Source organism: Melospiza melodia, unplaced genomic scaffold, assembly GCF_035770615.1.
Source record: "Melospiza melodia melodia isolate bMelMel2 unplaced genomic scaffold, bMelMel2.pri scaffold_18, whole genome shotgun sequence".
NCBI classification, from domain to species: domain Eukaryota; kingdom Metazoa; phylum Chordata; class Aves; order Passeriformes; family Passerellidae; genus Melospiza; species Melospiza melodia.
In genome coordinates this window covers 1,872,627-1,944,715 of record NW_026948525.1, presented here as the reverse complement: position 1 = coordinate 1,944,715, position 72,089 = coordinate 1,872,627, and the positions used below count along the sequence as shown (strand labels likewise).

The following is a 72,089-nucleotide window of genomic DNA, read 5'->3' as shown; positions in this document are numbered from 1 at the left end:
CTGTCTCTGTCCCCCCTGCAGCTGAACCACAGCGGCCAGTACGGCTGCGAGGGCTGGGTGAAATTTGGGATATTAGGGGAGTTCTGGTGGTCATCGCAGGTGACAGTGACAGTGCAGGGTGAGCACCCCAACGACTGCCACCCCGACAGCCCCACAGCCCCTCCCCAGGGATTCAGGTTCAGAAACCCCCCTCCAATCTCCTTCCCACAGCTCTTTTCGGTGCCAGTGCTGGAGGGTCCCCCTGAGCCCACCCAGGGGTCCCCCCTGACTCTCAGCTGCCTCAGCACCCCCAGCCCCCTGCAGCCCCTAGCCCCCCTCCTGCACGTGTTCTGCCAGGACGGGCAGGTGGTGGGGGGCCCACAGGGGTCCCTGCAGCTGCTGGTGCCCACCGTGGGGGTCTCCCACTCGGGGAATTACAGCTGCCAGGTGCGCTCTGAGGGGGGGCTGTGCAGAAGAGCAGCAACATGCTCCGTGTCACGGTGCACAGTGAGTGCAGGGATGGGCACAGGGAACTCCCACATGCTCCTCCGGTCCCCTGCCTTGGTACGTCCATGTTCCCCAGACACCTTTCTTCTGTCACTCCACCTCCTCCCTGTGTCCCCTCATCCCTCCATGGTGTGACCCCTTCCCCAACATGCCCCATCACAACCTTTCCTACCAATCCCTATCCCCTCACTGGCTGCCAGCCCTAGCCTGTGCCCTCTGCCGTGTCTCTGTCCCCACAGTGCCCGTGGCCAATGCCACCATCACTCCTGGTCTCCCGTCACACCAGGTGCATGCGGGTGACAATGTGACCCTGCGCTGCTTGGTGCAGGTGGGCTCAGCCCCTGTCACCTTCACCTGGCCAGATGGGCAGGAGGTGGCCCAGGGTCCCCTTCTGGAGCTTGGCAACATCGATGTGGGACATTCTGGCACCTACCAGTGCGTGGCCACCAACCAGCTGGGACAAGATGGGCATCGGGTGTTCCAGGCACTCAGCCCTGAGCTGGCCCTGGAGGTGACACCTGGCTCACCCTGGCTCACAGGTGGGGTCCCACAGGGTTTCTGGGGTTTCAGAACACCTACAGTTCAGGGTGACCCCGATGTGTCCCCTCTGCTCCCAGCAGTGGCTGTGAATGTCAGTAGGACCCTCCTGTTCCTGCTCCTGCTCCTGGCTGTCATCAGGGTGGCACTGCTGGGGTGGGTGACAGTGGATGTGATAAGAGGATCCTGGAGAGAGGGGAAGCCCCCTGATTGGGGGCAGAGATCAGCAGCACCCAGGGCCCCTGAGCTGGGGGACACTGAGCCTGCAGTGACCTCAGCTGGGCGTCCTGGGGGATTTGGGGGGAATTTTGAGAGTCTTGGTTGGGCCCCAAGGCCTTCCCTGGGTGGGCTTTGAGGAACATTGGGGTGACACTGGGAGTTCCTGGAGGATCTGGGGAGCTCCTGCATGGATGTGCAGGGATGTTTGGGGATCTTTTTGGGGTCTTGGAGGAGTTTGGGGGTACCCCTCTCTGCTTGGGGTTCTGGGGACCCAGAGAGTTCGGGGCATCGGGGGGACTGGGTGCACTTCAGTGATGCAGAAGTTCTGGGGGCTTCAGGTGTGCTCAGAGTGTCCGGGGGAGTCAGGGATCCACTGGGATTCAGGGCTGCAGTGGGGATTTGAGTGTCCTGTGTGTGGTTGGAGCTGCTGAGGTCCCAGGAAGGTTCAGGGGTCCTGGTGTCCACTTGGTCACCCCCTCCCCTTTCCTTGCAGCTGCCAGGAAACTCCAGGACAGGTGAGTGGGAAGTTCGGGCTGGGACTCCACTTTCCCCCTCCCCACACACCATCCAGTCCCCCCCATCCCCTCAAGAACCCCCCGGAGCAGAGGGTTGTGCTCAACACCCACATCAGGGGCACCAAGTGGGCAGAGGGTGAGTACAGGGGGAGACAGTGGGACACGTCACACACGAGTGTCACCCTCAAGCAGGTCCCTGCAACCGATGTCACTCTCAGGGCCCCCATGGATGTCCCCCAGCCCTGTCCCACCTTGGGATCTGCAAGTGACCAACACGGAGCTGTTGGAACACTATGAGGGACAGTGGGATCCTTGTGACTATGATGATGTGCTGTGACACTGGGTGGCAGTGGGGGGCATTGATTCCCCTCAGGGGTCTCTTCTTCCTCTTCACAGCACCCCACAGGGCTCCTCATTCCGCCTCCCAGTGATGGGAGAGCACACAACGTTTTTCCATCCTATGGTACCCAAAATTCTGTCTTTTGGTCAAACTCTGTGAGAAACAAGGCTCACTCTTTAAATTTTGTAAATGTTTAATAAGGAATAAAAGGGATAGTAAACAGTGTGCTGGGTGCTTGGCAACTGCCAGAGGCACACTTTTAACTACAGCAATTCTTCTTACATAGCTTTTCACTGTAATGGTTAAATACATACTCAGGAGGGTTAAACATATACAAACATTCTTTCCAGTTGACATGTTCTGGGAATTCTTTTGCTTGGTTTGACCCTTCATTCATTTTCATAAAGTACATGCTATACTGCAAAGTAAAGTTATCTATTTTTGTCCTCACAAAGCCCCCATGTTCTGTGGTTTGACAGTTCTTGAGAAAAGAAGGGTCAGTGGTAAATCCCTCTTTGCATTCTTCCTTTTGATGTTTTATCACTTGCTACTTTTCAATGTGTTCTTCTCATACAGATGAGATACTCCACCAGTACATTAAATCAACAATATCTATTTCACAAATTATCTCAGTTATTCTCACAATTGTCACTTAGTTACACAAATAAAGGCATTAGCTACTTCTGCAACAGGTAATGCTGTAATACGCAGCACATTGTCTCTATCTTGATATTTTGGGACAGCTTAAACTATAATGTATTTATCACACTAAAATATATATTCTACACAGGGATTAGGGTAAAAAGGCTGACAATTTGTAGTGTATCAAAATCAGTTAAAATTTATTACAACCTGTATTATATAAAAATAATTTGGAAAAACCAATATAATAGTGAAAGCCAATGAATACAAAATTGTTTGTAACAGGGGGAATGTGTATGGAAGGGTTTATTTGACTTCTCCTTATCTTGCTCTGATTTTGATGGCAATAAATTCAATTCATATCGCTAATTCTGAGGCAGTTTTACCCGTGACAGGATTTGATGAGCGATCTCTCCTGGTCCTTGTCTCAACCCAGGAACCCTTTTCTCAATTTTCTCTCCCCATTCAGGTGTGGAGGGCAGTGAGAGAGCGGCTGTGGTGGGTGTGGGGCATCCAGCCGCTGTCCATCCACAGCAAGGCAGGAAGGAGGAGGAGGGTCCAGGTCAGCTTGTTGAGCAGATTGTTGTGGGATTTGCAGTAGTGCTGGGGCTCTCTCAGACCGTTTGGCAAAGGGACAAAGGGATCAATTGCATTTCTGGACTGATTCCCCCACAGCTGCCCCTGCAGGAGCAGTTTCCAGCCAGCCCTGCTCTGAAAACTATCAAAGACCCTCACAGAGCCACTGCTTGGACTGCCTTTGTGGTTTGTGCTTCTTGCAGGGCTGAGCAAACCACAGGCAGGCCTTTTTCCACCCACAGAATTCTCACCTCTGCAGCAGCTCTAAATCTGCCAGAATAAAAGCCTAGGGGACAGGGGGGACCCTGGCCAGAGCAGGGCTGGGCAATGGCCATCCCTGTGCAGTGGGGCTGGGCCATGGTCACCCCCTCCCCACGGTTGCCTTGACAGGGGTCCCTAGGATGTGCCACCCCTGGGACAGGCACCCGGCCAGGAATGTGCAGGGACATTTCTGGAACCGCCACGCCCTGGGACAGGATCCCCCCTGCCAGGATGTGTAACCCCCTGGGACAGGATCCCCCCAGGACAGGACCTCCTGGATTTGCCACCCCAGGAACAGAGACTGCCCCCCTTTCCCATCTGATTGTCAGCACAAATGGCCTCTTCCTTCTTGCCAAGAAAAAGGAAGTGAAAACATTGTGGAGGCACAAGCCAACACCTCCATCCCCCACAGCCTCCCCACCCTTCCCTGCAACTCCTGCTTCCCATTCCCCCTTCCCTCAGTCCCCCCACCTTGGTCCCCTCTCAGGTGCTCCATGAGATTGCCGAGCTAAGGACTGGGGGTGAGGGGACCTGACATAAAAGTGAGCAAAATAAAGAAAAAAAGCAATAAAGACACTAAAGTCAAGGGCAGGGGAGGGCACAGAGTCAGAGCTACCCAGGACGACCATGTGAAGCCTGCACAGCACATGAGCTTCCCAGGGGAACTTGGCTGGCTCTTGCTCATCCCAAAATCTGATGCACCCAGGGAAGAAGGTGAGACCCCTGTGCCCATTCAGCAACTGCCCATCTCTGGCACCCCCATTCCCCTGGGAACCCAAGCATGGGATCCCCATTCCTTATGTCCCCTCATCCCTGGGACTCCCATCCCAGTACTGCCATTCTCCAGGATCTCCATGGCCCAGGACCCCATTCCCAAAGAACCCTCTCCTGTTAATTCTATCCCCTGAAATCGCCCTTCCACCAGGACCTTGGTTCTCTCAGGAAACCCATTCCCATGGGAACCACCATTCCCCTAGCATCACTATCCCATGACCCCAAATCCCTGGAGCCCCATGTTCCCCTGGGACTCCCATGATTGAGTCCCCTCAGCCCTGGCCACCCCCAGACCCATGACTCCCCCTCCTTAGGAACCCCATTCCCCTGGACACTCAGCCCTGGCACCCAAAACCAATCCTAGCGCCCCACTCCTGTGAAACACACGTCCCACTTTGTTCTACCCATGTTCATCCCCTTCCTGTGCCCAGCTTGTAGCCACCCTGCCCCCACCTAGGGCCCCTTACATGTGGGGACGGACATGACCTCGCTTCCTTCCCCTTAATCCGAAGAGCCGCCAGCCAGGGGAGCGGTGGCCACAGCAGTGAGTGACAGCCAGTGCACATGGCTGGGGACACCGGGATGGCTGGGAAGGTGGCGCTGCTTCTGTGGGGTGAGTGCCCAGGGCACGGGCCTGAGACCCTGGGGATGGGGAGAGGAGGAGGCACAGGGGGTCCTCAGAGGTCCCCAATGGCAGCAGTTCCAGTCCATGGTACCCACAGTGGATCTTGCTGGGACTGGAGATGTAGGGTGGCTTTGGGGACAGGAAGAGGGGGCAGGAATTTAGGGATGAGGATGTGGGTACAGGGATGTGGGGATTTGCACCTTTGGGATCAGGGAGTTCTGGGGATAGGAACAATGGAACTGGGATGCAGGGACAGAAGTGGACAAGAAGCATGATGATGGGGATGGCCATGGGGATGGGATCATGAGCAGATGGAGATGACCTGGGCCTGCATGGGTTGTGTCCCTAGTGTCATAGTGCCCGGGGTGTCCACAGTGTCCTCATTTTCTTCCTCAGCCAAGGCTGGCCTTGGTGTCCCTGTTCCTGAGGCGTCTGTGCCACATGGATGTGGTGCACAGGTGGCTGTGACACAGACATGTCCCCCTGCCTCTCCAAATCTTTTGGGGATCACCCAGACACACTTTCCCACAAGAATTGCTGTCCCCATGGGGACAATTTAGGGACAGCCTCCACACCCTGTGCCTCCATGCTCCTGTCCCAATGGTGCCACCCCCACCCAGATCTGTCCCTTCTCCCTTCCAGCCCAGACCCTCGGCCTCGCTGGTGAGTCCTCGGGGGATGCCATGGCCCCACCCTGCTGTCCCCAGCCTTATGCTGGCCCTGGCAGGCTGGTGTCCCCTGTCACCCACAGGTGCCCAGACCACCCAGCTCCGGGTGGAGCCCCCCTGGAGGCCAGCAGTGTTGTGGGACCGGGTGACGCTGACCTGCCAGGGCTTGGGGGCTGCCGGTGCCACCACCTGGTACAAGGGCAGGCAGCGCTGGAGGGAGCAGGGACCATGCCACGTCACTGTCACCGAGAGTGGCACCTATACGTGTTACAGACCTGGCACCGGGCACAGCCCCCCTGTGACAGTGCTAGATGGTGAGTGGTTATCTTAAATGATCAGGGTGGCCCCTGACAGGTCTGGGTGGGATCCACTTTGTGGGTGGCCTTACACCCCCTGTGTGGCAGAGTCTGTCTACAGGACACCTGGACATCCCAGTGCACCCAGATGTCCCCAGTGCCATGGGCACCCACCATGGACCTGTCTTGAGCCCCTCAGTGAGAGGGGACCCCTCTGTCGCACAGACAATCTGGTGCTGCAGGTGCCAGCACGGGCACTGCTGGAAGGGGACACGGTGACATTGCATTGCCGTGGATGGTGGAACAACACGGTCACCAGGGTGCGATTCTACCAGGACGAGAAGGATCTGAGGGGGCCTGTCAATGGGACGGAGCTGTCCCTGTCTGCCCTGCAGCTGAACCATAGGGGCCGCTACAGCTGCGGGGGCTTGGTGAGGTCCTTTCTCTCACGGTCAGCAGCAGTGACAGTGACAGTGCACGGTGAGCACCCCATGGCTGGAACTCCAATCTCCTGATATCCCCAAAGCCCCTTTTTAGTGGACTCAGAATTACAGTCCTCACCTACCCTCTCCTTCCCAGAGCTCTTCTTGGTACCGGTAATTGAATGTCCCCTTGAGCCCATTGACGGGTCCCCCCTGACTCTCAGCTGCCTCAGCACCCCCAGCCCTCTGCGGTCCCGAGCCCCCCTCCTGCAAGTGTTCTACTGGGACTGGCGAGGAGGGGGGGCGAGCAGGGGTCCCTGCAGCTGCTGGTGCCCATCATGGGGGTCTCCCATTTGGGAAATTATGACTGTAAGGTGCATTCCAAGGGGGGTCCATGAGGAAGAGCAGCACCCAGCTCCGTGTCATGCTGCGCAGTGAGTGCGGGGATGGGCACGGGGAGTACACACGGCCCTCTCAGGTCCCCTGGTTGGGCACCTCCACATCTCCCAGACAGTTTTCCCGGGTCCTTCCATCCCTCCCCTTATCTCCTCACCCCTCCATGTTGTGACCCCATTCCCAAAATCCCCCATCACACCCTTCTCCCCGTACCTATCCCCCCACACCATCTGCCAGCCCCTCCCTTAGCCCTCAGCCCTGTCTGTGTCCCCACAGTTCCTGTGGCCAATGCCACCATCACCCTTGGTCCCCTGTCACACCAGGTGCATGCAGGTGACCCCGTGACCCTGCACTGCTCAGTGCAGGTGGGCTCAGCCCCTGTCACCTTCACCTGGCTGCACAACAGGAAGGAGGTGGCACAGGGTCCCCTCCTGGACCTTGGGGCTGTCAATGTGGGACATTCGGGAACCTACCAGTGCATGGCCACCAACCAGCTGGGACAGGATGAGCACCACGTGTTCCGAGCATTCAGCCCAGAGTTGGCCCTGGAGCTGAAACCGCAAAACAAAGGGACACAGAGGGGCACAGGTGGGGTCACACGGGGCCACTGTGGGGTGCAGGACCCCTGGAGTGATGGTTGACTCTGATGTGTCCCCCTCCGTTTCTTGCAGTGGCTGCAGGGGTCGGTGGGGCCCTTCTGTTCTTGCTTCTGCTCGTGGGTGTCATTGTGGCCTGGTACCAGTGGCACCACCTGGGTGCGTGACAACGGGGGCCGGGGGTCCTAGAGATCAGTGGGAAGGCCCCCAGAGAAGGGGGCCATAGGGCGGCACCCACAGCCCCTGGCTTGGGAGGGGCAGAGCCTCTAGTGACCATGGCTCAGAGCCCGGGGGAGCTGTTTGAGGGTCATGCAGGGATGTTGGGTGTTCTATCAGAGGTCCCCCTCCCTGCTGGGCTCGGGGCTATGTGGGCTCAGGGTGTTGGTGCAAGTGTGGTGGGTCAGGGACACTGGGGGGCATCAGGGATACTCAGGGGGCTGGGTAGTATTGTGTGCCTGGTGGTGGTTCAGCATTGCCAAGGGTGGATGGAGGCCCCTGGGTCTCCAAAGTCACCTGTCCAGTTTTCTTTGCAGATGCCAGGAAGCACCAGGAAAGGTGAGTGCAGCCTCCAGCCATGATTAACCTTTTACCCAAACCCCCAGCACCTCCCATCCCCTTCCACACACCCCCTTATTCCAACAGGGCCCCCCCAGACCCCCTGGCACTCCCAGTGGAGGATCCTCACACGACGTACATGGAGCTGCAAAGGCAACCATGGGAACCCAGCGACATCTATGACAACCTACACCAAAAGTTGTGATGCTCTGGGAAGCGGGAGGCACTGGGTGACACTGGGGGTGCTCCCTCCATGCCTCCTGTGGTTGCCCAGCCTTCCAAGGGATGTGGCCATGAGTCAGGGGGAGGCTACACAAGGCTCCCTGTGCTCCCCATTTCCTCTCCCAGTACCCACAAGGGCTCCCCCATCCCTTTGCTTGTTCCTGTAGGGGCTCCCCAGCCCCATCCAAGTGCCCAAGTATCCTCAGGGCCTGCCCCATTCTCTCCCCACTGTGCTTGCAGTACACCCAGGGCTTCCCCATTCCCCCTCCCACTACCCCTGTCCCATCCTGCTGTAAAAGGGGGAGGCGGGGAGGATTCTTGCTGAAAGGTTTCTCAGATGACAATGAAGTACAAAAGTGGCAATATTTTATCTGAGAACTGTTTATTGGTAAAGGAGGGTAAGTGTTCTTTCCAAAGGGGGAGAGAAGGGAGTAGAAAGGGAAAAGGATAGAGAGAGAAACAGAAGACAGGACAGTGTTAACGCAAGGAGCCCGGGTGCTCTGTGGGCACCAGCTCAGCAGATGGAGTGTGTGTGCTGCAAGCCAGGGCGAGCCCACATGGCTTTTGTGGGTGTCTGGGCGTGATTTCCAAGGATGGCACCTGCGTGTGTCTGGCATGGGCTATCGATGGCTGCAGGCTGGCTGCTGCGGGCTGGCTGCGGGCTGGTGCTGTGGCTGGTGGCTGGTGGCTCTGGGCTGGCTGTGGGGGCTGGGGCTGCGGTGGGCAGGTGAAGCAGGCTCGGTGCTGTGGGCAGCACGGGAAACGCGGCAGAGGCAGCGGGTGGGTGCAGGCAGCATCCTCTCCATTGGGGAGGCAATGAAGGAACGTCCAGGACGAGCAGGAATGAGCTGCCTCGGGGAAGCAGTGAAGCAGGGAAGAACGGGTGCGGACAGGGAAGAAGGACCACTGGACAAAAAGGCAAGGGAGTGGAGAGTCGATGATATTTTCACCCGATGTCCAGCAGGAATGATACATCTGACTCCATCTTATCAGAAGACCTATTAAATACTTTATTATACTATATTATTCTATATTATATTCCTAATATCTAAACTGAATCTGCCAAGCACTCAACAGCACTCCACTGAACACAATCTCATGACTGTCAGCCAACAGTCCTGACACACACACACACACCTGGATTCAATTGGTCAGTGAATCAAAACACTCACAGCAGAATCCAATTACCAATTCCGTTCAGGTAAACAATCTCCCACAATGCATTCCTTATGTGAAAAACACAGGAGTAAAAAATGAGATGAGAATTGTTTGGATTGTTTTTTTCTTCTCCTACTGCTTCTCCAAGGTTCAGAGAATGTGAATCTCACAGGGAAGGAGGGCCAAACTGACCCTCTGCGCAAGACCCTGATCCTCCAAGAAACTCAAAGCAAAACGCTCCTGTAGTGTCACAGTTTGCTGCTTTTCTTTGCAAAGGTTCCTCCCACAGCCCGATTTCCTGGACATTTTTTCCCACACATTTTTTCCCAGATATTTTTCCCAGGCAACTGTTCCACCAGCCAATGGGGGTCACTCACAGCCCCATCACTGCAGCTTTCTCTCCCCTCATTTTGTGTTGCCAGAAGCCTCACTGGGGACAGGTTTCCCAGCACATATACAACCCACAGAGTAATTTTTCACCTCATGTGTAGCATATGTTAAGGCATAAATCCAAATCAGATTTGTTCCTCTTAACCCTCATGTGCTTAGTGGCTCTGCAATCCCCCTCAGAGTGCACCCACCAAAGTGTCTTACTGGTGCCCATCCCAGTTCCAAAGGGGCACAGGACCTGGTTCCCTGCTCCTGGGACAAAAATGCAGCTCTTTGGTTAAACTAGGCAGAAATGGTGTTTCTTTGTTCAGCTCTGTCAAGGAAGCTGAACAAGGTGGGAACCCCCCTTTCATTGGAAAATACAACCCCAATCTCTCTGAATTATTGCTACTTTGAAATTACAGGCCTTGTAGGCAACGATGTGGGAACAGGAATAAAACTTCTTAACTAATACATATTGTGAGAAACAAGTAAATGGAAGTTGACTTTTGCTGGATATTATGTGAAATGATATAAAATTATTGATTATATTGTTGATTAAATATTGTGATACTGTTTCTGCTGTGACAGTGATGTGTATTGTGGAGTGGCTGGTGTTGTTGGGGTGGCCATCCAAGGGTGGGGCCCAGCCATGGCCCAGCCCCGCTGCACAGGGACGGCCATTGCCCAGCCCTGCTCTGGCCAGCTACAGGTGGCAGTCAGGACCTGAGGGTCTCCCCTGCCCCCTTGGCTTAGATTCAGACAGCCTTAGAGCTGCTGCAGAGGTGAGAATTCTGTGGGGGAGAAAGGCCTGCCTGTGGTTTGTTCAGCCCTGCAAGAAGCAGAAAACGCAAAGGGAGCCAAGCAGGGTCTCTGGGAGGGCCTTTGGTGGTTTTCAGAGCAGAGCTGGCTGGAAACCCCCTATGCAGGTGTAGCTTTGAGGGAACCAGTCAGGAAATGCTGCAATTGATAATTTTGTGCCTTTGCCCAAGGGATTGAGAGAGCCCCAGCACTATGGCAAATCCCACAACAATCTGCTCAACAACCTGACCAGCACCCTCTTGAACAAAACCTGCAGCCCTTTGGAACATCATGGAAAGAATGTTTGAATTCTGGATGTGAACAGCAGAATAGAGGGAAAAAGTGTGGAAATACTGAGCCGGAGATGCACACGAGGGGCTGGGCAACAGGGGTGTCACACCAGAAGCAGGGAGTGCCCAGGCAGGGGAATTCAGGGCAGGCTGGAGTGGATTTACCAGGGAATCAGACCCTGAGGAACACACGGGCATTTCCACAGATTCCTGTGCACTGTCCCAAGGATGGACAGAGCTTCTCCCCTTCTTCCATGGGAAGTCAATCAAGTTTCAGGGTGGGAATGAGCAAAATGGGGAGATTTCCTAAATATGGCTCAACAAAAGGTGTGGAGAGTATTATTAATAATTGGTTAGCTGAGAAAGGCCACACTGATATAATGCCACTGGTTAAGCTGAAGGAGAAAAGTCAGCAGTCAGCAAGCTGAAAGGAAGAGTCAGCAGCGACCTTGCTGCAACATGAGGATAGGGAGTTGAGATTAGTCCTGAATATATCCTAAGAATATGTAGAAAGTATCAAAAGTAGAACCATAGGAATGCAGAAGTAGGCGTAGGTGCTGATATGTAAGCTGACCAATCCTGAGCTCAACTTTTGCAATATGTATGAAGCTCATTATTAACTGTATTTAACCCGCCGTACTCATCAATAAAATTGAGCCTGTGATGATCAAACTGATGTCCTGGTTCCCTTCCGCCGACAAATGGTGGAGAATGCGGGCATAACCGAATCTCTGCCCTTTTTCTCGGATTAAAAGAAAAAGGGATTACGCCACGGTCGAGGAAGTTGGGTTTGGGTCCTTGCAGCTGGGACGGTGCCAGAATTTGAAGCACCCTTAAGGTTCACAACTGTGACTTAAGCCAATACGTGTCGCAGGAGCCTGGAGAGCTGCAACCGCACGCGCTGATTAATAGGTATGGATAGGCAAGCGGCATATGATTTATTTACCGCCTATTTAGAGCGGCGTGGGATAAAAGGGATAGATTTAAAAAAGGAGTTACCAGGGTTATTAGCTTATGGCCATGCTAAGGGTATCTTTTCTAATCCTCATACAGTTCATGAGTTATCAGAGTGGAGAAAGTTTGGGGAAATATTGTGGGATACAGTACTAGACGATGATAAGTCAGCAAAGAAATTCGGGAAGTAATGGCGGGTGGTGTATAACACGTTACTTCAGCAGGTCTCTGTGAGAAAGGCAGCAGAAAGGGCAACAGAAGCTCATAAGAGGAATATAGGGTATGGTCGTGAAGATGATCCCCTGGCACCTTCTGTAACTATGGTACTTATGCCTAAGAGTCCCCAGCAAAGTGGTGTGGAAGATTTTTCTATAGGCGCAGTGGAACCGTCTGCACCTTTCCTGTCAGAGGGGGAGGGCGAGTCGGATGGTGGGGGTAAGAGCAAACCAGCTTTGCCTCCGCCACCAGCTTCAGGCGGGTCGGATGGTGGGGGTAGGAGCAAGCCAGCTTTGCCTCCGCCGCCAGCCTTGCCTCTGCCGCTACCCCTCAGTGAGCCGGCTCAGGTTACAGCTTCGGCGGGGGAAGGGCCCATTTCTCCGCCCGAGCCGGCTCCAGCGGGGGAGCGGATTGCCCCCTGCAGGCTGGCTCCGCTTGAGTCGGCTCCGGTTTCACTGTCAGCTCCAGCGGGGGAGGGGGGGGCCCTGCTTCCCCCGCGCGAGCCAGCCTCTGCTTCACTGCCCCCCCCGCGCCAAAACTCGGTGTCTGCACCGAAGCGCCAGCAGCATAGCACCCTTAAAGAGCCAGATCCCATCCCAGGGGCACACCGTGATCCATGGGGGGAGATGGCTAAACAGAGGAGGGAAGCTTGGGCTGCTTTGGCGAAAGAAGTAATGCAAATGGGGGATGGTGAAGCGGTGGAAATAGCTTCTAGTCTTGCATGTCCAGTTACATACACACCACAGTATGATGGACAGGGGAACCTTACGCATAATATAGCAGAATATACTCCCTTAGATTGGAAGCTGTTAACTCAGCTACGTTCTACGGTTAGTCAGTTTGGAGTAAAAAGTGAACCTGTTAAGCAAATGTTAGATTATCTTTTTAATACTCAGGTTTTATGTCCTAATGATTTAAGAGGAATAGTTAGGTTGATATTTACTCAGCATCAGCAGTTATTGTTTAATGCACATCACCCATTACATGGAGTAATAGTAAAGGAGCTGATGGGCTTAGAGGCATTTTTACGTACAGAGGCACAGATGTTATTGGGAGAAGATAAACTTAGAGAGTCTATGTGGTTAGTGCGTGCTGCAATAGAATTGGTTAAAGAGCCAGGAGGGTTACCAGCTTATATGGGTATTAAGCAAGGAAGAGAAGAATCATTTGGAAATTTTATCGATAGAGCAGCTACTGCTATAGATCGGGCTGGTGTTGCAGGACGCTATTGAAGCAGTGTGCTTTGCAAAATAGCAATCCAGCAACCCAAAGAGTGTTAGCTACTTTAGGGGCAAATTAGACTATTGAGGAAGCATTAGAGCGAATGGCATTAATGCCAACAGCTTCACAGGCATTTATAGCAGAAGCCTTAAAAGAATTAGGATTAGGGTTACAAAAGCAAGCAGAGTCCACTCAAAATCAGGTGTTAGCTGCTCTTGCTCCTCTCCGAAATGGCTCACTGGCATTCACGCAAGGAGGTTCAAAACCATTCATCAAGTGTTACCGATGCGGCAATGAGGGACAGACACAAGTTGCCGCCGTGACATCGGAGACACCAGCTGCTGCCGTGACATCGCTGCTACCTCCTGTCTGCAACCCGCAACAACCGGGAGCCTCGGCTTGGACTTATCAGCAGCAGTAGACATCACACTAATGACAAACCAGCCTGAGAGGATACCCACTGGAGTAAAGGGTCCTCCTATATTAAATGGATAAACATGTGGAGCATTATTGCTGGGACGTTCCTCTATAACTATGTTGGGATTATTTGTTTTGCCTGGTGTTATCGATGCGGACTTTACAGGGGAAATACAAATTACGGCTTACACCCTTTATCCTCCAATTAAAATTACAAAAGGACAATGCATTGCTCAATTGGTACCACTGTCACAAATGACATCAGGAATACAATCATTTACTGGGCAAGCACAGGATGAAAAAGGTTTTGGCTCTACTGGTGTTACACTTTTAACGGTGGATTTACAAAATAGACCAAAGCAAAAGGTTGAAATTACCTATGGGCATCAAAGCATAACCCTTTATGGATTATTGGATACAGGAGCAGATACTAGCATCATTTCTCCAGAAGCATGGCCACAACATTGGCCTCTATTTCCCTCATCAAACATGCTCACAGGAGTGGGAGGATTTACATTGGCAAGCAGGTCGCCGTCTTTGTCTGTGTGCATTGGGAATCAACAAATATCTGCTGTGTTTTCAATTGTTCAACTGCCTCCTACAGTTTCCTGCTTAATTGGAAGGGACATTTTAACACAATTGGGAGTGGTGTTAACTAATCAGCACCCTTTGGGGTAATTGCCATTGCTTGGACTTTCCCCATTCCACTCACCTGGAAAACGGATACACCGGTGATGGTTAAGCAATGGCCATTAAAAGGGGAGAGTCTTATGCATGCCCATGAATTGGTACAGGAACAATATACAAAGGGACTCCTACGACTATCCACAAGCCCTTGGAATACACCTATTTTTGTAATCAAAAAGAAATCAGAGAAATATCGTTAGATACATGATTTGAGGGCTGTAAATGACCAAATGGAACCAATGGGGGCCTTACAGCCTGATCTTCCAAATCCAGCTATGATTCCAGAACACTGGCCACTTTTAATTATTGACCTAAAGGATTGTTTTTTCACTATTGGCCTGCATCCTGATGACATGAAGAGATTTGCTTTTACTTTACCAGCAATAAATCGTGGGGAACCAGATAAAAGATTTGAATGGACATCTCTTCCGCAGGGCATGCGCAACTCCCCCACTTTATGTCAGCTTTATGTTGATGCTGCATTACAGCCACTACGTCGTAAATGGCCAGCAACTATAATATATCATTACATGGACGATATTTTGTTTGCACAGCAACAGCCATTCTCCTCTTTACAGATTAACACCATTAAAAATACTCTTGCTGCATATTCACTTGTTATTGCTGCAGAGAAAATTCAGACTACAAAGCCCTGGAAATATTTGGGATGGACTTTGACGGATCAAGTAGTCATACCACAAAAATTGGAATTACAATTGGACATTAAAACTCTACATGATGCACAGAAGTTGCTGAGAGACTTACAGTGGCTGAAGCCTATTGTGGGAATACCAAATCATTTATTAGAAGCCCTATGGCCTTTTTTAAAAGGCGTGGACCCTACTACTCCTGTACACCTGACAAAGGAGCATCGTCTTGCCTTGCAGCAAATTAGTAACTGTGTACAGCAAGGGTATGTGTCTCGTCGACAACTCGCCCACCCCATTGACCTTGCTATCTGGAATAGCCCTTGCCACTTGCTTGGTGCTCTCTCTCAGTTGCAAAAGAAAACGGGGGAGATACGGGTGTTGGAATGGTTATCACCACCACTACAGCATAAGAAAACAATATCTTCAAAAATTGAACAATTGGCTGCATTAATCAAAAAGGGGCATCTCAGAATTCTTGAAGTGGATGGTAGAGAACCTGCTACTATTAGATTGCCTATGGAAAAAGAAACCTTGGACTGGTACTTGATAAATTCAAAGAATTTACAAGAAGCATTATTGATGTCACCTGCTAAAGTAGAGACTAGTAAATTAGTGCCTAGAGTTTTGCAATGGATGACAGAATGGAACTGGATCACTCGACCTTTGAGAGAAGAAAACCCCATAGAAGGAGCTATTACAGTTTTTACAGATGCAGGAAAGAAATCAAGGCGTGCTGCTGTTACCTGGCAAGAAAAAGGACAATGGAAGCATCAACTCCTCACAGCAGACCCTGCAGATAGTTTACAAACTTTGGAATTGTTAGCAGTAGTATGGGCGGTGTCCAACTTACAGGAGCCTTTAAATGTGGTCACAGACTCTATGTATGTTGAAGGAGTAGTCAAACGAATAGAGGAAGCAGCAATTAAGGAAGTGAATGATAAACGATTGTATGAGTTACTGATACAGTTAAAGAAAGCTTTACGGGAAAGAGCAAATGGTACCCTTAAGCAGTATATTGAAAAACATCAAGATTTGGCAGATCCACAAGCATGTTTGGCTAAGGTTTTGTATGTGATTAACCATTTATGCATTTTTGGGGAAGACGATACCCCTCCTGCAATGAAACATCATCCGAGGTCAGGTCAGGAAAATACTAAGGAAACAGAGGTCTGGGTTAAGTATAAGAACCCAAGTACAGGATTATGGGAAAAACCTGCAAAAGTATTATATTGGGGTTGGGGGTATCTTTGTGTTTCCTCACCTACAGGGCCTTTGTGGGTGCCTGCTAAGTGGACTAAACCTGTTTTTGATGCAGCCTCTGGTGGATCGCCTTACGGAGGAGGACAGGGAGCGACTGGGAAAGAAACTGCTTCTAGCCCTACGACCACTACTGTTACAATTGAAGGGGTACTCGGAAGCGGTGGACAGAGCACTGACACGTCACTATCGGACGGCCCAGGAGTTGATTCGTTTCATTGACTCATTATCAACTTTTCACTTAACAGATCCAGCGTAACTACATTGCCTTGGCTGTCACAATCCACATTGTGCTGCCTGGATAGCTCTACGTTGTGGGGGTTGTAAAAGAACTTTTTGGATAGAACAATCATTATTATGGGATTTGTGGTGTCGTACTTATGAACACGAGCATACGTGGGGAAAAAGCTGGCAAGATGAATTAAGGAGACAAACGGGGCAAAACACATATATAGCTTTAAATCTTTATGAGTCTCCTGAACAGAAGGTTCTTGCTTATTATCGATGGGAAATACAATGTATTGTAAATAGAATTAAGGTTCAAGGTAAATCACGTATAGTTTCTATAAGGTGTAGGAAATTAGTGCCTTTAACACAGCATTCAGTTGTAGGACCCTTCCAAGGGGATCCTGATAGAGCATTAGATTGCTGCATTGATAAGTTGCAAAAATTAAGTTTGAAAGTGGCAGGACCAGTGAAATTAGGAGCAGCAAGATTGAAGACAGATAAGAAGAAGAAGGCAAAAAAGGGAACGGTCTCATTTGAATAGGGGTATCAGTGATTGCTAATTAATTTTCTATGATTAGAACACTTTTACAGTTGTGGGACCCTCAGGAAGATATAGTTGTTGAGGAGGATAACGAACAAGAACTACGATTACGAAATAAGATACACCTTGTGTTAAAGAAAGACCTTGAGCTGTTAGCCTCATATAGTAAAAAGGCTGAAGAGGCTTTGCGATCACCACCATTGAATTGGTTGCTTTGGGTTGAAGAACCAGAATTTTATACTGGTCCTTACTTACATTCGCTTCCTTGTTATGTTTGCAAAAAAGATAAAGATAAATGCTATGCATGGGTAGCTTTGCATTGTGCAGATTGTAATCAGGTTTATTGGTATTCACAGAGGTCATTGGGATATTTATGGTGTACATCTTGTTTTGGAAAGTGGATTCGAAATCATATCTGGGTTAGAGCTCTTGAACAAAGTACTGGCCTGCCAGGACGGACAGGATTATAGCTCTTTGAGAGTGCAGAACAAGTGATTATAGCATATCTTAGGTGGAAGTTACAGGAAAACCTTAGAATATTTGAAATTACTAAAGCCTCACGCATCATAGCAGCTCGCTGTAAAGCTGATTTGCCTTCAAACTTATCTCATGCTATTCTTGTGAGCAAGGATGCTGATTTAGAATTAGATCAGTATATTCAAGAATTGACTCAGCCTTACAATAGACAATCTAGCAAACCAGGGAAAAGACAGCGAAGAAAGGAAAAACAACGCAAACAGAAGGAAGAAAAGGAGAAGCAAAGTAAGCAGAAAGAAAAATGAGGTTTGTTTTTGTTATACTGCTCAATGCTGTAGCAAGTGAAGCAGTAGGAGTAACACACTTTAGTCAACCAAGGGAAAATTTATGGGTAACACTTGCTAATCAAACTAACCAATCATCGCTTTGTCTTAGTCTTGGAGGAGTCACTAACCCATTTCGAACATGCCTGGTGGGACTTCCGGTGTGGTCTCCGGGAGAATTTTGCAGTTTGATAAACAATCAAACCTTATGTATGTCTAACATGTCAAACATCACATTGCCAGTGCAACAAGGGTATACTGCAGGTCAGAGTGATGGCTATCGTCAATGCTTACTAATCCAATCACTTAACACCTCTTTGCATTCTCCTCCTGAAGAATTGGATCTTTTTGGAAGTACAAATGCCAGCATATCTAACACTACAGCTGGTGGATGGTTTAGTTTCAAACTTTTGGGTGCTCAGAATTTAAACCAACCTAAAGAAACATGGGCCACACTAGATTCATCCCTGAATGTGAGTGAATTCTCTCCACAGCATTACAGTCAATGTAACGGCACAAATATCACAGCACCAATGAAATTACCCACAGGAATATTTTTGATCTGTGGAGACAGGGCATGGAATGGTATACCAGCTAAACCACAGGGTGGACCCTGTTTTTTGGGAAAATTGTCACTGTTTCATCCTAATGTGTCCTTGCTAATGCAGCTGAGTCAAAATTCAAACAGGAGAAAACGTAGCATCCATGACTTAGACTGCAGCAAGATAGGAGATCCATGGTTTTGGGGCACATTCAAACAGGTGGTGGTTTCAACTATCTTACCAGGAGGATCTGCCAATAAAGCCATGAATTTAGCAAAACAATTAGGATGCTGGGCAAGGGATGAGCTGAACAAGACATCACAAATTCTAGACATGTTAACTGCAGATGTGCAAAGTGTTAACCATGCTGTTTTGCAAAATAGAGCTGCTGTAGATTTTTTGCTCTTAGCACAAGGGCATGGATGTGAAGAGTTTGAGGGAATGTGTTGCATGAATCTGTCTGATCATTCGGTGTCCATTCACACTAAGATAAAAGAATTACAACAGGGACTTCACAAACTTAAGGAAGAAGACGGTTTAGGAATTGATGAATGGCTTAAAGGCTTGGGACTCGGACCGTGGCTGAGGAACCTTGTGATCTATGCTATAGGACTGCTGGGTGTAATTTTACTGTTTTTGCTTATTTTGCCTTGTATCTTTAACTGTATTCAAAACATGGTCAGCCGTACAATAGCAAAAACATGGCAAACTAATCTCCTTGCACAAGAAGAAAACGGGGGAAATGTGGAGAGTATTATTAATAATTGTTTAGCTGAGAAAGGCCACACTGATATAATGCCACTGGTTAAGCTGAAGGAGAAAAGTCAGCAGTCAGCAAGCTGAAAGGAAGAGTCAGCAGCGACCTTGCTGCAACATGAGGATAGGGAGTTGAGATTAGTCCTGAATATATCCTAAGAATATGTAGAAAGTATCAAAAGTAGAACCATAGGAATGCAGAAGTAGGCGTAGGTGCTGATATGTAAGCTGATCAATCCTGAGCTCAACTTTTGCAATATGTATGAAGCTCATTATTAACTGTATTTAACCCGCCGTACTCATCAATAAAATTGAGCCTGTGATGATCAAACTGGTGTCCTGGTTCCCTTCCGCCGACACAAAGGCTTCCTTAGGGGCTGGGTTACTCCCAAGCAGGCAGGGAACAATGTCATGGAGCTGCTGGACACTCAGGGAGATTCCACGCACTCTGTGGTATCCACCACCAAAGGCTGCTGTTGGATGTAGCAAGGGGCTCCTAAAGGGAGAAAAAACAATCTCATTTCATTATGATTTGTTTGTGTTTTTATTGTTAGGGACTTGTTGGGAAAGCAATGGATTTAATAAAGCAGAGCATTTTATACCTTGTCAGTTTGATTTTTGCTGAGTTTGTTATTTATTGGGAAAATAATGGTAACGGAAATATTTTTGCTTATATTCTTTGGATGTGTAATTTTGTCTAAAGCAATTGAGCATCAAGTGTTGCCTGGGATGGCTGAGCCAGGAAATTGGGCGACCACACCCATCTGCGTGTGGGGCAGGGACACAGAGACTCCCAGGACAGCCCTGGGGTGCCCCAGGGTGGGGGCTGTGCTGGGCTCTGATTCACCACAAACTCTGAGGCACCCCAGGAAGGAGCTGTGACCCCCTGTGCCCACCCAGCCACTGCCCATCCCTGGCACCCCCATTCCCCTGGCAACCCAACCATGGGACCCCCATTGCCTTGGTTGCTCCTCCCTGGGCACCCCCATCTCAGGACCACCATTGCCCAGCACCACCATTGCACTGATCCCATCCCATGGGCTGCTTCTCCCTCCAGAACCCCTATTCCTGAGAGTCCCATTTTTTCCCCGGCACCCCTAACCCTGCCATCCACATGCCATGACTTAAAATCCCTGGGGACCATATTCCCACAGCACCCCCATCCCTGAATTCCCCCAGGCATGGAGACCCCAATTTCCCTGGTGCCCCATTCTCCTGGACACCCATCCTGGGTTCCCCACATTCCCACTCCTGGCAACACCATCACCCACCATGTCCCCAGACTATCCCATAATGTCCCCAGCCTGTGCCCAGCTTCTGACCACCCTGCCCCCACCAGGTGCCACCTACGCATGGGGACGGACCTGACCTCGCTTCCTTCCCCTTCATTCTAAGAGCTGCCAGCCAGGGGAGCGGTGGCCACAGCAATGAGTGACAGCCAGTGCCCATGGCTGGGGACACCGGGATGGCCAGGAAGGTGGCGCTGCTCCTGTGGGGTGAGTGCCCTGGGCAGGGGCCTGACACAGCAGGGATGTGGAGGGGAGGGGACATAGAGGGGCTGTGCGGTCCCCTGAGATCCCCAATTCCAGCAGAACCAGTCCATGTTACCCACAGTGGACCTTGTTGTGAGTGGGCATACAGGGTAGCTTTGGGGACAGGGAGAGGGGGGCAGGAATTCAGGGATGGGGATGTGGGGACAGACAAGGACAGACAAGGGAAAGTGAGAGTCCTATGGGGGACCAGGAATCCTGAGAGGGTTCAGGGCCTTGGGACCCCACATTCACCCTTCTCCTCTTTCCTTTGCAGCCACCAGAAAGAAACAGGAAAAGTGACTTGGGGGCTCAAACCTCATTCTCCCCTTTTACCCCAAACCTCAAACACTGCAATTCCCTCCCTCACATCCCCTTTATTTCTTCAGGCCCCCCCCCACCCCACGCAGAGGAGGGGGAGGCGCTGTACACCCACGCTGTGGTCACCAAGAGAGCAGGGGTAAGTGCGGGGGGGACACATGCGGAGGGACACGTCACCCACGAGTTTCAGCCAACCCAGATCCCACAGCCCGTGACTCTCACAGTGTCCCCCCGTGCCACCACCCTCCAGGATCCCCAGGTGACCTACGCGGAGCTGCGGGGACCCCAGGGGCGACTGCGGGAACTCGGTGACATCTACGGGAATGTGCTGTGACACTGGGGGCCACAGGGGGGCAGTGGGGATCCCCACCCATGGGCACCCACTCGTGTGTGTGCTGCCACTAAAAACTGCCCCTCTCCCTCCCCGTGGAGGGACAAAGATCCCAAAGGGCTGAGAGAAGAACAATTTCCTGAAATAGCAACGAGAGAGAATAGATCCACAAGCAACAGCAACAAGGTTGGGAGTCTAGAGAGTCACAAAGGAATGATTTCAAGGGAAAGCCCCCAAAACAGAGGCAAATCCCAGATGATTCCCCCAGCATAATTCCTCCACCAGGGGAACCTTTCAGAACCCTGGACCTTCCTCATTCTGATGGCCAAAGCGGCCTTCAGGAAAATCTGGATTCTCTTCTCCCCTGTCCCAGGGAATAACACTTCTTAACTAATACATATTGTGAGAAACAAGTTAATGGAAGCTGAGTTTCGCTGGATATTATATGAATTGGTATTACATTATTGATTATATTGTTGATTAAATATTGTGATGTTACTGCTGTGACAGTGATGTGTATTGTGGAGTGGCTGGTGTTGTTGGGGTGGCCATCCAAGGGTGGGGGCCAGCCATGGCCCAGCCCCACTGCACAGGGATGGCCATTGCCCAGCCCTGCTCTGGCCAGCCCCAGGTGGCAGTCAGGACCTGAGGGTCCCCCCTGCCCCCTTTGCTTTCATTCTGGCAGCTTTAGAGCTGCTGCAGAGGTGAGAATTCTGTGGGTGGAAAAAGGACTGCCTGTGGTTTGCTCAGCTCTGCAAGAGGCACAAAACCCAAAGGGTGCCCAAGCAGTGTCTCTGGGAGGGCCTTTGGTGGTTTTCAGAGCAGGGCTGCCTGGAAACCCCCCCTGCAGGGGAGGCTGTGGGTGACCCAGTCCGGAAATACAGCACTTGATCATCTGTTCCTCTTTGTAAGGGACTTAGAGTGCTCCAGCACTACTGCACGTCCCGCAACAATCTGCTCTACAAGCTCACCTGGACCCTCCTTCTTGAACAAAACCTGCAGCCTTCTGGAACCTCATGGAAGGAATGTTTCAGCTCAGGCTGTGGCCAGCAAAAAAGAGGGAAAGGTTTGGAAATATCGCACCGGGGCTCTGGCCCCAGCCGTGGCAGAGGTCTGGGGAGTGACCCTGTGTGGTTTCCAGGTGTCTCCAAAGATGCTCCATCCCTGCCCTCGTATCCTGAGGGAAAGGCTGAGAGTTTGCAGGATTTGTGGTGTGAAGCCACCACAGGGTTTTTTTGTGTACCTGAGACCTGCCTGTGGTCAGGCGCTGCCTTCCTTCCATTTGGGAGCATGGAGAGCGGACATGAGTGTTGCGCAGCGTGTGTGCGTGGCCCTGGAAAACTGCTACGCTGCCAGTGGGTACTGAGATCCAACCTGCTGCCTTGGCAGCTTCTGCCTGCTGCAGGTGGTGGTGCTGGGACCAATTGGTGGCCCTGAGTTTGCAAAAGGAGCGATTTCCCCTCCTCCCTCCTGTCCGAGGCCGCCACGGCCCCTGAGGGGATGGAACTGGACCGGGGCGCCTCCTGGTGGCCAGGAGTGCTCCCTGCAGCGCCCCCTGCTGGCTGCGGTTATAACTGCCACAAAACCAACAGCGCTGAGTGGTAGGGAAATTTTGTGTTGTTTGTTCTGTTCTGGTTTATAAATTTCCCAGGAAAGAGCTGTTATTCCTTTTCTTACACTTTTGCCTTTTGGCCCCATCATTTTTGAAATTAAAAAACCTTTTTGACACGTGTCTTCTTTACATTCTAGGACAGTTCCCACTTTTCCTGGCAGATATTTCTCATTTAAATGAGTTGCCAACTTCTGGGTTGTAGCGTGGATGGGACAGACACTCCCAGTGGAGACAGAGTCAGAGACATGGCCATCTCATGCTCTGTCTTTTAAGCCAGCTGAGACACCAAGAGCCCTCTCCCCAGCTGGTACTTCTGGTCACACGGCCACTCAGGAGCTGGCTTTGGCAGAGCATCACACTGTCACCAGTGTGCCATGGCTGACAGACTGATGGACAGACGGGGCCTGTCTCAGCAAAAGCAAGGCCTGACTCACTCCTGTCACTCACAGGTGTTCCACAATGTCTCCAGATGTTGCGGTGTGTTGTAATAACCTGTCGTAAATTTTCGGGTTCCTTCCCCAGGTGTGCCAATACCCCTCTTCCCCTTCCCCCCTCACCCACTGCTGGGCTGTCAATCAGTTTTAACATTCCAGCAAGGCGTTGTGTGGTTCATCACTTTCAAAAGATGCCCCTCAGGCCTGGGGGTCATTGGCCTGTCTAGGTGTCATCCTCGTCCCTTGAGACCCTGCCCCTCCCACCCGGTTGGTGGCTCACCTGCCCCTCCCCTTCCCCTGTCCCTGAGCTTAAAAGCTGAATCAAGCCATGCCGTCAGGATTCTGTTGGAGCTGTTGCTGACATTCAGACCTCTGCGACCATGGAATAAAGCTCTGGATATAACCCTCCGGCAGAATCCGTCTCCTTCTTCCTCACAATTAGCCTGAAGCCTTCTCTCCTGAGGTAAACAGAGTTCCTACCAAGCCTGGACTTGTTCAGCTGCCCAGCTGCAACCTCCAGCAAGCTAAAGGTGTCTCTGGGGTGATACACCACAGCTTCCCCCTTTGGCCCAGCAGCAAGGGTCAGACTGGCCCAGGCACAATCTACCTGGCACTATTGGGATTCATATTCCAATATTTTGGCATCTCTGGGTGGGCAAAGTGACTCTGCAGCCCCAGAAGGACTCTCAGTACCTCGGGCAGGCTTCGGCTGCCGTGCATCCAGCTGAAAGAGCCTTGGTTGCAATGCTCTCAGTTAGAGACTTTGGGATTTTATCCCAGAAGAAGTTTCGTGGACTGTTCAGTGCCTCAGGAAACCCCAGCTCCTTTCTGGTAAGAAGATTTTCCAGAGGAAGAACAGGGTAGCCTCTCCTGCCCATAGAGGGGTCCTGTTCTGGTGAGGAGACCTAGCCAGCTACAGCTTCCATTTTGGGTGAGTATCTCTGCTCTTGGTGGAGCAGAAGCTCAAAAACAGACTCTGCCGTGAGTTCTGTTCCTTTTTTGCCTTAGCATTTTGGCTGCGCAGCCCCACAGAGGGAATCCATTGCGTTCTAGGCTTTAGCTTTCAGCCGCGTGTGTTGCTGTCTCTTGGAATTCTTTCCAGAGCGGGATTGCTCTCTGCCCTTCCCCCCGGCTCAGCAGCGCAGCGTTCTCGGCTCTCTCCGCGGGGGACTCTCTCTCTGTGCGGGGAAGGGGGGCTCTCTACATGTGGCCGCGGGGATCTCTCTCTCTGTGGGGCGGGGGTGCCCTCTACACGCGGGGTGGCCCCGGTATCGGCTGGCCATGTGATGTGGGGGAAAGCTGCTCTCTCTCAGCTCCGCAGGGGAGGCTTTGTCTGCCTCGGCTTGGCAGGGCGTGTCTCAGCTCCCTGCAGCTGCTGCCCGGGAATTTTAAAAGCAGTATATACAGCTGCATTGTAAAGCTTTTGTCTGTTCGTTATCGCCTTCCTATCTGTGTTTTTTTTTTAGAAATCGGTAGCTGATTTTGGCTTTTACATTTTACATGGGTTCGAATCTCAGCATTGTACAAAAAGGAGTGTATTATCATATTGTTAGCATTTTAGTCAGTGGTAATGTGAAGTTCTCAAAAGGAAAATTGAAACAGTTTACAAGATGACTTTTTCTGCACTTCCCACAAACCTCCCCTGAAGAAATCCACAATATTCAATTCTGGGAAAAAGTTGGAAATGAATTGATAACCTTAGGACAGTCTGGGAATACACCCTCAGCTAAATTTGTGTTCTGGAGTTCACAAATTCCAACAGCCTTGCACAAACAAAAGGAATTGGAGAAAAAGCCAAATGCCAAGCCATGTACCTCTGCTCTCCCTGTTTCTCCCTCTCCTAGCTCTAAACCCCCTAAACCTCTTACCCCAAAACTTGGTATTTTAAAGAGAGCACACTCATTGGGAAGTCGACTCCCAGAATTTGTTAAAATGCCTGAGTTGTCCTGTTCACAAGGCCCTGGCCAGGCTGCGTGGAACCTTTCCCAATCCCCTGTGTCCCCTCCTCTGAAACCCAGAGCACGTGTCAGCTTTCCAGAGAGCAGTGATGCCCAAAATGGCCCCCAGTCCCTAGGGGGTCCACAAGATGGTGGATGCCACGTGGCATCTTCCCAAACCTGGTCTTCTTCCCAAAATCCTCTTAAGCATTTCAAAATTCCATACCCATCCCCCTCTCCTCCTGTTCCTCGTGACACCTTCCCCCCTCCCCCTCCCTTTCCTGCAGTACCCTCAGCTCCTCCCCTCTACTCCTCCCAGGGGGCATCTGCTGACGTGATGTCACCAGGTGTCCCCGCCCCCTGCCAGCCCCTTGACCCCGCCCTCTGTTCCCATGGTGTCCCCGCCCCCTGCCTGCCCCTTGACCCCGCCCCCTGTTCCCATGGTATCCCCACCCCTTGCCAGCTCCCTGTCCCTGCCCCCTGTGCCCATTGCGTCCCCGCCCCCTCCCCGAGTTGCCACGGTGGGGACACAACCACTGCCTGTCCCCAGACCTGTATCTGTCATCCCAATGCTTCTGATCCAAGGGATACAGAGCTAGGAACAGCAGACCCAATGCATAGTCCCATGTTGTCACTGGCTCCTGTTACCTTTCAGCCTGCAGCTCAGGGAGGGGCAGCCCCAACTGCTAATTGGAGTTCTTTTGGATGACAATTGATTAAGGAGATCTGTAAATCTCATAAAGAATATGGTCCACACAGTCCATATTCCCGTGGCCTTTTAAATTCTGAACTGAGTAGGACTGTGGTGATCCCACATGATTTAAAACAGCTTTTTTCCTGTCTCATGACCTCCATGGAATTCAAATTATGGGAATTAGCATGGAAACAACTGCTAAAAGATGCTCTCCCAGGCTTGCATGCTGATCCAAACACAGCGAAGGACAACAGTGGTAACCCTATCACCATTGAGCACCTCTGTGGTGAGGGCCAATGGTCTTTACCCTCAATCCAAGCTACAGCAATTCCTGCAGAAACACTCGAGAAAGTAAAAGAAGCAGCTGAAAAAGCATTCTTTTCCCTCCAACCTGAGGGGCCTTTTGAGCCCTATAGTAAAATTAAACAGCTATCATCAGAGCCTTTTTTGACATTGGTAGAAAGGTTAACTAGAGCCATTGAAATACAAGTTAAAAAAGTGAATGCTAGGGAAGCGGTTTTAGAGGAAATGGCATTTACGAATGCAAATGAACAGTGTCGAGTGGCAATCCTGAGCCTTCCTTTAGAACCTCCCCCAACCTTAAAAGATATGCTTCTAGTGTGTAACAGGAAAGTGCCTCTGATGAGTGTGGCTGAAGACACCAGACCAAGGCTGCTGCCAAGACCACCTCAGCGTGTCGCCGTTGCCAGCCCTGCACCTTTCCCCTCAGTACAGCAGTACCCTGGGCAGCAGTGGAGACCAGCAATGGCTGAGCCCACAAAACCATGCCTGCTTTGTAAGAACCTAGGGCACTGGAGTAACCAGTGCCCCCTGAAAAGGCAATTTGATGAATTCAGAAATAGCAGGGGAAAAGAACTACAAGCCCTCCCTGGGGGTCAACAACAACAAAAAAACTGAAAAGGGAGCGCCCGCCTGCCAGACGTGCAGACACAAAAAGAGCAGGCCAAGGGAATAAGGGTAGCAAAACCAATCAAGCGCGCAATAATATTAATGTTTGTGTAAGTGAAGCAGGTGCTTCAAAGACTATGTCTGCTGGTCTGTTGCAGTCGAGGCGGTCACGACATTTAAGCAGAGACCACAAGCACACTCAGTCTTAGTCTCAGTTTTCAACTGTTAGCACCATTTGCAACGGTTAGCAACCGTTGGCAACAGTTTGCAACACTTTATTAGTGAAAATGGCTGATACACTTTCCAGTTTTTTCCCCTCCAGTCGCAGAAGGCTCCCATCTTTCCTCTCTCAATCTCCTTGGTTCAGCTTCTTCCTCTTACTTCTTGCTCCTTTAGCCAACAGGCCTGCTGCTAGCCCCTTCCACAATTCCCCCTTTTTTGTTTTTGAACTGTAAATACAGTTGCTATGGATTTTTGCAGGGCCCTTTGCAAAAATCCAAGCAGAGAGGGGACACACAAAATCACAATCACAACCATCAACAGAATTCCCATTCTTAATGCAATCATTCCTGTCCTTCATCCATCTTTAATTACTGATATATGGTCTTAGCCAGTGTCCTCTGCACGTTCTGCTTCAGCTGCGGAACCATCGATCCTGTCCTTTCCCGCACGGTCTAGGTAAGGTTTGACACAGCGAGCAGGAACCCATCAAAGACCATTATCTGTCAAAACACAAGCATAACCCCTCCCCCAGGTTATCAATTCTTCTGGACCAGACCATATACCAGTAATCAAATCCTTGACCCACACCTTGACATTTCTATGGAAATGTGGTTGCTTAGAATTCAAAGAAGAAAAATGGCAAAAGATTGGAGATAACTGTGAGTCAGGTAGGGGACGCAAGAAGTTTAACACATAAACAGCTTTATCTAATCTCACTTGAGGTGACTCATGTTGCATTCCCCCTTTTTGTTTTTGAACCTGACATTTAAGAAGTCCGTGAGCTCTTTCAATAATTGCTTGGCCCGTGGGGACATGTGGAATACCTGTTGAATGTCCAATGCCCCAGGCACTAAGGAATGCTTGCATTTTCTGCGAAGCATATGCTGGGCCATTATCTGTTTTTACGTGACACGAAACACCTAAAATAGAAAAAGCATGATAAAAATGACGAATAGCATCTCGAGTTTTTTCTCCTGTGAATGCTGAAGCAACCATTACATGAGAAAAAGTATCAACTGTAACATGAACATACTTGAAGCGACCAAATTCTGGCATTTTTGTAACATCAGTTTGCCATTCTTCTAATGCAGAAAGACCTCTAGGGTTGGTACCATAATACTGAGTGACATGAGTCATATGACAGTCAGGACAAGAGGAAAGAATAGATTTTGCCTTGGCAGTAGACAATTTGAATTGCTGCTGTAAAGCTTGAGCATTCTGATGAAAAAATTGATGGGATAAAATTACCTTCTGCAACACATTGGGTACAGTTTTGATTGCAGCAGCAGCTACTAAAGAGTCTACATAGGCATTGCCTTCAGCAAAAAATCCTGGCAATGATGTATGGCTGCGAATGTGCATGATGAAGTAAGGATGTTTTCGAGCACCAATAACTGTCCATAACTTCACTAATATGGTAAAAAATGGTTTCTCTTGAATATTATACAACACTGTTTGATCTAAATGCTTAACCAAATTGGCAACATAAACTGAATCAGTAACTATATTTACAGAACCAGGAAACAAAGTAAAAGCCAAAAGAACAGCAGAAAGTTCAACCAGTTGAGGAGATCCTGCTGAATCACTGTCTGATATTCCCAGTGATCATCCTTTCTCCAAGCCACAGCTGCTTTTCTGGTTTTCCCAGACCCATCTGTAAAAACCGTTATACCTTACACTGGAACAGGAGAACAAATTTGCTTGCCTTCAAAAGGAATCTCTTTAGTCAGTGTTAGAACAGGATGAGAAGGCAAATGATATGAGATTTGGCCTGTAAAACAAGATAAGGCAGATTGCAATTCATGATTATTTTGAAAGCACCATTCAAAATACCACTGTGTAGAGGTATCACAATGGTCACAGGGTCCTGTCCTAAAATCTCATGACAACGCCTGCGGCCCTTGATGATAATATCTGCAAAAAGCTCATAAAGTCCTGGAGCTGTTTTCCAGGATCTGAAAGATAAAAATATCCATTCCAGAATATGCAATTGACCTTCCCAATTATCATTCCATTGACATAGTATTCCACATGGTATTTCACGGTCTTTCAAAATAAACAATTGAACACCAACAGAGATATCTATCCTGTTAACAAATTTGTGTGCTAGGGCTAATTCAACTTCTTCCAAGGTCTTTTTTGCTGCTGAGGTCAGTTGCCTCTTATCAGTAGAGGAAGTGATGCCTGAAAGCAAATCAAACAATGGCTGCAACTGATGATTAGTTCTGCCTAAATATGATCGAATCCAACCTAATAAACCAACCAATTTCTGTACATCAGTAGCAGTTTTAACATCAATGTCTAGCTTTACAGGTTGAGGCATAACTTGAGTGTTGGTCACCAACATACCTAGGTATTTCCAAGGCATGTGTTCCTGCACTTTCTCTTGAGCAACGATCAGGCCAAAAGCTTTCAAATTTGTCACAGCACATTGTTTAAGAGCTGACAACTGTTGTTTGTTGTCAGATGCCAACAAGATATCATCCATATAATGATAGCAGTAGCAGTTTTTAAATTGCTCCCGGACTTTTGACAAGGCCTGTGCCACAAACCATTGACAAATAGTTGGCAAATTTTTCATGCCTTGTGGAAGTACCTTCCACTGTTATCTTTTATCAGGTTCAGCATGATTTATAGAAGGCACCGTAAGAGCAAATTTTTCTTTGTCCTGCTCAGCCAATGGAATAGTGAAGAAACAATCTTTTAGATCAATGACAACTATTTGCCATTCCTGTGGAATCATCGTAGGTGTAGGAAGGCCTGGTTGTAAAGCTCCCATTGTTGCCATTACAGTATTTATCTGCTGTAAATCATGTAAAAGTCTCCATTTTCCCGATTTCTTTTTTATTACAAAAACAGGGGTGTTCCAGGGACTGAATGATTCCTCAATGTGTCCCGCTTGCAATTGTTCTGTAACTAATTCTTGCAGGGCAGTAAGCTTTTCAGTAGTCAGGGGCCACTGGTGAACCCAGACAGGCTTATCTGTCAACCATGTCAGGGGTACAACTGGACGTTCATTGCCCTGCAACACAGTGGCCCCCATTAAAAATCCGCAGTAATTTTGACACCCCATTGAGATAAACAATCTCGTCTCCACAAACTTTGAGGAGAATCGGCAACATAGGGTCTGATGTTAGCTTGTTGGCCATCAGGATGTTTCACATTAATTACAATGGCTGACAGGCCACCTGTTTTAGCACCACCTAATCCCAGGAGACCAAAACTTGTATGAGTGAGAGGCCACGATTGAGGCCAGCAAAGTCGCGAGAGTATTGTGACATCTGCTCCAGTATCAATCAAACCTGTTACTGATATAGTTCCTGGATGACATCCACTGGCGGTGAGAGTGCATGTCTTTTCTGGACGGCTCTCTGTTACTTTCTCCGTCCAGAACACTTGAGGTACTCCTGTCGATCCAAAGCTTCCGGTGCCTCGACTTCAGTCCACTGTATTTGGAACAGAACTCACAAAAGGTACAATTTGAGGAATGCAAGCTCCTTTCTGAATAGTGACAGGAGGATCATCAATGGATACCATGGCATGAATCTGCCCTAAATAATCAGTGTCAATAGGCCCTAGATGCACATGAATACCTCTAAGTGTAGTACTCGATCTCCCTATCAAAAATGCACTCAATCTCCATCCTATTGGACCATAGGCATCAAGGGGTACCTTACATATTTCTTTTGTTAAAATGGTTGCTGTGTCAGCGGTGGGTATATCAATGCCTGCGGACCCGCTTGTTGCCCCTGAGTATTGTTCGCAAATGGGTAGCTTTGCAGGGCTGGGAAGGCCCGCATTTGCTGTTGCGGTTGTTGGGGTATTTGTTTCCCCACACGCCCCTTTCCGGTCCTCTTTGGGTTTCCCGGCAATAGCTGACCATTTGCATGATATTTACTCCTGCATTGCTTAGCATAGTGCCCAGATTTAGCACAACGATTGCATACAACATCGCTGCTTGCACTTGGCCTAAATGTTGTTTTCTGGACAGTACACTGTGACTTAACATGCCCCTGTTGTCCACAATTATAACACTTTGCTGAAGGTCTTAGCACTGCAGCAAGAGCTGCCATTTTATGCTCAACTGAACCAACTTTTGAGCAAGCAGTAACCATTTCAGACAAGGTGGGTTCCCCAGGCAAAGTGTCAATAATCTTTCTGCAATCTGGGTTTGCATTTTCTTTAGCCAACTCTATGCACAATTTGTCTCGCAAAGTTTAATCATCTACCTGTTTCTCAATAGCAGCAGCAAGTTTTTCTGCAAACTGCAAAAATGGTTCTCTCATCCCTTGTTGTATAGTGATATATTTCTGTTTTGGAGCTGCCATTTCCATTTTTTTAGTTAAAGCACCCATGCCAATTTGCTGAGCTTGTGCCAAAATCGAAGGATGCCACCTTGCCTGTAAATCTGGATTAGCAAAAGGCCCAGTGCCCAGTAGGGCATCAACACCCACAGCACGACGAGGGTCGTGTTGAGGCAACTGCATATTTGTTAAAGCGGTGCGCTCAGCCACTCGCCTCCAAGTTTCTTGAAATACACCATATTGTACTGGTTGGAATAGAATTGTAGCAAGATGAGTGATGTCATAAGGTGCAAGCAAATCTGCATTAATCACACGTATTAATTGCATTACCTCTGAGGAATTAATACCATACTGAGCTACTTTCGATTGGATGTCTTGCACAACCCTCCAGGCGAAGACGTGATGACTGTTGTTCTGTCTTGTTCCAGGAACTGCTTTGAAAACTGGAAAAGCCATAGGGTTATCACAAGCAACATTTGCATTGGCACTGCTCTCCTGAGGTACTCTTGGAGCATCTAACCTTTCTATTATGTCCCAATTATTTTCTTCAACTTCTTTCCTCCTAACAAATTCCCAGAACTCCTGAGGGTGTCGAGGAAGCACAGTTACTTGACATGGAGGCAAAGTCCATGGGGCAGTAAGGCTAGAGCTCTTAGGAGATGAAGGGACCAGAGCTCCTTGCCCCAGCTTAGATGTTACTGCGGGCGACTCATCACTTGATTCACTGTTGCTGTCACTGTCAAGTAACGGAGGATACAGCCTTGCAGATTGTTCAAGCCACTCAGAGGGAAGCGGGGGGGCGGACGGCTGGACCAGAGAGGAGGGAAGTGGGGGGGCAGATGGCTGGGTTTCTCTCTCTGCTAGAGACATTTCAGCTAACTGGCATAGCGGTGTAATATATACAGGCACCATCGTGAGCTGCTGCACAGGTGTGAGATAAGGAGGCTTAGGGGCCTGATAAGAAGAGGCTAGGGCAGATTGTCCAGAAGTTTTGGCAGCTTTCCCAGAAGCCTTGGCAACCAGCCCAGAAGCTCTGGTAGCCTTCCCATCAGAGCCCCCTTCTACCTCAGAGGGCCTCCCATCAGGTTCTGTTATCAGGCCCGACTCTTCATCCGCATCTTGCTCCGTTTCTCTCTCTATTTTCCATTCCTTTAAAGCCTCAAAGAGCGAGTTCCAAGTAACTGCTAGATCAACAACTGTTTTATCTCCCGCTTGAATGACTTGCCAAAGTCTGTCCCCGACCTTTTTCCATGCCTTAACACTAAATGCTGTGTCAGGATCAGTGACAATATTCTGTGATTTAGCCCACAGCATTATATTACGAAGTGCATAGTCTGACGTATAAATTCCCTTATTTCTTAACAAAATTTTCCATGCAGACAGAACATTTTCTTCCTCTTTAGATAAATTTTGTCCCATTATTACTAGTTGGTGGCTCACTTACTTCCAGGTGTCTTGATTTGAGAGAATCAGGTCCAGACCTCCCTGTGGCTTCCACCTGCCACTCTCAGCTGCACCAACGCCGCCTCCCCCACTACGTCCCAGTGGGTCACGTATGCCAATTGCTAGAACCCTCTGTTATGGTTTGGGCCTGGCAAAGCCAGAGCCCCCATGAGTACACCTTCTCCCCGGTGTCTGCTGCGAGATGTGACCAGGAATAAACAAAGCAGGCTCCAACTTCAACATACAGAAAAGTTTATTAACTAAGCTACACACAAACAATTACTAAACTACAAAACTACACACAAAAGAGGGAAAAAAAAACACGAGGAAAATGAAAACCTCACAAAAACACTCTCCCCCTCCTCCCCCCTAAATTCCCAATACAATACATCCTCCAAAATCACCAATTCTAGGTCCAATACCACCCCTTAAGATTGCTCAAACTTTCAACTCCTCAAGAGGAGAGGGAGTCCTTCCATGTGTCACGGTGGCCTCTTCCGTCCTTGTTCCGGTGCTCTCACCACCGAACAGGGATCAGGGCTGCTTCCAGGGTTGTCTTTTTTTAAGGATGCTTTGTCCAGTTCCAGAAAATCACAGTATCTCACCTTTTCACCTCTGGGACATCCGTCCCCCCCATATTTTATATACCCCCTGGGGCCGAGGGGTACCCACACTGAATCTTCTCTGGCACTAGGACATTTCTCCCCCTGGACTCAGTCTCTGTATCTCACGGAAACATAGCTCTGTCCATGGCTACACAAAAGAGTCCAACATAAAACGCCACTCCATCTTCTCCATTCTTTCAACATCTCTCACTCTCTCTCTCTGGTCCAGACCTCCATCACTCGTTCATTTCCTTTGTCCTCCTCCACTCTTATCACTCGTCTAGGAAGGGTTAATGTTCTGTAAGGCTTTCATTGTCCAAAAAGGGTTAAAAAACTCCTCCAGGCCTCCAGGCAGCTGGACTCCTGGCTGCACCCCCTCCCCCCCCATCTCCTCAGCTGGGCTGCCTGCTGCCAGCACATATTTACTGAATTTCAAGGTAACACAGGCTGCACTCTCTCTCTCTCTCTCTCTCTCTCTCTCTGTCTCAAAAGGCGGGGGGGGGCAGGGGGGGGAATGGCTGTCCGATGTCTCTTGGGGCTTTCCACCCTTTCATCCTCCAAGGCCTCCTTACTCCCATCTCTGTCCAGGCCCAGGCCTACCTCATGGCTGCCCCTCCCCTGCCCAGCAGCAGCGGCTGGACGGGGGAGTGATCCGAACTCCGTCCCTCGAAGTCCCAAGAGAGCCTCCCAGGGCCAAAGCTCTGCTTTTAACCCCTGGGTGTTCTCGGAGGTGTGTCCTAAAACCCACTGGCTACCCCAGGTGCCAATATCAAAATCCAAGCACCCATTGGTTTGACCACAACATCCCAGAATTCCCACTTCTTCCTGGTCAAACCACCACACCCTGTATGGGCCCCCACCGACTATTTTCTTATCACATCGGCGGTCACCAAAATGTCGCAGTCGAGGTGGTCACGACATTAAGGCAGAGACCACAAGCACACTCAGTCTTAGTCTCTGTTGTCAACCGTTAGCACCGTTTGCCACCATTAGCAACCGTTGGCAACAGTTTGCAACACTTTATTAGTGAAAATGGCTGATACACTTTCCAGTTTTTTCCCCTCCAGTCGCAGAAGGCTCCCATCTTTCCTCTCTTGATCTCCTTGGTTCAACTTCTTCCTCTTACTTCTCACTCCTTTAGCCAACAGGCCCGCTGCTAGCCCCTTCCACACTGGTCCACTGCTGAAAGTGAAAAAAAATTACCTTTGTTATGATTTAGGTGATCCTGTGTTAACCACGTCTTCTGTCAATGAGCCTTACAGGCTGCAGCTGACAGAGTCACTCCACCTGAAGGACACTGACTGGCATTTTGTCTCTGTAAATCCTGAACAGAAGGGAACTTGGAACCGAATTCGTTGTAAGTACATCGTCACTGGGGACACCAAACACACACCACAAGAGATTGAAATTGCTCGGGGAATGACAACATCAGATCCTGAGCAATTCGTTCTCGGCCTGCACTGTTTCCACCCACCCCTGTTTCTTCCCAAGGGACAAATTGTTGCACAAGCTATCCCTGTGCCATCTTTACCTGAAAATATCGAAAAACAAGGGCCCACAATCGCCCGGGTCCAAGCTATTGGGAAAGACAAACCCAAATTATGGTGTAATGTCAGTGGGGGTGGGGAGTCAAAACGCATTGAGATGCTTGTAGACACGGGTGCAGACTGCATAGTGATTCCAGTACAAGACTGGCCAGCACATTGGCCTTTGCAAAATGTTGCTGGTCACCTTCGAGGTGTAGGAGGCCTGCAATTGGCAAGACAATCCAAAAACATTATTCAAATTGAGGGACCAAACAGACAATTGGCAAATATCCGTCCATTTGTGTTAGATTATTCGGAACCTTTTTTAGGGAGAGATTTAATGGCCCAGTGGGGTGTCACAATTGATATTCCAGACTCTCCACAGCATTTTTGTGCAGCAGTCATTGAACAACAGCGCCCCACCCAAAAACTGAAGTGGAAAACAGACAAACCAGTTGACGTGAAACAGTGGCCGCTCAGTAAACAAAAAATAAAGGTGCTTGAGGTACTAGTGGAAGAGCAACTAAAAAAGTGCCACATTGTGGAGACCATGTCCCCATGGAACACTCCAGTGTTTGTCATCCAAAAAGCTGACAAAAACAGAAGGCGACTTCTTCATGACCTCTGACAAATTAATAATGTAATTGAAGATATGGGTTCTCCCCAACCTGATATGCCATCCCCAACAATGCTTCCCCAAGATTAGATTTAGCTGTTATTGATAATAAAGGCTGCTTTTTCCAAATCCCCTTGCACCCTGACAATGCACCGCGTGTTGCATTCTCGGTCCCTTCCATCAACATGGAAGCCCCTATGAAAAGGTACCATTGGACCGTTCTTCCTCAAGGATTGAAGGTATCTCCAGCTCTCTGCCAGTGGTATGTCTCTTCCCTGCTTTCCCCAGTGCGTGCAGCCGCAGAGAAGGCCATCATCTATCATTACATGGATGATATCCTCGTGTGTGCCCCCAATGATGATTTACTCACCCATGCGCTTGACCTAACAATCGATGCATTGATTGTTGCAGGGTTCGAGCTCCAAGAAAAGAAAATTCAAAAGATGCCACCTTGGAAGTATTTGGGCTTAGAAATTGGAAATAGGACCATTGTTCCTCAAAAACTAGAAATCAATCCAAGGATCAAGACCCTTGTGGATGTCCACAAGTTGTGTGGGTCTTTGAATTGGGTAAGGCCATGGCTCGGTCTGACTAATGAAGACCTTGCCCCTCTTTTCAATTTATTGAAAGGGGGAGAGGACCCAGGTGCTCCTAGGTCTATTACCCCAGAGGCACGGAAAGCTCTAGAAAAGGTTCAGATTGCAATGTCCACAAGACAGGCCAACCGATGCTGGCCTGACCTGCCATTCAAATTTATCATCCTAGGTAAGTTTCCACACCTCCATGGAATTATTTTCCAGTGGGAGGAAAAACAAACACCTAAGGCAAAGGACACACCAAAAAAGGACCAGGACCAGAGGGACTCTCTCTTGATCATAGAATGGGTTTTCCTCAGTCATAAAAGGTCCAAGAGATTGACAAAACCTCAGGAGCTGGTAGCAGAACTGATCCGGAAAGCAAGGACCCGGATCAGGGAGTTAGCAGGATGTGATTTTAAGTGCATTCACATTCCAGTTGAGTTAAAATCGGGTCAAAATACTATGAAAATACTGGAACAATTGTTTCAAGAAAATGAAGTGTTGCAGTTCACTCTGGATTCCTACTCAGGAAAAATTTTGGTAGCGTGGCCCGCTCACAAGTTGTTCAAACAAGATTCTCAATTCACTTCGAAATTGAGAAGTGCTCTAAGTAGGAGACCTTTAAAAAAGGCTCTGACTGTCTTTACAGATGCGTCCAGGAGGTCCCACAAGTCCGTTATGACTTGGAAGGATCCTCAAACCCAGCAGTGGGAGACAGACATTGCTGAGGTGGAAGGTTCACCTCAGGTTGCTGAATTGGCTGCGATTGTTAGGGCTTTAGAAAGGTTCTCAGAACCATTTAATTTGATTACAGACTCTGCATACGTGGCAGGAGTAGTATCCAGGGCAGATCAAGCAATACTGCAAGAAGTGTCTAACATCACACTTTTTGAATTGCTCTCAAAACTGGTAAAGTTAGTCACTCACCGAGAGCAACCCTTTTATGTGATGCATGTCAGGTCACACACTGACTTGCCAGGGTTTATCGCTGAAGGCAACAGAAGGGCAGATGCTCTTGCTGCACCTGCAGTGATGGCCACTCTCCCAAATGTTTTTGAACAGGCAAAAATCAGCCACCAGCTTTTCCACCAAAATGCACCTGGCCTGGTTCGTCAGTTTAACATCACTCGAGAACAGGCCAAAGCGATTGTGACCACATGCCCAAATTGCCAACAACATGCACTCCCTACAGTGAGTACGGGAGCAAACCCAAGGGAACTGAACAGTTGTGAACTGTGGCAAACAGATGTAACACACATACAGTCTTTTGGACGGCAGAAATATGTTCACGTTAGTGTAGATACCTTTTCTGGAGCGGTCTATGCTTCTGCCCACACAGGAGAATCATCTATTGATGCTATTAAGCACCTCTTACAGGCTTTTTCTTTCATGGGCATCCCCAAGGAGCTGAAAACTGATAATGAGCCTGTTTATAAATCCAAGGAATTCGGGAGCTTCCTGCAGCAATGGGGAGTAGAGCACAAAACTGGCATCCCCTACTCCCCTACAGGTCAAGCCATTGTGAGAAAGAACTCACCGTGATATTAAAAGAGTCCTGGACCAGCAACAACAGGTTCTGAAGGTGGAACCTCCCCACATCCGGTTATCCAGGGTGCTATTCACAATCAATTTTCTGAATTGTTCTTTTGACAGCCTGAACCCACCCATCCTACACCACTTTGGGGGGAGCAGTCATAGGTTGATGAAAGAAAAACCTCCAGTTTTAGTAAAGGACCCTGAGACTTGGAAAACAGTGGGACCTTACAAATTGGTTACTTAAGGACGTTGATACGCCTGTGTGTCCACCCCCTCTAGTTTAAGGTGGGTTCCTTCCAAATGGGTAAAGCCCTATGTTCCCAAAGTCTCAGAGAAATCTACAGAAGCACCCCAGGTTGCTCATGCTGCCTGGAGAAGGAAACGTTGCACGTGTTCTCTGGAGGAAATTCTATTTAAGCCTCCTATCTGGAATAGTTTGTAATATATGTTTGTCTCAAGTTCCTTGTACCAGTTTAGATCCCGCTGTTCATGTGTAGCCTCGAGACGCCATGAGACCTTGCCTGCTTCTCGTCCTACTCGTGATCATCCCACCTGCGATCTCCTGCATAGTGCCGCAGCCCAAACCACATATGGACTACCTTGACAAAGGTTCTCGGACATCAACAGAGAAACTGACAACTGGCTGAATGGACTGTTCAAAGGCTGGGGACTCTCGGGCTGGTTGGGATCTATTCTGAAAACTGTGTTTTTAGTGCTGTTTATTTTAGTTATAGTTATTGTAGTTGTAACCATTGTTTTTGGACTAATCAAACGCATGGTTCTCAAGTTAATTTCAAGCTCATACCGCCCTCCTGAGGTCTACCATTTGGAAACCCTCAGTGCTCCAATGGATGACCTGGAAGCCTCAGTGGAAAACACTGACCCTCTTGTAGAGGAAGAACCGATTTACCAACTATGGTTTGGCAAGCATTCCGCATCACAAAACCAGTCCTCTTCTTTTTAAACGAAACTAGAGGGAGATGTTGCAGTGTATTGTAATGTCCTGTTTTAAACTTCCGGGTCCCTTCCCAGGTGTGCCTATACCTCTCTCCCTTCCCCCTTGCCCCCTTGCTGAGTGAGTCCTGTCAATCAGGCTTAACATTCCAGCAAGGTCGTCGTGTGGTTGGTCAAGTTCAAAAGATGCCCTATGCCCAGAGGTCATTGGCCTGTCTAGGTGTCATCCTCCCCTGAGACCATGCCCCTCCAACCTGGTTGGTAGCTCACCTGCCCCTTCCCTCCCCCTCCCCCGGGAGCTTTAAAAGGTAATCAGACCATGTGCTCGGGATTCTGTTGGAGCTGTTACTGACATTCAGACCTCTGTGACCACGGAATAAAGCCCTGGATATACCCCTCCGGCAGAATCCGTCTCCTTTTCCTCCTCACCATCGCCGGAAGCCTTCCCCTCCGTAGGTAAACGGAGTTCCTACCAAGCCTGGACTTGTTTCAGCTGCCCAGCTGCAACCAGGAGCAAGCTAAAGGTATCTCTGGGGTGGTACACCACAGTTGCCGCCTTTGGCCCAGCAGCAAGGGTCAGACTGGCCCAAGCACAATCTACCTGGTAATATTGGGATTCCTATTCCAATACTGAAGAAACTGGACATTTTTGTTATCTTTAGGGGCCCATTGGTGCACCCCAGAGCAGCATTTGCTTGTGGATAACAGAGAGTGTGGAATCTCCCTGAGTGTCCAACAGCTCCATGGGATTGTTCCCTGCCTGCTGGGCAGCAAAACAGCCCCTAATGAAGCTTTTACTTGGGCCATATTTAGGAACTCTCTCCATTTTGCTGAAATCCATCCCACCCTGAAATTTGACTGACTTCCCATGGAGGAAGAGAAGAAGCTCTGTCCATTCTTGGGACAGTGCACAGGAATCTGTGGAAATGCCCGTGTGTGCCTCAGGGTCTGATTCCCTGGTAAATCCACTCCAGCCTGCCCTGAATTCCCTTGCCTGGGCACTCCCTACTCCTGCTGTGACACCCCTGTTCCCCAGCCCCTCATGTGCAGCCCCCGCTTAGTATTTCCACACTTTTCCCTCTCTTCTGCTGTGCACATCCAGGATCCAAACATTCTTTCCATGAGGTTCCTAAGGGCTGACAGGTTTTGTTCAAGAAGAAGGGTCCACGTCAGGATGTTGAACAGATTGTTGTTGTCTCAGCAGTAGTTTTGTGGTTTTCTCAGACCCTTGGGCAAAGGGACAAAATAATCAATTGCTGCATTTCCAGACTGGTTCCCTCACAGCTGCCCTTGCAGGGGGAGTTTCCAGCCAGCCCTGTTCTGAAAACCACCAGAGACCCCCACAGAGCCACTGCTTGAGCTCCCTTTGTGGTTTTGTGCTTCTTGCAGGGCTGAGCAAACCACAGGCAGGCCTTTTTCCACCCACAGAATTCTCACTTTTGCAGCAGCTCTAAAGCTGCTAGAATCAAAGCAAAGGGGGCAGGGGGGACCCGCAGGTCCTGGCTTCCACCTGGGGCTGGCCAGAGCCGGGCTGGACAATGGCCATCCCTGTGCAGTGGGGCTGGGCCATGGCGGGGCCTGACCCTTGCATTGACAGGGGACCCCAGGATGTGCCACCCTTGGGACAGGCAGCCAACCAGGAATGTGCAGGGACATTTCTGGAACTGCCACTCCCCAGGACAGGACCCCCCATGCCAGGATGTGTCACCCCCTGGGACTGGATGCGCCCAGGACAGGAACCCCTTGGATGTGGTCCCCCAGGACTGAACCGCCCCTTTCCCATCTGACTCTCAGCACAAACGGACTCTTCCTTCTAGTCCAGGGCAAAGATAGTGAAAGTGATGAGGGGGCGCAGCCCAACACCTCCATCCCCCACAGCCTCCCTACCCTTCCCAGCACACCCCACTGCCCTCGCTCCCCCAACCCTTTCCCTGCTCAGGTGCTCTCCAGGATTGCTGAGTCATGAACTGGGGGTGAGGGGACATGGCACAAAAGTGAGGAAATTATTGAAAAAAGAGAAATAAAGACATGAAAAAGTGAAGGGCAAGGGCGGCCACAGAGGCAGAGCTACCAAGGACCCTCATGCCCAGGAAATGAGCAACCCAGGGTCACCCCAAAATCTGAGGCACCCAGGAGGGGAGCTGAGGCCCCTGGGCCTGATGAGCCACTGCCCATCCCTAGGAACCTCCATTCCCCTGAAAATCAAATCATGGGACCTCCCTTCCTTATATTCCTCCCTGTCATCCCCATCCCAGTACAGACATTCACCAGGATCTCCAGGGCCCAGGGCCCCCATTCCAAAGGAACCCTCTTCTGTTCATTCCATCCCCTGAAATCTTCCTTTCCCAAGAACCTTGATACTCTCAGGAACCCCTCTTCCCACAGGAACCCCCATTCTGCCAGAATCCCCATCCCGTGACCCCAAATCCCTTGAGCCCACATTCCCCTGCGACTCACATCCCTGTGTCCCCCCAGCCCTGGGCATCCCCATTCCCACGGACCCCATCCCTAGGATCTCCCATTTCCATGGACACCCATACCCAGGTCCCCAAACGAACTGAGGCCCCCCACTCCTGGGAACGCCATATCCCACTATGTCCACCCAGCCTTGTCCCCAGCATGTGACAAGCTTGTGGCCACCCTGCCCCCACTCTAGGGCCACCTACGCATGAGGACAAAATGTGACCTCGCTTCCTTCCCCTTTGGGCAAAGAGCCATCAGCCAGGGGAGTGGTGGCCACAGCAGCAAGTGACAGCCAGTGCACATGGCTGGGGACACCGGGGTGACTGGGAAGGTGGTGCTTCTCCTGTGGGGTGAGTGCCCTGGGCAGGGGCCTGACACCCCAGGAATGGGGAGAGGAGGGGTCACAGTGGGGCTGTGCGGTCCCCTGAGATCCCCAATTCCAGCAGAGCCAGTCCTTGTTACCCAAGTGGCCTTGGTGGGACTGGGCATATAGGGTAGCTTTGGGGACAGGGAGAGGGGGGCAGGAATTCAGGGATGGGGATGTGGGGACGGGAATGTGGGGACTGGTACCTTTGGGCTCAGGGAGCTCTGGGGATGGGGACAAGGGAAATGGGATGCAGGAACAGAAGGGGACAAGAATGGTGAGGATGTGGCCATGGGGATGGGATCATGGGGATGGGATCATGAGCTGGTGGGGGTAACCTGGGCCAGCATGGGCTGTGTCCATTGTGTCCTTGTACCCAGGGTGTTCACAGTGTCCCCATGTTCTGCCTCAGCCCCAAGTGGCCTCGGTCTCCCTGTTCCCAAGGTGTCTGTGCCACAGGGATATGGTGCATGGGTGGCTGTGACACAGACATGTCCGCTGACCATCCAATTCTTTTGTGGCCACCCAGACACATTTTCTAACAAGAACTGCTGTCCCCATGGGCACAGTTTGGGGACACCCCCCCCCCACCCTATACTCCAGGTGCTGCTACCCCTGCAGGGCCACCCGCACCCACCCTACTCCCTTCTCCCTTCCAGCCCAGACCCTAGGCCTCCCTGGTGAGTCCTCGTGGGATGCCATGGCCCCACCCTGCTCTCCCCAGCCCCACACTGGCCCTGGCAGGCTGGTGTCCCCTGTCACCTGCAGGTGTCCAGACCATGCAGATCCTGGTGGAGCCCCCCTGGAGGCCAGCAGTGCTGTGGGACCGTGTGACACTGACTTGCCCGGGCTCGGGGACCGCCGGTGCCACCACCTGGTATAAGGATGGGCAGCTCTGGTGGCAGGAGGGACCGGATAACTTCACTGCCATCGAGAGAGGCACCTACATGTGTCACAGACCCGGCACTGGGCTCAGCCCCCCTGTAGTGGTCTCAGATGGTGAGTGGGGATGTTAAATGATCAGGATGACCCCTGACAAGTCAGAGTGGACTCCACTCCTTTGGTGGCATCACAACCCTTGTGTGGCAAGAGCCTTAGCCCTGCACACAGGGACACCCCAATGCACCCAGATGTTCTCAGGGTCACAGGGACCACCTCGGACCTGTCTTGAGCCCCTTGGTGAGAGGGGATCCTCCTGTCTCTCAGATTTGCTGGTGCTGCAGGTGCCAGCAGGGGTGCTGCTGGAGGGGGACACGATGACACTGCGCTGTCGGTGCGGCCATTGGAACCACATTGTCACCAGGGTGCAATTTTACCAGGACGAGAAGGAAGTGAGGGGGTTCATCAACAGGACCGAGCTGTCCCTATTTCCCCTGCAGCTGCACCACAGTGGCCACTATAGCTGCGGGGGCTTGGTGGGGTCCTGGCAGTCACGATCAGCAGCAGTGACAGTGAAAGTGTATGGTGAGCACTTCCATGGCTGGAACTCCAGTCTCCTGACACCCCCAATGACCCTTCCCAGCAGACTCAGAGTCACAGTCCTCACCTCCTCTCTCCTGCCCTGAGCTCTAAGCTCTACCTGGTGCCACTGCTGCGGGGACCCCTGAACCCACCATGGAGTCCCTCCTGACTCTCAGCTGCATCAGCACCCCCAGCCCCCTGCGGCCCTGAGCCCCCCTCCTGCCCATCTTCTACAGGGATGGGCAGGTTGTGGCGGGCCCACAGGGGTCCCGCAGCTGCTGGTGCCCGCCATGGGGGTCTCCCACTCAGGGAATTACAGCTGCCAGGTGCGCTCATACAGGGGGGCTGTGAAGAAGAGCAGCACCTGGCTCCGTGTCACGGTGCACAGTGAGTGCAGGGATGGGTACAGGGAGCCTCCTGGGGTCCTCTGCCTGGGGACCTCCATGTCCCCCAGACACATTTCTTGGGTCCTTCCATCACTCTATGTGTCCCCTCACCCTTCCGTGGCGTGACACCATCCTCAACATCCCCCACCATACCCATCCCTGCCCATTCCCACGCCCCCACTTCAGCTGCCTTCCCTTCCCTGTGGCCTCAGCCCTGTCTCTGTCCCCACAGTGCCTGTGGACAATGTCACCATCACCCCCAGTGTCCTGGAGGTGACTCCACAAGATAAAGGGACACACAGGGAAACAGGTGGGGTCCCTGAGGTTCGCAAGGGAGTGCAGGATACCTGCGGTGATGGGCGATCCTGATGTGTGCACCTCTGTTTCTTGCAGTGGCCGCAGGGATCGGTGGAGCCCTTTTGTTCCTGTTCCTGCTCGTGGGTATCATTGTGGCCTGTCACCGATGGCACCGTGTGGGTGGGTGACAATGGGGGGACAGGGCACATGGAGAGAGGTGGGAAGGATGCCAGAGAAGGGGGGCCATAGGGCAGCACCCATAGCCCCTGACCTGGCAGAGGCTGAGACCCCAATGACCATGGCTCAGAGACCTGGGGAGCTGTTGGAGGGTCATGCAGGGATTTTGGAGGTCCTATCAGGCATTCCCCTCCCTGTCAGGCTCAGGGTTCTGGGAGTTCAAGGTGTTGGTATAAGTAGGATGGTTCAAAGATATTGGGGACACATCAGGGATACTGGGGGGGCATCAGGGATACTCGTGGGGCCTGGGTAGAATTGTGTGTCTGGTGGTGGTTCAGCATTCCCTAGGGTGGATGGGGCCCCCTGGGTCTCCAGTCACCTTACCAGCTTTCGTTTGCAGATGCCAGGAAGTACCAGGAAAGGTGAGTGCCGCCTCCAGCCATGATACACCTTTTACCCAAACCCCCAGCACCTCCCATCCCCTTCCAAACACCCCCTTATTCCAACAGGGCCCCCCAAGACCCCCTAGCACCCTTGGTGGAGGATCCTCGGGCGACGTACATGGAGCTGCAAAGGCAACCGTTGGAACCCAGTGACATCTATGACAATCTATACCAAAAGTTGTGATGCTCTGGCAAGCGGGAGGCACTGGGTGACTCTGGGAGTGCTCCCTCCATGCCTCCTGTGGTTGCCCATCCTTCCAAGGGAGGTGGTCATGTGTCAGGGGAAGGCTATACAGGGCACCCTGTGCTCCCCATTTCCTCTCCCTGTACCCACAAGGGCTCCCCCATCCCTTTGCTCGTTCCTGCAGGGGTTCCCCAGCCCTATTCAAGTGCCCAAGTACCCTCAGGGCCTGCCCCATTCTCTCCCCATAGTGCTTGCAGTACACTCAGGGCTTCCCCATTCCCCCTCCCACTACCCCTGTCCCATCCCGCTGTAAAAGGTGGAGTCGGGGAGGATTCTTTATGAAAAGTTTCTCAGATGAAAATGAAGCACAAACACAGCAATATTATATCTGAGAACTGTTTATTGATAAAGGAGAAGAAGCATTCGTACTGAAGGGGGAGAGAAGGGAGTAGAACGGGAAAAGGATAGAGAGAGAAACAGAAGACAGGGACAGTGTTACCGCAAGGAGCCCAGGTGCTCTGTGGGCATCAGCTCAGCAGATGGAGTGTGTGTGCTGCAAGCCAGGGCGAGCCCACATGGCGTTTGTGAGTGGCTGGGCGTGATTTCCAAGGATGGCACCTGCGTGTCTCTGGCACGGGCGAGCGATGGCTGCAGGCTGGCTGCTGCGGGCTGGCTGCGGGCTGGTGCTGTGGCACTGGTGGCTCTGGGCTGGCTGTGGGGGCTGGGGCTGCGGTGGGCAGGTGAAGCAGGCTCGGTGCTGTGGGCAGCATGGGAAACATGGCAGAGGCGGTAGGTGGGTGCAGGCAGCATCCATTCCATTGAGGAGGCAATGAAGGAACGTCCAGGACAAGCAGGAATGAGCTGCCTCATGAAAGCAGCGAAGCAGGGAAGAACGGGTGCGGACAGGGAAGAAGGACCATCCAGAGGAAAAGTTGAGGGGGGGAGTGTCAGTGATATTTTTGCCTGACGTCTGGGAGGAATGATGCATTTGACTGCAGCGAGGTTGGCAGAAGGGCGGCCAACACCCAACTGCAAATGTGTGAGCACCCCTCGGCATCAGAAGGCTTCGGGCTGTGCTCACAGAGGACGGAATTGCTGCTGACCGACGAGAGTAAAGAGTCCGGACACTCACTGGGGAATTGTCAGATTTATTGTAGCAACCAGGGAGTGACAAGACACCCAGATGTGGAATCTAACGTGTCTGCCAGTGAGTGACGTCGAACAAAGGTTGCAACAGGGTTATAAAGGGGGGAGGAATTCATGGGAGGGGTTTAAAAGGAACCAATAGGGGAAGGCAAGGGAGTGGACTTAGGATAACTGACATGAGGGAAAAACCAATAGAAAGAATGTAAAGGAGGGGACCCGGAGCCACAGCCATTTAAGTCTCCCTAAGCACAGAAGATTCTGGCAAACTAGGAGGAGTGGGGAGTGATTGACTGGGCCCAGGGAAGAGAACAAATTCACATGTAAGGAAGCACAGGGGAGGGGAAATTATATAACAGAGAGGATTGACATAAACTGTGGCGGGAGTAACCAAGGTAACCAAATAATTGACAATACTATGGTGGGAAGAAATGGTGAGGGCAGAACCATTACAGAAAATGGGGGAGTGATACAGAAAATAGGGGAGTAATTAAATAAACTAACAGAATACACTACAACATCTGACTCCATCTTTCCAAATGCTAATTAATTACTTTTTTATACTGTATTATTCTATATTATATTACATTACATCTAAACTGAATCTGCCAAGCACTCAACTGCACTCCACTGCACACAATCTCATGACTGTCAGCCAACAGTCCTGACACACACACACACCTGGATTCAATTGGTCAGTGAATCAAAACACTGACGCCAGAATCCAATCACCAATTCCCTTCAGGTAAAGAATCTTCCACAATGCATTCCACTTGTGAAAAACACAGGAGCTGTAAATGAGATGAGAATTGTTTGGGTCATTCTTTGCTTCTCTCACTGCTTCTCACAGGTTCAGAGAATGTGAATTCCATAGGGGAGGAGGGCCAAGCTGCCCCTCTGAGTGAGCCCCAGATCCCTCCAAGAAACTCAAAGCAAAACACTCCTGTTGTGTCACAGTTTTCTGCTCTTATTTGCAAAGGCTTCTCCCACAGCCCCCTTTCCTGGGTATTTTTTCACAGACATTTTTCCTCGGCATCTGTCCCACCAGTCAGTGGGGGTCACTCACAGCCCCATCACTGCAGCTTTCTCTCCCCTGCTTCTCTGTTGCATGAAGCCTCACCAGGGACAGGGTTCCCAGCACATGTACAACCCACAGAGTCATTTTTCACCTCATGTGTAGCATATGTTGAGACATAAATCAAATTCAGATTTGTTTCTCTTAACCCCCATGTGCTTAGTGGCTCTGCAGTCCCCCTCCCAGTGCTCCCACTAAAGTGGCTTACTGGTGCCTGTCCCAGTTCCAAGGGGGCACAGGACTTGGTTCCCTGCTCCTGGGACAAAAATGCAGCTCCTTGTTTAACCTGGCAGAAATGGTGTTTCTTTGTTCAGCTCTGTCAAGGAAGCTGAACAAGGTGGGAACCTCCCTTGCAATGGAAAATACGACCCCCTTCTCTCTGAACTATTATAACTTTGAAATTATGGGAATTCTAGGCAAAGATGTGGGAACAGGAGTAACAGCTCTTCACTGGTATGTATTGTGAGAATCAAGTTAATGGAAGTTGACTTTCACATGATATTATACAAATTGATATTACACTATTGATTATTTGGTTGATTAAATATTGTGATGTCTTTGGGACAGTGATGTGTATTGTGGAGTGGCTGGTGTTGTTGGGGTGGCCATCCAAGGGTGGGGCCCAGCCATGGCCCAGCCCCACTGCACAGGGATGGCCATTGCCCAGCCCTGCTCTGGCCAGCCCCAGGTGGCAGGCAGCACCTGAAGGTCCCTCCTGCCCCCTTGGCTTTGATTCTGGCAGCTTTAGAGCTGGATGGGAAATTGAAGAGAGCCATTCCCAGCAGCATTGCAGGAGCAACTTCCTCTGATAAATCCCTTTTTTGGGAATGTGGAAGGGGCTCTACCCAGAGCAGGAGGTTCTGGCATTTCCCAATACAGGATGGAATAGCCTCTTTTTCCTTTATTCAATGGGAAATTACCATGTGAAAAGCTTTGGATTCAGTGGGTGGAAGGTGGAGGTTGGATTTCTCATGGAATTCCTCTCCCACCCCTTTTCCAGGGAGCTGGAAAGAAACTCCTCAGCCCAGTGCAATCTTCCCTGGATATAATGGAGGCAGTGTGGAAAACATCTCATCCACCAGCTAGGCCAGGATCTGGAATTCTTCTATTGGAAACAACAGAGCTGCTGGCAAAGGCTGGGACATCCTGGAATCTGGGAATCTTCCATTGGGAAGAGCAGAGCTGCTGGCATAGCATGAGGATGAAGAAGAATTCCCATCAAGCCAAGACAGATAAGCAAAGGCCCCATGACACAAAAAACATTCCCAGGTTCCTGTTCTGGCAGGGATTGAGTCATTTTCCACCAGGATTTGGGAAAATTCCCTGACTTTGCGTCTGTCAGGGGAATTCACTGTGAGGAACAGGGCAAGGAGCATCCTGGAGTTGGAGACCCCTGGGAATGGATGAGGTGCATGAAGGATCCGAGAAATTCCTCGGAAGGGAGGGAAGGGAAGGAGAGGGAAGGGAAAAGGGGTGAAAGGGGGAGGAAAAGGGGAAAAGGGGAAAGAAAAGAATAGGAAGAGGAATCAGCTGGTGATCAAAGGGATTTTAGCTTCCACTTCCAATCCATTTCCTAAATTTTCCAAGGTTAAAGACCCCTCAGAGCCTCTGGACAAGGAAATTCCCACTGCCTGTTCCTGGGGTGAATTCCCAGCAGCGCCTTTGGTGAGCAGAATACCGGGAATCCGCCAAGCCAGCAGCTCCCACTGCAGTGTAGAGACCATTCCAGACCTTTCCAAGGCAGAGCTGGTTTCTTCCATCCCACAAAATGGAAACTGAGCCCACAGAGAGAGGGATAGTCCAACCTCCTGAGGGAAAAGCCTTTGGCCTCACCCATGAATGTTGGGAAGATGCCAATTCCGGAGGTTATTCCATCAAAACTTGACACCTTCCCAGTGCTACACCTGTTCCAGAGGTTTCCCTGCAGCAGGAATAAGTCTGGTGGGATCCAGGATGCCCCAGCCCTGCCCACCCCACCTAAATCCAGCCATTTTCCCACTCAGCATTAGGGATAAATCCCTTTTTCCTCCATTCTGTCTTTCCTCAAACAGCTCCAGAGCTTCTCTTCCTGGTGGTTTGGTGATGATCGACATTCTGGGCATGACTCAAGAGGTCAATTAGCTCCCATTGTCTTTTCCTGTAGATTCCAGAGTATTCCAGAGCCTGGGAAGACACAGGGAGGAGCTGGATGCTGGATCAGGGAGGGAAGGATGGAAAAAAGACCTGGAGCATCCGTTGGTGTCAGATAAGGATGGGGAAGAGTGGGCTTTTCATGGAAAACACACTTGGATGGGTAATCTCCAGGGTTTTCCAGGATAGGGATGAGCTGTGGAGGACCAGAGCCACAGGTGAGTGTCCACATCCCAAATATCCCCATAAATCTCAGCAGGAATCCCTCAGGAGCAGAAGAACCTCCTTGCTTCAGGCTCTTCCTCCCCAAAAATTCTCCTCCTTGGGGCCAGTCTGCTGGGAATTCCAGGAGGTGGGAAGGAAATCCTGCACGGAATCAACACCCTGAACATCCCAAATCCACCCAGGCAGCTCCTTCCAGAGCTCCAGGGCCTGGATTTTGGGCAGTTCCCTCTGGAGGAACCGAGAGGGCCGGGAGAGCGGATTTCCCACCCCAATCCCACTGCTCCTGTGAAAAGAAGGGAAATCAGAGCTATTTTGGGATTCCTGGGTTATTTTTTCCTCCTCCAGGAATTCCAGGAGTTGGGACTTTCACAGAGCTGAGGAAAATGAGGGGGCTTTCATGCTGCCACAACAGGGATGGGACTCGGGAATTTTGGGTTGTTTTCTGCAGAAAAAGATTGGAATGCCAGGCTATGGGAATTGGGTAGTCTTGGAATATTGAAAAATAGGGATATTAGAATATGGGGACATTGAATTATGGGAATATTGGTATATTGGAATATAGGGAAATAGGAATACGGCAGTGTTGGAATACTGGGATATTGAAAAAGTAAAATATTGGAATATCAAAATACTGGAATATTGAAATATTGGAAGGCAGGATTACTAAAAAAACCTGAATTATAGGAATATTAAAATATTGGAATAATGAAATATTGGTACACAGGAATATTGAAATATAGGAATGTTGAAATACTGGGATGCCAGGCTATTGGAATATTGAAATATTGAAATATTGGAAAACAGAGCTGTTGGAAAATTGAAACACTGGAATGCAGGAACAGTGGATTATGGAAATATTGGGATACAGAAATACTGGTGGAATATTGAATAATGGCATACATAAATACTGGAATAGGGCAAGAGCCAACCTGGCAGCCCTTCGGGACACAGGGACAAATTAAAGCCACCTCTCCCAGGAAATAAGTCGATAAACCAAGAGGAAATTCCCAATCCTTCCATCTCCCATAGGGATACCAGGATTGGGAGACCACAAGCAAACCCCGTTCATCAACCATCATTAACCCCAGGGCTTAATTATTTCACACATCATCCCCCAGTCATTACCTGGGACCGGCCACTGGATCCCAAAATTGCAGCACCAAGCTCCATACCTCTCTCTCATGCCAAACACAGCTTTTTTAATGTTCCCCAAAACACTCAAAAATGAGGGAAAATTTCATCCCAGCACCCACAAAACACCCCTCAGCCTGGGAATGCTGGTCCCCCAGTTGGCACATCCAGGTACAGAATTTCTCCTTCTCCCAATACTTCTTCTGCATGGAAAAATCAAAGAATTGGGAATTTGGGTCAGCTGGGACAGAGCCAAATCCCAGCTGGGATTTCTGTGGTATTCGCTGGCCACAGGCAGGTCCTGACAGCTCCTCACACCCCTTGGAATTCCAGAGCTGGCAGCAAAACATTCCTGCAGTTTGGAAACCCCTGGAATTAATCAGTAATTGGACTTAACTGACCCAGAGCAAAGTGCGACGGTGCGAGGATCTGGAGGGATCCCTGAAAACCAACCCCCATGCTGGGGTTTGCGGGATTTTAGCCACAAAGTTTAAGGACTTTCTTTGGGAAAAGGAAGATGAGTTTCCACACAGCAGGAATATTCCCATGGGAAGGTGTTTTCTGGGGCAAAGTTACAATTTTGTGTGATAAAAAGCAGCAGATGGAGAACACGAGAGCCAGGAATGGGAAGGAAGTGTCTGCAGGTTGGAATCCAAGGGGTTTATCCCTAAAAATGCTCCTTTGCCCTCCCCAGGATGGTCCTCACACTGAAATCTGAGGGGTTTATCCCCAAAAATTCTCCCTGCCCTTCATAGGAATCTCCATGTTGAAATCCAAAGGGAAGGCACACCCTCCCCAGGTGGGTCCCCATGTTGGAATCCAAGTGTTCCCCCTTGAGTAGCTCCTGTAAGACACCGCCCCAAAACCCCCAGCAAAGTTTGGGGGGCTCCGTCTGGGTTCAGCCCCCCCCTTAGGACCCCCAGATTCCCTGCAAGGGCTGTAGGCTCATGACAGCTTCAGCAAGGCACCTTCAGCCCCCTCAAGACCCCCCTTTCAGAGATCCTTAACCTCACCAAGGGAACTTCTGCCCCCTTGGTGCCTCCTCAGGACCCCGAGATCCCCTTCAAGGGCCAGGGGTCTCAACCTATTCTCATGTCACCCTCACTAAGGAACCCTCAGGACTCCCCCAAATTCCTACCAAGGGTTGGGGGCTCCGCCTCCTCCTCAGTCATACACTCACCAGGAGACCCTCAGAGCTCCCAACACCCCCAAACCTCACCAAAGGGCCCTCAGCCCCCTCAGGATTCCCCCCAAACCCCCAGCAAGGGCCGGGGGTCTCAGTCCCTCCTCATCACATGATCCTCAGCCCCCTCACGACCCCCCAAAACCTCTCAATGGCCAGGGGTCCTAATCCCCCTCATGACCCCCTCACCCAAAGCCCCACAGAGCCTCTCAGGACCCCAACACCTCACCAAGGGCTCAGTGTCCCCTCAGACCGGGCCCCTCAGAGCCCCCTCATGGCCCCCAGAGCCCACTCATTGCACCCAGAGCCCCCTCAGGACCCCCATTCCTGCTCCCCCGGGACTGCCCCTGTGTGTGGGGTGCGTTCCCGGGCCCGGCCGCAGGGGGGCTGTGGCTGGGCGGCCCCCCCATGCTCACAGCTCCTGCAGGCCGGGTCCCCCTTGCGCACCCCAGCGTGGTCGGCAGCCCCTCCGCCCAGCAGGGTGCTGACGCTCTGCAGTGGGCATGTACAGCTCACCATTGATGCTGAGTGAAATTAACAGGGCAGGAGACTTTTTCTCCTTTTAATGCCTTTGTTAAAAGTGATCAGCTCAAGGTTGGGAGGCTCAACGGGTCCGCTCCCAGGGTGACTCAGAGGAGGAGAAATGTGCAGCCTTGTCCCCTAGGGAGCAGAGCTGGGGGTCCTGTCCTCACGAGAGCAGTGGGGCTATACCCCGTGTTTTTCTCAACTTTCGGGTTTTGCTGTCTCGGCGTCTTTGCTCCACCTGAGGTCTTTGCTCAGAGTGAGGGGCAACAAAAGTTCTCACATTTCTGCAGGCTCAATACTTTGTTCCTCACGTCCAGACATCACTCTGATCTCTTAATTCTTTGTTGGCTCATTGTTTTGGGGGTCTTTATGTTAAGTTTGGAGGAGTGGATTCCCATGGCATGCTGGTTCTGAAGTTATTTTGCATTCCCTCTGATGCCCCCTACCATGTCCCCTCTCACTGTCTGGGGAGAAGGGCTATCAACTTAGCCACAGGCAGGGCCTTACCGATACAAAATGAGTAGTTAATGAAAACGACCGATGACTACAATAGCAAACAGGTAGAAATCCACCTTGGAAGCAACTGGTCCAACCTTTTCACTTTGCAACTGTGATAAATAGGTATGATTCGTGCTGATAAATATTGAAACAGTAATCAATGTTGATACAGTAATATATATCTGAGAATAATAAAATAGCTAAAAGTTGTAATGCCAAAGAAGAGAGGGAGAGGAGGGGCTCCACCCCCCCTCCCCCTTCCCATCAGATGTTCCCAAGGACCACAGGAAAGAAGCTGAAGATACAGTTGATAAAAAAGAGCAAGAACCAAGTTGGGTCCCAGAAAATGCTAATTATAAGAGATTTATTGCCTTGATATGTACATGCAGTGATATGTTAGTCTTGGTTTACATCGTACTGGCTTGGTCCGCATGCGTAACTCAAAGGTGAATTAAAGGACAATGAGGAAGAAGAGAGGTCTTCATCCAAAATGACCCCCAAAGACTTGTGCGACCACCAAACCGAGTGGTGGCGCATGCGTGATAAGGGTGGTAGTGAGGGCAGAGCTAGAGATATGATGAACCAAAAATGGGAGGAGATGGTATTGACACATGGCACATAAGGGGTGATTTTCACTTGGCAGGCCTGTATGTGAGGTGGCAAGGGTCCCAGAACTCTGCCCTCCATACCCTGAGGTTATCTTTTTCGTATGTGCTATTATTAGAACCAAATTATCCCTTATTTAATCAAAATATAATGTATCCAATTCTATATATTTTTTTAATTTTAACTATTCAATTAAAATTGCTACTACTTTTAATATTGGTTAGGCTTTTTTATGATGGGATAAATGGGCAAACGTAACACAAACGATTTGCAAAATAATGGGTAGCCTTTTTTTACTCATAACACTGCGCAGCTGCCCGCCTTCGCTCACTTACCCGTGGACGTTAAAGCCATAACCCAACTTGGACTTGACAATGCGGATGATGCAGGGCCCATCCGGGGGTCCTTCCCCAGCCCTGTTCCGCACCTCTGGTGGTGCTTCCCCCTCCTTGTCCGCCATCTTGGCATCCCCACACCGCTCGTTTCACAAGACAGAGCCTGCGACAGCCACTGTAGAGACCCCCTCTCTCCCATCCGCGCTGCGGGGAGTGATGGGAAATAGAGTCCACGGAGCTGTCAAGCGCCATTAGCATGCCGCGGGCCGCAGGGGGTGATGGGAAATGTAGTCAGAGAGACGGAGAGGCGGGGAGAGTGCGGCGCATGTGCTGTGGGCATGGGAACGGGGGCTACAGGTGCCATGGGCCTGGGGGATGTTACCGTTCCTACGGTATGGGGAGGTGTAGGCATGGGAATGGGAGGGGACTGTTGTCATGGGAACAGAAGGGTGTTGTTGCCATGGGATTAGGGGGCTGAGGCCATGGGGACAGGGGGCCCCTGACATGAGAACGGGAGACGGTTGCCATGGAGATGGGATGCTGTTGCTATGAGAAAGGGGTGTATGTTGCCATGGAAACAGGGAGTGCGGTTTCCCTGGGTACCGGCAGGGGGCGCTGTTTGCGGTGGTGCTGTGAAGTGACTCCCAAGAGACTGAGGGAGCCCCAAAAATCCTGCGAATCCCACAACAATCTGCTCTACAACCTGACCAGGACCCTCCTTGTTCATTCCCGAGCTGACCAGGAAGAACTGAGCTAAAAAACCCCCCGGTTTCATCAAAAGCTGCGTTTCGGGTTCACTAAGAGTGACAAGGCCCCCACTGCTCTCTGGCACTGGGGTGGGGGGGAGGGTAAAGGGGAGCTCCTGGGTGTACTGGGAGCACTGGAACGGGGAGCTCTGGGAAGCCCCATGTGGGATCCTCCACTCGTTGCCACCCCCCGGGCATGGGAATGTTTTGCGGAGAAAAGAAGAAACTTCACAACTTTGTAAAAGTTGTAAAGCTTGGTATGCTTTTATTACGACGCGTGGGACGCAAGTCTCCCAACAAGGCATGCGTATTTCTGAAGACCTCGGGTCTTCTTTTATCTCTCTTCTAAATGCATATGTATACAGTGTCACAATAAGTTCATACATATTCATTCCGTGTGACATTTAGCACCAGTTCTTCTTTATCAAAGGAATTTCTAAGTCGGGGGCAAATCGACTTTGTGGTCTTTTCTGTTTTTCTTTCTCTGTCTCCTTGCTGCGGCATGCGAGTTCTTCCTTCAGCTTTGGCCTCACAGACTTTTCACCTCTCTTAGACACTTCACTTAATTCAGAATGGATCTTTACTGTCTCATTCCCCCCTTTCCTAGGAAATAAGTAAATTCTTTTACTTAATGAAAACTTTCACAACAGTAAGTGTCTTTTAGTGCTTCACTATGTGCTTTTGACAAAGATGTTAGTACAGCTATTTGTTGTAGTATTCTCTAGTTCTAAATTAACAATATAATAGATAATCTTAAGCTTACTCTAATTAATAGTAGTAAAACTACAATGGGGTGGTACAACTTATTAAAGATTCCATTTGCAGTTGGTGACTACTTAAAGATCACATCTAATAATCTTAACAAAATTACATATACAGAGACTAGAATGGTTTCTACTAGACAGAATAACATCATTGCTATCAATTTGTACAGCAGCACAAGCAGTTCTCAAGCATACATCCTTTTCTAGTATATACGAGCACAGTTTTCTGGTCAGTGACTGGATGAATTTCGAAGTGACAAATACTCTGCTCAGTGTTCAAACACACATCTTGAGCATTAATAGTATTGCTTTCACAAATGAATCCTATCTGTTCTCTAGCAGTGCAGGATTCTAAGTTTACTGTCTGCCACTTCTCATTCATCTTTTGTGCTCACACTCTATGTTCTGAAGGATAGAGTATTGTTTTTCATGGTTTAACCTTAGAGCAACGATGGGATGGATAACATAAACAGTGACATTATGTATGGTAAGCACAAAGGCAGTTGTTACATTAGAAACAGGATCATAGGTGAAATTCACTATAGTCTGCTAGGTTTGAAACTTCTTTTAAACATCAGTTGCATTATCTCACACAATTTCTTGAATTTTAGCTGGAAAATTACTTTCACCTCTTTCTCATATGATCAGAGCTGCTGTTGCTTGTATCTATAACTGTGCTTGTATACAACTGAAAGCTAAAGACACATTATCTTGTACTATACTTAGTGCTTCTACTATTAACTTGTGGTCTTGGTCTCTGGCTTTTTCATACTTCTTTACTTTGGCAGTACTTTTGAAATCTGTCACTGGCTAGTTCTTAATGCTAATAGAGATTACTATAAAGGCTGCTTCAATTTTGTTAGGCTACTTGCTGCAGTAGCTAGTTTATTCACTAGTATTTCTGAATCAATTCTATTTAAAACTCTTAATCTTGTCTCTAATATGCCAGTTAGATGTTTGTTATGGGGAACAGGAACTGCTTTCTGTTTATGACTATCCCTCCTTGCCAGAGGGATGTGCTGGGCTCACACTGCAAATTCAGACACACTTCACAAGTGTATCTGACAGAGGTTTAGGTCATATTTGAGGCAGATGTTTGTTCTGAAATGTAGAGACTTCAGGAATCTCTTTCTCCTTCTAAAGTACCTGATTTCTCAGATGTGTGGCAAGCAGGAATGTCTCTCTTGGTCTACAAAACTTCACTCACCTTGCTCTTAGCTTCAGGTCTAAGCTTCAAGTAAATAATGAAGGGGAAATCTGAGAGAAGAGCCTAAATTCATTGCAGTGCCTCAGAAGAAACTGGGATCAGGTTTCTGCTACTTGAAACACTCAGCACAAAAGTGATGCTCCAAATCTTACAGCCTGCTGCTGAGCTCTGAGGGGGGGTCTCTCTCTACTTCTTTTAAGCAGAATCCAACTGCCTCAGACTGGGACAATCACTGATCTAAATCTCAGTAGGAAAAGGGATAGCTATAAATAAAGAAAATCACTTTCTTTGCTTGGGTTAATTTACCACTTGCAGTTCAGCACCTTTTACTAGTCATTGCCTGAGTGTTCAGCTAACTGGCTTGGAAAATGACTTAAGGAAACTGATTTCTTGGTGTTCTTGGTTTTAGGCACCAGGAGAGCTGGCTCTTTCTTTTCTTGTTCTGCTCTTGAGATATGCTTGTTTTTGTAACTATGTTGTCTAGCTCTCAAAGGAAGTTTTTAGGAAGGAGGAGCAGGCTGGTTGGATTTTTGAGATGTTAATTTGCATTATTAACTTTACACATTTGAGAGACTATTCTGGATTGAATAATAGGTGTTGTTCAGTCACATTCTTTACTACGTTAGGTTCAAGTTTGGAGTTTGGGTAGAGTCTGAACTAGTATGGAGTGTATAAGGCCTTGCTGTGGTAAAAAGTACAGTGTCTACTTTGAATTCAAATGAAAGTCTGATATTAATTCGAGCTCAAAGGCAGGTCACTTCTACAGGCTGTATCAAGGTGAAATTACACCAACAGTCTGATTCACTTAGGTTATCACAGACTTCTTGGTGTTCATATACACTAGGGGAGGTTCAGACACTAATTACATCTGGTCTCTCATAAGCTACTCTATTGATGACTTGGCACCTTACTTTGATTTCTTCTCTTCTGATTCTTTGAAGAGTATACAGTTTTTGTTCTTGCCATTCTTGCTCCTCACATATCTGATTTTCGTGGATTACTACAGTAGATATGTTTAAATCTTTTATCTCAGAAGGTTTTCTTATGGATCTAGTATACTAATTAAATGCCCAGGACCAAGGCCATTTAGCATTACTTTGAACAGAGGTACTCTCAAGTTCTGAAACTTCAGTTATGATTACACACAATACAATTCTACAAACTAAAATATGAGCTACTCTTGACTGCAATATACTCATTTTGCCCGAGTAAGTTTTAATCTCAGTTCATTGTCTCTTGGCGTCACTCCTTAAGGGGTTTCTGGGCCTTCTTCACACGAGAGTGATGGATCCAGGCATTCTGCTCCTTGATTTTGATTGCAGTGAAGGTGGTGAGAAGTACTCACAGTGGTCTGTCTCACTGTGGTTCTGAAGTCTTCTCTGTAAGAGACTTAACATATACATCATCCCCAGGCTATCTAACTCCCTGCTCTGAGTTCTAGCCACATGTTTCTCAATTACTCTGAGCTGCTTGCTTAATGCCACCATGTAGGTGGACATTCTGGACATTCTCTTTGTATTCTATATGGTCTTCTATAAGGCATTCTAAAAGGACCTAGCATTCCTTTAGCTCAAGGTTTAGTTTGAATTTGAAATATTGCTAGTGGAAGAGCTTGGGCTAGGGTAGATTAACTTCTTGCCTCAGTCTTATTCATTCTCTCCACCTGGTCACTTGATTGGGGGTGGTATGGGGTGTGAAGTTCCTAATCTGTGCTCAGATGGCTACTAATCTGTTGCACTATTTTGGAAATGAAATGTGATTCTTTATCTGAGGATATCGTGGCTGGAACTCTGAAGCGTGGTATTATTTCTTGTAAAAATAATCTGGTCACCTCTTGAGCTTTGACAGTTCTGGTGGGGAATGTTTCTGGCCACCCTGGAAATGTATCTATCAATACCAATAAATACTGATATCCCCCCTCTTTCCTTGGGAGTTCTGAAAAGTTAATTTGCCACTGCTGTACAGGCTCATGGCCTCTCCCAGTCTGACCGAGTTTTGGCCGGGGGGTATTTTGGGGTTAGTCTGGAGGCAAGGATCTCATTGTCGGCTTACCTGATTGATAGTGGCATATAAATTCCTGACAACAATACAACGATTGTTTCAATCAGATGTGTGTTCTAGAAAGCTTGTGGAAATTACTGCTTCAAAGTCAACACTTCAATTCAATGCACTCTGTATCACTCGCAGCTTTGGTCATTTTGAGAAAGGAGCCACACTCTATAAAAGGCTTTTAAGTAGTTAGGCTCTAGTGTGTTTTCTAGTGCCCTTCCTTCGCTAGTAACCATGAAAATGGGAAGGGATTACTAGCTCTCTTTCAATGGTAGCTCACCTTTTGCAGTTGTACATCTCTTTTGGTTAGTATTATTGTATTATGGCTTACTTTCGAGGAAAATCTGTACTTCACCCTTTGCTGCTTTCTTTGCCTCTCTATCTGCTAGCTCATTTCTTTCTTCTAATTTTAAGCTCACTCTCTAGTGTGCTTTAATATGCCTTTTCAGGTAGCTGAACTGCTTCTAGCAGCTGGATTGTCTCTTCTTTCTCTGTGAGATCAGCAGTCTCCTCTCTTTCTTTAAAGTCTGCTGCTCTGCACTCACTTCTTACTCTAGGTAGATTACTTTCTGTTTCACTACCTGTGCCTTTTCTTTGAGACTCTGCATCCTTGGAGTCCTAGGAAATTCAAAAGGCTTACCGTCCAGGCTTCTCTCGCTTCCCTCATCCAAGTGGCTACTAGAAGATCGTCCACGTACTGCAACAGCCTCCTTTCCTCTTGTGGAGCTTCTCGGGACTCTGGGTCTTTGCAAGCTGTTCTCTAATTGGAGTGGGGAATCTTGAAGCCTTCAGGCACATGGACTATGTGAGCTTGAGTTTGAATGCAAAAATTTTCTGGCTGGCTTTGTGGATAGGGAGGCAAAAGAAGGCATCTCTTAGGCCTAAAACAGTGAACCAGGTTAGCTCAGGTGCGAAACAAGTCAGTAAGGTATATGGATTTGCTACCACAGGGTATAAATTCTGTGTTATCTTATTGACAGCCCTTAATCCAGTACTATCAGTTATTGGGCTGATTCCTTCCTTATCTTCCTTTTGAGGGTACTACTCAGTTCTCACTAGTTGTGTTCTTTCCTTAAGCTTGATGCTCATGGGGGAGCATCTTTCAGTCTCCCTGGTACAGCAGAGGCCCATACTCTTGAAAACATTTATTTACTTATTCTAATATCTCTTTACTAATGTCTTTCTTAATTTCAGTGTCTGTTAATGTTAAGCCTAACATCTTTATGTCATTTGCTTCCAGAGTAACCTTTCTCATTTGAGAATGTTTAGCAAATTGAGCGAATTGTACAAAAGCTTTTAGGTACACATAGTACACATGTTACTTTAAAGGTTTGCACAAGTATGCCTTCTCAGACTGGCCAGTTGTTCAGTTTTTCCCCACACTGCAACATAAACATTCTCCACAGGTACTAAAGCTTTATTTAAAACTGAATATATGGCCCTTGTGTCAACAAAAATTCTTCCCTTTTGGGGAGGTCATCTTTACCCTTCCTCCCTTACCTTGGGAGGAGCCTTTAGCAAATCATATGTACTCATTTTGTGAACTGTGATTGCTTTGCATTTCAGCATGATAATCTTTGCTTGATTTCATACGTTGCTATCTTATGCTGCATGCTGAACAACATGTTTGATTTGCTTTCTCTTTGCCTTGTTTTCCTTTTTCAAGGGCTAAGACCAGAGGGTGGTCTGATCTTACAGTCTCTTTGCCATTCTGGGTGATTTCTTAAAACACAAAGACATTTCAGCATACAAAACTCTATCCCATTTATCTTCCTATTTTAAAACAGTACTAACAGCAATGAAGTATTATAAATCTTTTTATTTTCTGAGCTGCTCCTACTGGCAGCCTTCTCCCAGTGAGCCCCTCCCAAAAGGGGCTAATTTAGGAACTTCTTTGCTCTGGTCAGTTCTCATTATTTATTTCTCCTTGCCCTATCTCGCTTCTACTCAAACCTTTTTACAGACCTTCACAGTAGTTTCTCAACTTTCCTCCTATACACAGCTCCAGGTGGCAGGTATCAGATGTGGTTCCCACACACAAGCTCTAAGACCTTAGGTTCTGAATCCGCTTGACCAGAAACCTCTAATTTACATGTGCCCTGACACTTATTAGAACAGCAAAACCAGTGTTTCCCATAAACACCGCACTGCAATAATACCTGCACATCCAGCTTTTGCTCACAGGCCATTCTCGTGTTCTCTGGGGAGACGGGGCAGCCAGAGCTGTCCCTGTGCCCATGGGACAGCCACTGTCACTTCACACAGCATGCTAATCAAAAACGTGATATAGACACTATATTCTGATCAAAGAAAATATCAGTCTTTTCTAGTTCTCTTCTTGCACAATCTAATTAAGCCCTGTGTCTACTTACACTTGTTTTACTGCTTTGCAAAAAGACTGTGCTAGTCACAGCCGAAACTCTGATATGCCCACAGACACAAACACTCGCACCCGCACCCCCCCTTTATCTCAAATTCACTAGAGCCAAGGCTTGAATTGCTGTGAAGGGGGAATTCTTAGAATTCCTTTAACTCTATCGTAGTTAAGCATAAATCACCGTACTATAGTTCTCCTATGTAAAATGCCACTCTTGTTGCAACAAAATCTTAAAATCTCTACAAACACTACTATACAATCTGAGAATCAAATTACCACAATGCAGCAGAAGAAAATCACCACACAAAACCACTGGGAAAGGGCATATCTCTCAAAGTGCTCGCTTTTCTCAACACAACATAGCATACCATAATTCAGCATTTACTCAAATCAATTTTCTTGGACACAATCAAAATAACAGCATACAGTCTAGAGATCAAAATCAAACATCCAAGGCAAAGGAACTCTCTGAGCTCATACTCACGGTTAAAATGTACCAAATCTACACAAATCACTACATTTAAACACGATAAATACCATCACTGACATTCTTCCACTCGCTTCTCTGCAAGGCACTTCTGTCCCTGCCCCCGCAGCCTGCTGCAGCCGGCGCCTCAGGCCTCTCTCGGCTGCTTCAAACACGGGTAGTACTGACCCCCCCGCACTGTAGATTTATTCTCTTTTATACACCATACACTTATCACTTGCACGATTAGAAACACAGCTCACCAACCACACAATGCACACATTAACCATACAGCAACACAGTGTCCGGACATCACACACACACACAAACAAAACACACACGGGCTCAACAGTTCTGCTCTATCAGAACTATGAACCCCCAACACGCATACACGGGTTCACCCGGCTCACCCCTAGAGCCTCTAGCGGTTCTGCTCTATCAGAACTATGAACCCCCAACACACATACACGGGTTCACCCGGCTCATCCCCAGAGCCACTAGCGGTCTGCTCTATCAGAACGATGAATCCTGTCTCTAATACAGCTGCTCTATCAGCTGAACCCAGACATCTCTGGGTGGTTTACTCCCTTGCTCTCCTTTCCCTCCCCCGGGGGCCCCTCAGTACATACCGTATCTTCCTCCGCAGGCCAGCAGGTCGTTGTCTGTCCTCGCAGGTGGCAAATTGAGATGAGCGGAGCCCCACCAGGAAAAAATCCTAGGGCACGCCTTGGAGGTCCGTCTATCCCCCCCTGCCCCTGCGGGGACAGAGAACTCCTGGCTGGCTCGCCATAATGTTTTGCGGAGAAAAGAAGAAACCTCACAACTTTATAAAAGTTGTAAAGCCCGGTATGTTTATTTACGGCGCGCGTCGGACGCAAGTCCCCCAACAAGGCATGTGTGCTTCTGAAGACCTCGGGTCTTCTTTTATCCCCCTTCCAAATGCATATGCATACAGTTTCACAATAAGTTCATACATATTCATTCCGTGTGACATTTAGCACCAGTTCTTCTTTATCAAAGGAATTTCTAAGTCGGGGGCAAATCGACCTTGTGGTTTTTTCTGTTTTTCTTTCTCTGTCTCCTTGCTGTCTCGGCATGCGAGTTCTTCCTCAGCTTTGGCCTCACAGACTTTTCACCTCTCTTAGACACTTCACCTAATTCAGAATGGATCTTTACTCTGTCTCACCCCCTTGACCCCTTGACCACCTCAGTGACCCCTCATGGACCCCAGTGACCCCACTGACCACCCCAGTGACCCTAGTGACCCCAGTGACCCCAGTGACCACCCCACGGACCCCAGTGACCCCAGTGACCCCACTGACCCCAGGGACCCCAGTGACCCCTTGGCCACCCCACGGACCCCAGTGACCACCCCACTGACCCTCCTGACCCCCCCCCCATGGATAACCTGGGACCACCCCAGGACCCTCAGGGACCACCCCGGGACCCCCCCATGGACCCCCTTGACCCCCCCATGGCCACCCTTGGACCCCCCTGGTCCTCAGGGACCACCCCGGGACCCCCAGGACCTTCATGGTACCCCCATGGACCCTCCTGAGCCCTCTATGACCCCCAGGACCCCCCCCCATGGACCCTCATGGACCCCCCTGACCCCTTCAATGACCCCCAGGACCTTCATGGACCCCCATGGACCCTCATGGACCCCCCATGGTCACCCTTGGACCCTCCTGACCCCCCCATGGACCCTCAGGACCTTCACGGACCCTCAGGGACCACCCAGGACCTTCATGGACCCTCCTGAGCCCCCCATGGACCCTCCTGAGCCCCTCAATGACCCCCAGGACCCTCACGGACCCCCCCCATGGACCCTCCTTGACCCTTCCTGAGCCCCCCATGGACCCCCCCATGGACTCCCTTTGACCCCCAGGGACCCCATTGACCCCATGGACCCTCCTGAGCCCCCCATGGACCCTCAGGACCCCCTTGAGGACCCCAACATGGACCCTCCTGAGCCCCCCACCCTCCATGGACCCCCCTGGGACCACCCCAGGACCCTCAGGGCCTTCATGGACCCCCATGGACCCTCCTGACCCCTCATGGACCACCTGGGACCACCCCGGGACCCTCAGGGACCCCCCTGACCCCCCCCATGGACCCTCTGGACCCCCTTGAGGACCCCCCCATGGACCCCCCTGACCCCACTGGGTGCTCAGGACCCCCTGGAGGGCCCCACGGACCCCCGGGACCCCTCAGGGACCCCCGGGACCCCTTGGCCACCCCACGGACCCCGGGACCACCCCATGGACTCGTCACGAAACCTTTGGCCACCCCAGTGACCCCTTGAGCACCCCATGGACCCCCTTGAAGCCCCCAGTGACCCCTCAGGGACCCCAGTGACCCCAGTGACCACCCATGGACCCCTCATGGACCCCACTGACCACCCCAGTGACCCCTCAGGGACCCCTCACAGACCCCAGTGACCCCCTGACCACCCCACTGACCCCTCAGGGACCCCAGTGACCCCAGTGACCTTCATGGACCCTCATGGACCCTCCTGAGCCCCCCATGGACCCTCCTGAGCCCCCCCTGACCATGCCACTGACCCCTCATGGACCCCAGTGACCCCCTGACCACGCCACTGACCCCAGTGAAGCCCCCAGTGACCCCTCACGGACCCCCTGACCACCCCAGTGACCCCCGTGACCCCAGTGACCCCTTGGCCACCCCAGTGACCCCTCATGGACCCCAGTGACCCCCTGACCCCCCAGTGACCCCTTGGCCACCACCCTGACCCCAAGCCAGGGGCGGGGCAATGAACGGCTTTGATTGACAGCTCTGGCCACGCCCCTTTTGGCGGGAGGGGAGCGCTGGGATGGAACTGGAATGGACTGGGATGGACTGGGAGGGAACTGAGATGGACTGGGAGGGACTGTGAGGGACTGGGAGGGAACTGGGATGGACTGGGAGGGACTGGGAGGGACTGGGAGGGAACTGGGAGGGAACTGGGAGGGACTGGGGGGGAACTGGGAGGGACTGGGAGGGACTGGGATGGACTGGGACAAACTGGGGGGGACTGGGAGGGAACTGGGATGGACTGGGAGGGAACTGGGATGGACTGGGAGGGACTGGGAGGGAACTGGGATGGACTGGGAGGGAACTGGGATGGACTGGGAGGGACTGGGAGGGAACTGGGAGGGACTGGGAGGGACTGGGAGGGACTGGGATGGACTGGGAGGGAACTGGGAGGGACTGGGAGGGAACTGGGAGGGACTGGGAGGGAACTTGGAGGGAACTGGGAGGGAACTGGGATGGACTGGGAGGAACTGGGATGGACTGGGAGGGTCCAAAAGGGCTGGGGGGGACTGGGGGGCAGGGAGGGGCCCCCATTGTCCCCTCCCCCTTTTGTCCCCTCCGTGCCCCCCCCGCCCATCGCGTGTCCCGGCCCCCGCCAAGGAATCGATTTTATTGATTGATTGATTGGTTTGACTGATGGATTGATTTTATTGATTGATTGGTTGGTTTGATTGATGGATTGATTTTATTGATTGATTGATTGGTTTGATTGATGGATTGATTTTATTGATTGATTGGTTGGTTTGATTGATGGATTGATTTTATTGATTGATTGATTGGTTTGACTGATGGATTGATTTTATTGATTGATTGATTGATTGGTTTGATTGATGGATTGATTTTATTGATTGATTGATTGGTTTGACTGATGGATTGATTTTATTGATTGATTGGTTGGTTTGATTGTTGGAGTGATTTTATTGATTGATTGATTGGTTTGATTGATGGATTGATTTTATTGATTGATTGATTGATTGGTTTGATTGATGGATTGATTTTATTGATTGATTGATTGGTTTGATTGATGGATTGATTTTACTGATTGATTGGTTGGTTTGATTGATGGATTGATTTTATTGATTGATTGATTGGTTTGATTGATGGATTGATTTTATTGATTGATTGGTTGGTTTGATTGATGGATTGATTTTATTGATTGATTGATTGATTGGTTTGATTGATTGATTGATTTTATTGATTGATTGATTGGTTTGATTGATGGATTGATTTTATTGATTGATTGATTGATGGATTGATTTTATTGATTGATTGATTGGTTTGATTGATGGATTGATTTTATTGATTGATTGGTTGGTTTGATTGATGGATTGATTTTACTGATTGATTGGTTGGTTTGATTGATGGATTGATTTTATTGATGGATTGATTGGTTTGATTGATGGATTGATTTTATTGATTGGTTGGTTTGATTGATGGATTGATTTTATTGATTGATTGATTGGTTTGATTGATGGATTGATTTTACTGATTGATTGGTTGGTTTGATTGATGGATTGATTTGATTGATTGATTGATTGATTGGTTTGATTGATGGATTGATTTTATTGATCGATTGATTGGTTTGATTGATGGATTGATTTTATTGATTGATTTTATTGGTTTGATTGATGGATTGATTTTATTGATTGATTGATTGATTTTATTGTTTGATTTATTTTAATGATTTATTTTATTATTTGATTTATTTATTTCCATTTGTTTTATTGTTCTAATTATTTTATTGTTTGGATTGATTTTATGGTTCAATTTAATGTATTGACTTATTTTATTGTTCAAATTATTTACTTAATTTATTTTATTGTTTGATTCATTTATTTCAATTGATTTTATTGCTTGATTGATTTTATTGTTCGATTGATTTTATTGTTTGGATTGATTTTATTGCTCAATTTAATTTATTGACTTATTTATTTCATTGTTTGATTTATTTAATGGATTTATTTTATTGTTTCATTTATTTATTTCCATTTATTTTATTGTTCGATTGATTTTATTGTTTGGATTGATTTAATTGTTCAATTTAATTTATCGATTTATTTATTTCATTGTTTGGATTGATTTTATTGTTCAATTTAATTTATCGATTTATTTTTTTCATTGTTTGATTTATTTAATTGATTTATTTTAATGTTTGATTTATTTATTTTTATTGATTTTATTGCTCGATTGATTTTATTGTTTGATTTAATTTATCGATTCCTTGATTTTATAGATTGATTTATTTTATTGCTCGATTGATTGTATTGTTCAATTGATTTTATTGACTTCTTTATTTTATTGTTTGATTTATTTAATGGATTTATTTTATTGTTTGATTTATTTATTTTCACTTATTTTATTGATCAATTGATTTTATTGTTTGGACTGATTTTACTGTTTGATTTAATTTGTCGATTGATTGATTTTATCGATTGATTTATTTTATTGCTTGTATTGTTCTATTGATTTTATTGTTGGATTGATTGTATTGTTCGATTTAATTTATCGATTGATTTATTTTATTGTTTGATTGATTTTATTGTTCAATTTAATTTATTGATTGATTTATTTCATTGTTTGATTTATTTAATGGATTTATTTTGTTGTTGGATTGATTGTATTGTTCAATTGATTTTATTGACTTATTTATTTTATTGTTTGATTTATTTAATGGATTTATTTTTATTGTTTGATTTATTTATTTCCATTTATTTCATTGTTCGATTGATTTTATTGTTTGGATTGATTTTATTGTTTGATTCAATTTATCGATTGATTTTATTGCTCGATTGATTTTATTGTTTGATTGATTTTATTGTTGGATTGATTTTATTGTTCAATTTAATTTATCAATAGATTGATTTTATCGATTGATTTATTTTATTGATCAATTGATTTTATTGTTCAATTAATTTTATCATTGGATTGATTTTATTGTTCGATTTCATTTATCAATGGATTTATTTTATTGTTCGATTGATTTTATTGTTTGATTTAATTTATTGATTTATATATTTTATTGTTTGATTTATTTAATTGATTGATTTTATTTTTTGGATTCATTGTATTGTTCGATTTAATTTATCGATTGATTGATTTTATTGATTGATTCATTTACTTTGATTGATTTTATTGCCGGATTGATTTTATCGTTGGATTGATTTTATTGTTCGATGTAATTTATGGACTTATTTATTTTATTGTTTGATTTATTTATTTCCATCTATTTTATTGTTCGATTGATTTTATTGTTTGGACTGATTTTATTGTTCGATTCAATTTATCGACTGATTTAAATTATTATTCGATTGATTTTACTGTTGGATTGATTGTATTATTGGATTTAATTTATCGATTGATTGATTTTATTGCTGGATTGATTTTATTGTTTGGATTGATTTTATTGTTCGATTTAATGTATCAATTGATTGATTTTATCGATTGATTTTATTGCTGGATTGATTTTCTCCAAACCTCTCCTCCCTGGGCTGGGTTTGCCCTTTGCTCGGGGCCATAAATGCCCTGAAAAACCACAATTTGTTTGTTGGGTTTGTGTTTGCAGAGCCCAAATCTGTTTTTGGGTTTTTGTGTTTGCAGAGCATTTCTGGCCCCAGGATGGAATTTGGAATTTGGAATTTGGAATCTGGAGAAAACCAGAAATAAAATCAAGTTTTGCTGGAGAAGGACAAAACAAAACAAAACAAAACAAAATAAAATAAAATAAAATAAAATAAAATAAAATAAAATAAAATAAAATAAAATAAAATAAAATAAAATAAAATAAATAAAATAAAATAAATTAATGAAATAAAATAAGATAAAATGAAATAAAATTAAATTAAATTAAAATGAAATGAAATGAAATAAAATAAAAATGAAATGAAATGAAATAAGATAAAATAAAACAAAATAAAAATGAAATAAAATGAAATGAAATAAGATAAGATAAAATAAAATAAAATAAGATAAAATAAAATAAAAAAATTAAATAATAAATACAAGAAAATAAAATAAAAATGTATTAAAACATAAAATGAAATAAAAAAAATAATAAATAAAATAAAATAAAATAAATAAAATATAAAATAATAAAATAAAATACTATACAATGTAATATAATATAATATAATATAATATAATATAATATAATATAATATAATATAATATAATATAATATAATATAATATAATATAATATAATATAATATAATATAATATAATATAATATAATATAATATAATATAATATAATATAGTATAATATAATGTAAATGGATTAAAACATGAAATGAAATAAAAATAAATAGAACCCAAATCTGTTTGTTGGGTTTTTGTGTTTGCAGAGCATTTCTGGCCCCAGGACGGAATTCGGAATTTGGAATCTGAAGAAAACCAGAGAGAAAATCGAGTTTTGCTGGGGAAGGACAGAATAAATTGAAATGAAATGAAATAAAATAAAATAAAATAAAATAAAATAAAATGAATGAAAGGAAATAAAATAAAATAAAAATGAAATTAAATGAAATAAGATAAGATAAAATAAAATAAGATAAAATAAAATACAATAAAATAAATAATAAGTACAATAAAATAAAAAATTATTAAAACATGAAATGAAATAAAAATAAATAATAAACAAAATAAAATAAAATAAATAAAATATAAAATAATAAAATATAATACTATACAATGTAATGTAATATAGAATAATATAATATAATATAATATAATATAATATAATATAATATAATATAATATAATATAATATAATATAATATAATATAATATAATATAATATAATATAATATAATATAATATAATGTAATATAATGTAATATAATATAATGTAAATGGATTAAAACATGAAATGAAATAAAAATAAATAAAACCCAAATCTGTTTTTGGGTTTGTTTGCAGAGCATTTTGGGTTTGTTTGCAGAGCATTTCTGGCCCCTGATGGAATTTGGAATTTGGAATCTGAAGAAAACCAGAGATAAAATCGAGTTTTGCTGGGGAAGGACAGAATAAAATAAAATAAAATAAAATAAAATAAAAAAAAAAATAAAATAAAATAAAATAAAATAAAATAAAATAAAATAAAATAAAATAAAATAAAATAAAATAAAATAAAAATGAAATGAAATGAAATGAAATAAGATAAAATAAAATAAAATAAAATGAAAATTAATGAAATGAAATAAAATAAGATAAAATGAAATAAAACAAGATAAAATAAAATACAATAAAATACAATAAAATAAATAATAAATACTATAAAATAAAATAAAAATGTATTAAAACATAAAATGAAATAAAAATAAATCAAATCCAATAAAATAAATAAAATATAAAATAATAAAATATAATACTATACAATGTAATGTAATATAGTATAATATAATATAATATAATATGATATGATATGATATGATATAATATAATATAGTATAATATAATATAATATAATATGATATGATATGATATAATATAATATAATATAATATAACATAACATAATATAATATAATATAATATAATATAATATAATATAATATAATATAATATAATATAACATAACATAACATAACATAACATAACATAACATAACATAACATAACATAACATAACATAACATAACATAACATAACATAACATAACATAACATAACATAACATAACATAATATAATATAATATAATATAACATAACATAACATAACATAATATAATATATTTTCCCCCAATTTTTCCCATTTTTTTCCCATTTTTCCCCCAATGTCCGCAACGTCCCCAAATCTCATTTTTTCTAAATTTTCCCCTAACTTTTCCCATTTTTTTCTCATTGTCCCCAATGTCCCCAATGTCCCCAAATCTCATTTCTCCCAATTTTCCCCCAATGTCCCCAAATTTCATTTTTCCCATTTTTTACCAATTTTCCCCCATTTTTTCCCAAATTTTCCCCCATCGTCCCCAATGTCCCCAAATCTCATTTTCCCCAATTTTCTCCCAATTTTCCCCATTTTTTCCCCATTTTTCCCCCAATGTCCCTAAATCTTATTTTCCCCATTTTCCCGCAAATCTCATTTGTCCCATTTTTTACCAATTTTCCCCCAATTTTCCCCATTTTTCCCCCATTGTCCCCAAATCTCATTTCTCCCTATTTTCCCCCAATTTCCCTCCAATGTCCCGAAATCTCATTTTCCCATTTTTTACCAATTTTCCCCCAATTTTTTCCCAAATTTTCCCCAATTTTTCCCCCATTGTCCCCAATGTCCCCAAATCTTGTTTTCCCCAATTTTTTCCCAAATTTTCCCCTTTTTTTTTCCTATTTTTCCCCCAATGTCCCCAAATCTTATTTTCCCCTAAATCTCATTTGTCCCATTTTTTACCAATTTTCCCCCAATTTTCCCCATTTTTCCCCCATTGTCCCCAATGTCCCCAAATCTCTTTTTTTCCCAATTTTCCCCATTTTTTCCCCAATGTCCCCAAATCTCATTTTCCCCAATTTTCCCCATTTTTCCCATTTTTTTCCCATTTTCCCCCCAATGTCCCCAAATCTCATTTTTCTAAATTTTCCCCCAATTTCTCCCCAATGTCCCCCCAATCTCCCCAAATCTCATTTTTTCCCAAATTTTCCCCAATTTCTCTCCGTTTTCCCCCCAACTTTTCCCATTTTTTTCTCATTGTCCCCAATGTCCCCAATGTCCCCAAATCTCATTTCTCCCAATTTTCCCCCAATTTTCCCCCAATGTCCCCAAATCTCATTTTTCTAAATTTCTCCCAATTTTCCCCCAATTTCTCCCCAATGTCCCCCCAATCTCCCCAATTTTCCCCAAATCTCATTTTCTAAATTTTCCCCGATTTTTCTCCACTTTTCCCCCAACTTTTCCCAATTTTCTCCCATTTTCCCCCAATGTCCCCAGATCTCATTTTTTAAAATTTCCCCCAATTTTTCCCATTTTTTTCTCATTGTCCTTAATGTCCCCAATGTCCCCAAAACTCATTTTTCTAAATTTCTCCCAATTTTTCCCATTTTTTTCTCATTGTCCCCAAATCTCATTTTTCCCATTTTTTACCAATTTTCCCCAATTTTTCCCCAATGTCCCCAAATCTCATTTTCCCCCATTTTCCCCCAATTTTTCCCCAACGTCCCCCCAATCTCCCCAATGTCCCCAAATCTCATTTTCCCCAATTTTCCCAAATTTTCCCCATTTTCCCCCAATGTCCCCAAATCTCATTTTCCCCTATTTTCCCAATTTTTCCCCATTTTCCCCCCATTTTCCCCCCAATTTCCCCAATGTTCCCCGAATCTCATTTTCCCCAATTTTCCCCATTTTTTCCCCCAATGTCCCCAATGTCCCCAAATCTCATTTTTCCCATTTTTTTACCAATTTTCCCCAATGTCCCCAAATCTCATTTTTCCCAATTTTTCCCAATTTCCCCCCATTTTTCCCCAACTTCCACCCCCCCATTGCCCCTCCCCCCAAACACTTCCGGGTTTATTTTTGGGTTTTTTCGGAATTTATTTTTGGGTGGGCGTGGCAGCCAATCAGCGGCGGCAGCCAATCAGCGGCGGCAGCCAATCAGCGCCCGCGCTGTGGCCCCGCCCCCCCCGGGTAAGATCCCCCCCCTCCCCCCCCGGGGCCTCACTCGGGCCCGGCGCGCGCCAGGTGAGTGGGGGAGGGGCGCGTGAGGGGAGGGGGCGGGGCCGGTCCCAAAACGGCCCCGGGACCGCGGGATTTGGGGCAAAAAGGGCAAAAATCGGCACAAAATCGGCTGAAATTGCACAAAATCAGCGGAAATCGGCCCAAAACGGGAAGGAAGGGGAAAAATCGGCACAAAATTGGCAAAAATTGACATAAAATCGGCTACAATAACCCAAAATCATCAGAAATCGGCCCAAACCCGGAAAAAAGGGGGAAAAATCGGCGCAGAATTGGCGAAAATTGGCACAAAATCGGCTGAAATTACACAAAATCAGCGGAAATCGGCCCAAAATCGGAAAAAAAAGGGGAAAAATCGGCACAAAATTGGCAAAAATTGGCATAAAATCGGCTGAAATTACACAAAATCAGCAGAAATCGGCCCAAAACCAGAAAAAGGGGAGAAATCGGCACAAAATTGGCAAAAATTGACACAAAATCACCCAAAACCATCCCAAAATACACAAAATCGGGAAAAATCGGCACTAAATCAGCTAAAATTACTCAAAATCGCCCTAAATTGCCCAAAATCAGGAAAAAAGGAGAAAAGTCGGCACAAAAGTGGCAAAAATTGAAACGAAATTATTTTAAAATCTCCCAAAATTTAAATAAAGGGCGAAAATCGGTACTAAATTGACTCAAATTGTCACGAAATAATCCAAAAATCCCTAAAAGGGAAAAAAAAAGGGGGAAAATCGACACAAAAATGGCAAAAATTGACACAAAATCGGCTTAAATTGCCCAAAATCAGAAGAAATTGCCCCAAAACCGGAA

General features: G+C 47.5%; 1 protein-coding gene and 1 long non-coding RNA gene across 2 annotated transcripts; both read left to right on the top strand.

Moving 5' to 3' along the window:
* The first annotated feature begins 24,102 nt into the window (after positions 1-24,102).
* Positions 24,103-38,975, top strand: LOC134433432 (uncharacterized). The gene is made up of 3 exons (XR_010031555.1): positions 24,103-24,175; positions 34,578-34,715; positions 38,074-38,975. It is a non-coding gene; the product is annotated as an uncharacterized LOC134433432 (long non-coding RNA).
* A 2,377-nt stretch (positions 38,976-41,352) lies between these two features.
* Positions 41,353-42,962, top strand: LOC134433479 (low affinity immunoglobulin gamma Fc region receptor II-like). Its single transcript, XM_063182332.1, has 3 exons — positions 41,353-41,381; positions 42,164-42,394; positions 42,602-42,962. Exons 2-3 carry the CDS (start codon positions 42,175-42,177, stop codon positions 42,958-42,960), a joined length of 579 nt encoding a protein of 192 aa, XP_063038402.1. The 5' UTR covers positions 41,353-41,381; positions 42,164-42,174; the 3' UTR covers positions 42,961-42,962.
* The last annotated feature ends 29,127 nt before the right edge of the window (positions 42,963-72,089 follow it).

Excerpts from the sequence above, each read along its gene's own strand:
- LOC134433479 (XM_063182332.1), top strand. The coding sequence starts at position 42,175 with ATGCAGATCCTGGTGGAGCCCCCCTGGAGGCCAGCAGTGCTGTGGGAC. Across the intron at positions 42,395-42,601 it reads CCCTGTAGTGGTCTCAGATG|ATTTGCTGGTGCTGCAGGTG; the intron begins GTGAGTGGGGAT and ends CCTGTCTCTCAG.